Source organism: Moschus berezovskii, chromosome 4 (genome assembly GCF_049115385.1).
Source record: "Moschus berezovskii isolate FMDL1 chromosome 4, NW_MosBer_1.0, whole genome shotgun sequence".
Taxonomy (NCBI): domain Eukaryota; kingdom Metazoa; phylum Chordata; class Mammalia; order Artiodactyla; family Moschidae; genus Moschus; species Moschus berezovskii.
The window spans coordinates 114,082,148-114,154,236 of record NC_142463.1 but is presented as its reverse complement, the minus strand read 5'-3'; the positions used below and the strand labels follow the sequence as shown (position 1 = coordinate 114,154,236).

At 39.8% G+C, this 72,089-nt stretch overlaps 1 protein-coding gene across 2 annotated transcripts; it reads left to right on the top strand.

Annotated features, from left to right (window-relative positions):
- Positions 1–16,739: 16,739 nt before the first annotated feature.
- Positions 16,740–62,895, top strand: LOC129541096 (interferon-activable protein 203-like). 2 transcript variants are annotated; one of them, XM_055402787.2, is made up of 9 exons: positions 16,740–16,986; positions 34,015–34,307; positions 35,218–35,351; positions 40,968–41,129; positions 42,603–42,770; positions 46,627–46,821; positions 52,613–53,029; positions 54,452–54,643; positions 62,604–62,895. In XM_055402787.2, exons 2-9 carry the CDS (start codon positions 34,043–34,045, stop codon positions 62,682–62,684), a joined length of 1,614 nt encoding a protein of 537 aa, XP_055258762.2. In that variant the 5' UTR covers positions 16,740–16,986; positions 34,015–34,042; the 3' UTR covers positions 62,685–62,895. The 2 variants fall into 2 exon arrangements, with proteins under 2 accessions (XP_055258762.2, XP_088692058.1); XM_088835932.1 differs by lacking the exon at positions 16,740–16,986 and adding an exon at positions 32,080–32,899.
- Positions 62,896–72,089: the final 9,194 nt, after the last annotated feature.

Genomic DNA, 72,089 nt, shown 5'->3' with positions numbered 1-72,089 from the left:
GCAGGAAAAGGAAGAATGCAAGAACTTCATTACTTTGAGCTATGTGATCTGCCTTACACCACTAGACCCAGGATATATAACATCTCTCAGTTCCCCTAGGAAGTGGGCACAGTTCTTGAGTCACTAGCCTGTTGTTCTCTCCCCTTGCTCAGGAGACAGAATAAAAGTCACTCTATTTCCTCCAAAATTTGTTTCTGCATTTCTATTTTACATTGGGCAGGGAGCCAAGATTTTGGCAACAGCTCTGGCTTGCACAGACTAGGAATTCTCTGCACTCCATTTGGGAGGCTTCGTTTGCAGTAAGTGAGTCACTCCATCCACTCTTTTGAGAGCCAGGGCAATTTGTTTGGAGGCCTCCATATGGGAGTGGAAATGGGCATTCTAGACTACACCTCCTCTGATTTTCTGTCTGTGTCAACATAGCTTAGTTGTTGTTTGTGTTTTTGTGTGTATTATGCTGGGATGGAGACCTCCATTTGCTTGAGGGTAAGTCGCTCTCCTGAGTACAACCAGGAACAATTTCCCCTCTCAATTTGGGCTCTCCCTCTATGAGACGAACCAATTTTTTGATTAGGGTACCCTGTTGGAGAGGGAAACTGTTATAGGACTCTACCCATTTTGAGAACTGATTCATTTGCTTCTGTTTTGTGTGCATTTATGTTGCAATTTGTACTTTTAATTTCTATTTGCTTGGTATTTAATAATACTGGTCATGAATAATTAAGTGTGGATGATCAGAGCTCTGTTCCATCTTACAGTCCCCTGGGGTACTTTTGCAAAACTGAGAGATCTTTAGCTATGTTCACTAAATGAAAGAAAATACCTCAATACTCCCTGAGATCTGGAGAGTAAAGTCCCTTGATGGCTCCGCTATTTTATCGAGGTGTGCCTTTTGTAATTGCTTTTATCTTGGGGGTATATTTATGTATATGTGAATAGTAATCGATTCTATGAAGACCTACAAGACCTTTTAGAACTAACACCCAAAAAAGATGTCCTTTTCATTCTAGGGGACTGGAATGCAAAAGTAGGAAGTCAAGAAACACCTGGAGTAACTGGCAAATTTGGCCTTGGAGCACGGAATGAAGCAGGGCAAAGGCTAATAGAGTTTTGTCAAGAGAATGCACTGGTCATAGCAAACACCCTCTTCCAACAACACAAGAGAAGACTCTACACATGGACATCACCAGATGGTCAACACCGAAATCAGATTGATTATATTCTTTGCAACCAAAGATGGAGAAGCTGTATACAGTTAGCGAAAACAAGACCAGGAGCTGACTGTGGCTCAGATCATGAACTCCTTATTGCCAAATTCAGACTTAAATTGAAGAAAGTAGGGAAAACCACTAGACCATTCAGATATGACCTCAATCAAATCCCTTATGATTATGCAGTGGAAGTGAGAAATAGATTTAAGGGACTAGATCTGATTGATAGAGTGCCTGATGAACTCTGGACGGAGGTTCGTGACATTGTACAGGAGACAGGGACCAAGACCATCCCCATGGAAAAGAAATGCAAAAGAGCGAAATGGCTGTCTGAGGAGGCCTTACAAATAGCTGTAAAAAGAAGAGAGGCGAAAAGCAAAGGAGAAAAGGAAAGATATAAGCATCTGAATGCAGAGTTCCAAAGAATAGCAAGGAGAGATAAGAAAGCCTTCCTCAGTGATCAATGCAAAGAAATAGAGGAAAACAACAGAATAGGAAAAACAAGAGATCTCTTCAAGAAAATTAGAGATTCTAAGGGAACATTTCATGCAAAGATGGGCTCGATAAAGGACAGAAATGGTATGGACCTAACAGAAGCAGAAGATATTAAGAAGAGGTGGCAGGAATACACAGAAGAACTGTACAAAAAAGATCTTCACGACCAAGATAGTCACGATAATGTGATCACTGACCTAGAGCCAGACATCTTGGAATGTGAAGTCAAGTGGGCCTTAGAAAGCATCACTACGAACAAAGCTAGTGGTGGTGATGGAATTCCAGTTGAGCTATTTCAAGTCTTGAAAGATGATGCTGTGAAAGTGCTGCACTCAATATGCCAGCAGATTTGGAAAACTCAGCAGTGGCCACAGGACTGGAAGAGGTCAGTCTTCATTCCAATCCCAAAGAAAGGCAATGCCAAAGAATGCTCAAACTACCGCACAATTGCACTCATCTCACACGCTAGTAAAGTCATGCTCAAAATTCTCCAAGCCAGGCTTCAGCAGTATGTAAACCGTGAACTCCCAGATGTTCAAGCAGGTTTTAGAAAAGGCAGAGGCACCAGAGATCAAATTGCCAACATCCGCTGGATCATGGAGAAAGCAAGAGAGTTTCAGAAAAACATCTATTTCTGCTTCATTGACTATGCCAAAGCCTTTGACTGTGTGGATCACACTAAACTGTGGAACATTCTGAAAGAGATGGGAATCCCAGACCACCTGACCTGCCTCTTGAGAAACCTGTATGCAGGTCAGGAAGCAACAGTTAGAACTGGACATGGAACAACAGACTGGTTCCAAATAGGAAAAGGTGTACGTCAAGGTTGTATATTGTCACCTTGCTTATTTAACTTATATGCAGAGTACATCATGAGGAACGCTGGGCTGGAAGAAGCACAAGCTGGAATCAAGATTGCTGGGGGAAATATCAATAACCTCAGATATGCAGATGACACCACCCTTATGGCAGAAAGTGAAGAGGAACTCAAAAGCCTCTTGATGAAAGTGAAAGAGGAGAGTGAAAAGGTTGGCTTGAAACTCAACATTCAGAAAACAAAGATCATGGCATCTGGTCCCATCACTTCATGGGAAATAGATGGAAAAACAGTGGAAACAGTGTCAGACTTTGTTTTTTTGGGCTCCAAAATCACTGCGGATGCTGATTGCAGCCATGAAATTAAAAGACGCTTACTCCTTGGAAGGAAAGTTATGACCAACCTTGATAGTATATTGAAAAGCAGAGACATTACTTTGCCGACCAAGGTCCGTCTAGTCAAGGCAATGGTTTTTCCCGTGGTCATGTATGGATGTGAGAGTTGGACTGTGAAGAAAGCTGATCGCCGAAGAATCGATGCTTTTGAACTGTGGTGTTGGAGAAGACTCTTGAGAGTCCCTTATACTGCAAGGAGATCCAACCAGTCCATTCTAAAGGAGATCAATCCTGGATGTTCATTGGAGGGACTGATGCTGAAGCTGAAACTCCAATACTTTGGCCACCTCATGAGACGAGTTGACTCACTGGAAAAGACTCTGATGCTGGGAAAGGTTGGGGGCGGGAGGAGAAGGGGACGACGGAGAATGAGATGGCTGGATGGCATCACCAACTCTGTGGACATGAGTTTGGGTGTACTCCGGGAGTTGGTGATGGACAGGGAGGCCTGGCGTGCTGTGATTCATGGGGTCGCGGAGAGTCGGACACGACTGAGCGACTGAACTGAACTGAACTGAACCTATGTCCAAATCCCTTCCTGATTTGCTTCAAGGGGGGCAAAGTAATATGAGAGGATGGTATGTACTATTTTTTGTCTATTACTGTTATTTGTTTGTTTTAACTGAGGTGGATATTTGGGAATGGAAAATAAGAAAGTTCCCTGAAAATAGCCCAAGATGACTGGGTTTTATATAAGCAGAGACAAGAGAAATTTGAGATGTAAATGATCTACCTGGGTTCTCTGGAGCTCATTTAATCAATCTGAGTTGCTTGCAATTGAAGAGTATCTATGGCAAATTTGTTAGCAAGAAACATAACTTGGTATGATGAAATTTTTATAAGTGAACTAAATGCAAATGTGATAAGAGCTTTTAGGTAAACCCTATAGTGATAATTATGTTCTAAAAATTACCTAAAATAGTATCTTGATTTTGGTAACAGTTATTTGCCTCTTGGTTTTCACTAAAGTTCCCTGGAGAAGGAAATGGCAGCTCATGCCAGTACTCTTGCCTGGAAAATCCTGTGGATGGAGGAGCCTGGTAGGCTACAGTCCATGGGGTTGCCAAGAGTTGGACACAACCAAGCGACTTCACTTTCATTTTCACTTTTCACTAAAGCTAAGGTTTTTAATAGTTAGGGATTTTCATTTAAATATGTAATTAAAGTTACTGAAAATAATAAAACATTTCACTGCACAGTAGGAAATTGGGATATATGTTTTGAGTAAAAAGGAGTTGTGTGCATGGTCAGGCTGAGACTAGATTAAACTTAATTGGTCAAATGAATTCTGTTATTAAAATTAGACTGGTGAAGAACTAGATTTGGTTTCTCTCTTCTAAGAGAACAAGTGTACAAGAATGCTGCTTTTGATAATAGATTGTGTGAACTTTCTTGCCTTTAAGTGATCTATACATGTGTTCAGTCACTTTGGTCATGTTCGACTCTTTGTGACCCCATGGACTGTAGCCCAGCAGGCTGCTCCATCCATAGGATTTCCCAGGCAAGAATACTGGAGTAGGTTGCCATGCCCTTCTCCAGGGGCTCTTCCTGACCCAGGGATTGAACCTGTGACTCCTGTGTCTCCTGCATTGCTGGCAGATTCTTCATCCACTGAGTCACCAATGAGGGTTTAACTGATCCATATTTGTTTTTAAATAGTCACAGTGACCTATGAGTCTATCTGACCAAATGTTTTTTCCTTTTTTAATTTTTTGATAATTTTGATGAAAAGTGAAAGTCGCTCAGTCATGGCCGACTCTTTGTGACCCCATGAACTATACAGTCCATGAAATTCTCCAGGCGAGATTACTGGAGTGGGTAAGCCTTTCCCTTCTCCAGGGGATCTTCCCAACCCAGGGGTCAAACCCAGGTCTCCCACATTGCAGGCGGATTCTTTACCAGCCGAGGCACAAGGGAAGCCCAAGAATACTGGAGTGGGTAGCCTATCCCTTTTCCAGCGGATCTTCCCAACTGAGGAACTGAACAGGGGTCTCTTGCATTGCAGGTGGATTGTTTACCAACTGAGCTATGAGGCAACTTTCTATCAAATTCTAATTAAAGCTCTTTTGACTTCAGCAGCAGTGTGGGAAACGTGGGTTTGATCCCTGGATTGGGAAGATCCCCTGGAGAAGGGCATGGCAACACCCTCCAGTATTCTTGCCTGGAGAATCCCATGGATAGAGAAGCCTAGCGAGCTACAGTCCAGAGGGTCACAAAGAGTCGGGCATGCCTGAGTCACTAAGCACAGCACACACAGCTTTGGCATGCTTCAGCAGGCCCCTGAGGCACCTCTGGAAAAAAAAAATTACTGTTAAACTGACTAGAATTTGTGGGTATGCTGAATTACACAGAGTGAGAGAGAGAGTGAAGAGCGTGAAGTCGCTCAGTCGTGTCCAGCTCTTTGCGACCCCATGGACTGTAGCGTACCAGGCTCCTCTGTCCATGGGAGTTTCCAGGCAAGAGTCCTGGAGTGGGTTGCCACTGTCTTCTCCAGAGGATCTTCCTGACCCAGGGATCGAACCCAGGTCTCCCACATTGTAGGCAGATGCTTAACCATCTGAGCCACCAGGGAAGTCCTAAATTACACAGGAAACATGGTCAAGTGAGTGATAGCCTCCTCAGACTATACTGCATGAGTAAATGTTATTAATATAGACAATCTAGAAATTTATTTATAAGGTTTGTGAAATTTGAATATGTCTTGGTATTATGTTTTACTTTTAGTTGTTATTTTAAAATGCTGTATGTCACAACAACATGGATAAGCTTCTTTGCCGAGAATCAGACTTTTAACCCTGCCTTTTTAAGAACTTTATCATTCACAGGTAGCAAAGGTGATACTTTGCAAAACTGCCACATCTTCAAGAAGAGTCATTGAAAGAACATTTTGACAAAAACAGATTTCTGATAACTTTTGAAATATTATTGCTAAACTAGGTAAGATATTTTAAAAGTCTAATGGAAAGAGGGTTATTTTTTACATGTAGTGTATGAGAATCATATAATTAACAAATGTGCATCCAAGTCTTACTGGATTCCAGTCCCAGTGATGATTCTTTTCTTTCATTTTTTAGACAAGCTAGATTCAATTTCTACCCCTATAGAGTTTATATCTCAGTGAAGAAGGCAGATATTAGGCCTCATAAAACAATATGATGAGAGTGACAATACTGACGTTAATAATAATGCACAGTGTTTGCCAAGTGCTTTTTGTCTTTCATTTACTTTGCTTCATGCTTTAAAAGTGTGAGCTCAGTTTTCACAGCTCCAACATGGATTGGGCCCTACTGGTCCTCAGTAGGGTAAGAGAGATTTCCAAGCTCACACAGGTAATGGAGTAGGAATTTTAATTTTGTGCAGAACCAAAGCCCAGGCACTTCTTTGCACAATGTTGAGATATAGGAAATCCTAAGTTTCATGGGGATTGGCAGTAGGATTACTTAACCCAGATTTAGGCTGGGAGGACTTGAAAATAATTTTGAAGAGTGTGAAATATAAAGAAAGACCTGGAGGTGAATAGGAATGAACTAAATGAAGGATAAGGAGGAAATGGAGGGCAGATATGATAAGGGTAGCTGAGCTTAGTCTACTGGGGCAGAGAGATACGGGGGAATGCCTGACCACAGAGCATGCTGGATAAGATGGCCAGAAAGAGAACAGAAAGATGTCCACACACCACAGAGGGCCTGTGTTCGTGAGACAGGAAGAGGACGAGGCACTGAGAATATAGGGAAAGAATATGATTCAGAAGCTGGAAGAGCCTTAGGATCAGCGCTCAAGTTTTTATTGTTGCCTCAGCCATGTTGTATTTTTACCTACTCTGTTCCAGTTTATTGCGACCCAACATAACAGATCAAACCAGACTAAAGTTATGGAATGAGGGATACAATTTGGAGGAAATGAATGATTACCTAATAACTGATTCTGGAAGGGTCTGCTGGGTCTGAACCCCACCCTTCTTGAAATTTGCTCCGCCTTGCCTTCCAGAACGCCACTGACTGTTGCTTCTTTCCCATTCTGCCCTGACCTTTCTTTGTCAGTTCTCTTTGCTGACTCTTCCTCTTCTGCTCAGCTATTTCCTGTCTGAGCTCCCAGTGGCTCCAAGGCCTACCCTTTCCCCACTCAGCATGCCCTGACTATCTCATCCTGTTCTAGAGGATCAACTGTCATCTGCATTCTGACTCTGTTCATGTTATTATCTAGAGTTCTGACTTTTCATCTAAGCTCCAGGGTCATATATTCAATTAAGCATCTCCATTTACATCTCACAGGAACCTCAAGTTCAACACTTCGAGCATTAAAGCCATGTCTCTTCACCTATTCTGCTGTACTCCTCCTCCAGTGCTCCCGTTCTCTATAATGAGCCCATCATTCATTCACCTATGTTCTTGAGCCAGAAATCTGTGAATGATGTGGCTCCTATGTCTTTTGAATGGGTTTACAGTAGGCATGTCATGTTCATGGCTACCCAACATCTTTTAAACAATCCACATGTAGCAGTTCCCACCTTCCAACTCAGAAGTCAAACTCTGAAGTTCTCTTGCAGTCCAGTTGGATACATGTGGCATAGGTTTGCCCAGCTTCCAAGTGAGGCTTGATTTAGAAGTCATCAGCAGAAGAACCAGGATATACATGAGGGCTCCCTCTGGCGGATATAGCTGGTTTCAAATATGTGAGGAGATTAGGTGACAGCAGCAACCACAAGGTCAAATTCCCTATATGGAAGTGGCATTATTACTGTAGATTTCATGAATAAGGTGAAATCAGGTCTTGACATCTTGTATGCAGTGGCAGTGAAACAACAGACTGGTTCCAAATAGGAAAAGGAGTACGTCAAGGCTGTATATTGTCACCCTGACTCTTTAACTTATATGCAGAGTATATCATGAGGAACGCTGGGCTGGAAGAAACACAAGCTGGAATCAAGATTGCTGGGAGAAAGATCAATAAACTTAGATATGCAGATGACACCATCCTTATAGCAGAAAGTGAAGAACTAAAGAGCCTCTTGATGAAAGTGAAAGAGGAGAGTGAAAAAGTTGGCTTAAAGCTCAACATTCGGAAAACTAAGATCATGGCATCTGGTTCCATCACTTCATGGCAAATAGATGGAGAAACAATGGCTGATTTTATTTTTGGGGGGCTCCAAAATCACTGCAGATGGTGATTGCAGCCATGAAATTAAAAGACGCTTGCTCCTTGGAAGGAAAGTTATGACCAACCTAGACAGCATATTAAAAAGCAAAGACATTACTTTGTCAACAAAGGTCCGTCTAGTCAAGGCTATAGTTTTTCCAGTGGTCATGTATGGATGTGAGAGTTGGACTATAAGGAAAGCTGATCGCCGAAGAATTGATGCTTTTGAACTGTGGTGTTGGAGAAGACTCTTGAGAGTCCCTTGGACTGCAAGGAGATCCAACCAGTCCATCTTAAAGGAAATCAGTCCTGAATATTAATTGGAAGGACTGATGTTGAAGCTGAAACTCCAATACTTTGGCCACCTGATGCGAAGAGCTGACTCATTAGAAAAGACCCTGATGCTGGGAAAGATTGAAGGCAGGAGGAGAAGGGGATGACAGAGGATGAGATGGTTGGATGGCACCGACAACTCAATAGACATGGGTTTGGGTGGACTCTGGGAGTTGGTGATGGACAGGGAGGCCTGGCGTGCTGCGGTTCATGGGGTCGCAAAGAATTGGACACGACTGAGCAACTGAACTGAACTGAACTGAATGCAGTGGCAGAAGTACTGAGCTTGTTCACTAAAAACAGTTTTACTACCTTGTTTGGAGTGTGTGAATGTGGGTGGGATGAGGTGTGTGAATCATGGTGGGATTTTTTTGTGTGAGTTTAGACTTTAAAAAAAATTTTTATTTTATTTAGGCTGCACCGAGTCTTTGCTGCATGCGGGCTTTTTCTAGCTGCGGCACGCAGGGGCTTGTCTTCATTGAGGTATACAGCTTTCTTGTTGTGGTAAGTTCCGTTATTGAAAAGCACAGTCTCTATAGGCTGTAGGGGCTTCACTTGTTGCTGCACTCAGACTCAGTACTTGTGGCAAAGGAATGGGCTAAGTTCCCCTGTCTGATGTGGAGGGATTGAACCCTTGTCCCCTGCATTGCCAGGCGAATTCTTAACCACTGGACCACCAGGGAAGACCTGAGTTGAGACTTGATTTTGCTCCTTCAGCTTTCCCAGTGATCAGAGAGGTTAATATCCTTTAATGAATCCCCTTTGATTTACTAAATCATTAGATTGTACAACAAACTGAAAAAACCCAAAACACAAGTTACAATTTCCGGTAAGGATCTTGAACAGTGAGGTTATTTCTTCCTCTCTGGTAGAATGTTTATCTGTGTGTTGAGCTGTGTGAAAACTGAAGCAGGGAAGGGTGTGGTTAGAAAGGCCTAGAAAGGGTGGATGTGGGTGAATGCAGGGCCTTCCCCTATCGGGTTTGTTTATTTGATCTGTCTGTACTCCCCCCAAAAAGATTTCTGTATATTGGTGTGTCAAATATACAAATTATTTGCAAATATTCCAAAAGGCAGAGTGATATAAAGAGAATGGGCATTTAACAGTAAACAACTGACTTTAAATTCTGTCTCCACCACTAACTAGCTGGGTTGTTGTTGCTGTTCAGTCACTCAGTCGTGTCCAACTTCTTGAGATCCCATGGACTGCAGCACGCCAAGCTTCCCTGTCCTTCTCCATCTCTTGGAGCTTGCTCAAATTCATGTCCATTGAGTCAGTGATACCATCCAACTATCTCATCCTCTGCCATCCCCTTCTTCTCCTGCCTACAATCTTTCCCAGCATCAAAGTCTTTTCTAGTGAGTCAACTCTTCACATGAAGTGGCCAAAGTATTGGAGCTTCAGCTTTAGCATCAGTGCTTCCAGTGAATATTCAGGACTGATCTCCTTTAGGATGGACTGGTTGGATCTCCTTGCAGTCCAAGGGACTCTCAAGAGTCTTCAGCACCACAGTTCAAACCCATCAATTATTTGGCATTCAGACTTCTTTATGGTCCATCTCTCACATCCATACATGACTATTGGAAAAACCATAGCTTTGACTATATAAACTTTGTTGGCAAAGTAATGTTTCTGCTTTTTAATATGTTGTCTAGATTTGTCATAGGTTTTCTTCTAAGGTGCCAATGTCTTTTAATTTCATGGCTACAGTCACCATTTGCAGTTACTTTGGAGCCCAAGAAAATAAAATAAAGTCTGTCACTGTTTCCATTGTTTTCCCATGTATTTGCCATGAAGTGATGGGACTGGATGCCATGATCTTCGTTTTTTGAATGTTGAGTTTTAAGCCAGCTTTTTTACTCTCTTCTTTCACATTCATCAAGAAGCTCTTTAGTTCCTCCTTGCTTTCTGTCATAAGCGATGTGTCATCTGCTTATCTGAAGTTATTTATATATCTCCGGGCACTCTTGATTCCAGCTTGTGCTTTATCCAGTCTGGCATTTCATATGATGTACTCTGCATATAAGTTAAATAAGCAGGGTGACAATATACAGCCTTGCTGTACTCCTTTCCCAATTTGGAACCAGTCTGTTGTTCCATGTGTGTTTCTAACTGTTGCTTCTCATCCCGCATACAGGTGTCACAGTAAGCAGGCCAGGTGATCTGGTATTCACATCTTTTTAAGAATTTTCCATAGTTTGTTGTCCTTGAGCAGTTGCATTAACCTCTTTCAATTTCAGTTCCCTTATCGATGAGATGTAGTTAATGTTTAAAGTCTTTACCACATGGTATGTTGTGAGGTTACTTGAGAAAATATTTGGAAGCCCCTAGGACTTAGTGGCCGGAGAAGGCAATGGCAAGCCACTCCAGTACTGTTGCCTGGAAAATTCCATGGACAGAGGAGCCTGGTAGGCTGTAGTCCATGGGGTCGCTAAGAGTCGGACACGACTGAAGTGACTTAGCAGCAGCAGCAGCAGCAGGACTTAATGGCTAGAGATAAAGTTTAGCTCTCTGGGTCAGACGCAATCAGAGACTCCAGGGAATATATGGCTTATTGACTCTGCTTATTGCAGATGGTGCTTGGAATTGACTATTTCATTCTGTTGACCTGGGATTCCATTTCAGTTCAGTCACTCAGTCGTGTCTGACTCTTTGCGACCCCATGAATCACAGCACGCCAGGCCTTCCTGTCCATCACCAACTCCCGGAGTTCACTCAAACTATGTCCATTGAGTCGGTGATGCCATCCAGCCACCTCATTCTCTGTCGTCCCCTTCTCCTCCTGCCCCCAATCCTTCTCAGCATCAGAGTCTTTTCCAGTGAGTCAACTCGTCGCATGAGGTGGCCAATGTATTGTAGTTTCAGCTTTAGCATCAGTCCTTAGTTGTAAGTAATTAAATCTACTTCTGAAATATTATTATGTCTTAATGTCAGTTGTGTTTGAAATTTTGTGTAAAATTAATAGATCCTTAGGATGAGCAAGTGGGAAAGTAGTATAATCAGCATCTAGTAGAGCCCATTATGTTTTAATTTAATCTTTAAAAATGTTTGTTATTTTTTTAAATTGAAGTATAATTGATTTATATTGTTGCACCAAACTCTGCTGTATAGCAAAGTGACTCAGTTATATACAAATAGAAATTCTTTTTTTATATATGAAATAATGTCATTTGTAGCAATATGGATGCAACGAGAGAATATCATATTAAGTAAAGTTAATTTAATCTTTTTTGTCATCAAATGAATATGTTACTATGGATGAGATTTCAAACAGTATTCAGTTCAGTTTAGTCGCTCAGTCATGTCTGACTCTTTGCCACCCCATGAATCGCAGCACGCAAGGCCTCCCTGTCCGTCAGTAACTCCTGGAGTTTACCCAAACTCATGTCCATCGAGTCGGTGATGCCATCCAGCCATCTCATCCTCTGTCGTCCCCTTCTCCTCCTGTCCCCAATCCTTCCCAGCATCAGAGTCTTTTCCAGTGAGTCAACTCTTCTCATGTGGTGGCCAAAGTATTGGAGTTTCAGCTTCAGCATCAGTCCTTCCAATGAACACCCAGGACTGATCTCCTTTAGGATGGACTGGTTGGATCTCCTTGCAGTCCAAGGACTCTCAAGAGTCTTTTCCAACACCACAGTTCAAAGGCATACATTCTTTGGCGCTCAGCTTTCTTCAGAGTCCAACTCTCACATCCATACATGACCATTGGAAAAAACATAGACTTGACTAGACGGACCTTGGTTGGCAAAGTAATGTCTCTGCTTTTTAATATGCTATCTAGGTTGGTCATAACTTTCCTTCCAAGGAGTAAGTGTCTTTTAATTTCATGGCTGCAATCAGCATCTGCAGTGATTTTGGAGCCCAAAAAAATAAAGTCTGACAGTGTTTCCACTGTTTCCCCATCTATTTCCCATGAAGTGATGGGACCAGATGCCATGATCTTAGTTTTCTGAATGTTGAGCTTCAAGCCAACTTTTTCACTCTCCTCTTTCACTTTCATCAAAAGGCTTTTGAGTTCCTCTTCACTTTCTGCCATAAGGGTGGTGTCATCTGCATATCTGAGGTTATTGATATTTCTCCTGGCAATCTTGATTCCAGCTCGTGCTCCCTCCAGCCCAGCGTTCCTCATGATGTACTCTGCATATAAGTTAAATAAGCAGGGTGACAATATACAGCCTTGACATACTCCTTTTCCTATTTGGAACCAGTCTGTTGTTCCATGTCCAGTTCTAACTGTTGCTTCCTGACCTGCATACAGGTTTCTCAAGAGGCAGGTCAGGTGGTCTGGGATTCCCATCTCTTTCAGAATTTTCCACACAGTCAAAGGCTTTGGCATAGTCAATGAAGCAGAGATAGATGTTTTTCTGGAACTCTTTTGCTTTCTCCATGATCCAGCGGATGTTGGCAATTTGATCTTTTGTTCCTCTGCCTTTTCTAAAACCAGCTTGAACATCTGGAAGTTCACAGTTCACGTATTGCTGAAACCTGGCCTGGAGAATTTTGAGCATGACTTTACTAGCGTGTGAGATGAGTGCAATTGTGAGATAGTTTGAGCATTCTTTGTCATTTCCTTTCTTTGGGATTGGAATGAAAACTGACCTTTTCCAGTACTGTGACCACTGCTGAGTTTTCCAAATTTGTTGGCATATTGAGTGCAGCACTTTCACAGCATCATCTTTCAGGATTTGAAATAGCTCAACTGGAATTCCATCACCTCCACTAGCTCTGTTCATAGTGATCCTTTCTAAGGCCCACTTGACTTCACATTCCAGGATGTCTGGTTCTAGGTGAGTGATCACACCATCGTGATTATCTGGGTCATGAAGATCTTTTTTGTACAGTTCTGTGTATTCTTGCCACCTCTTCTTAATATCTTCTGCTTCTGTTAGATCCATACCATTTCTGTCCTTTATCGAGCCCATCTTTGCATAAAATGTTCCCTTGGTATCTCTAATTTTCTTGAAGAGATCTCTAGTCTTTCCCATCCTGTTTTGTTCCTCTATTTCTTTGCATTGATCACTGAGGAAGGCTTTCTTGCTATTCTTTGGATCTCTGCATTCAGATGCTTATATCTTTCCTTTTCTCCTTTGCTTTTCACAGCTATTTATAAGGACTCCTCAGACAGCCATTTTGCTTTTTTGCGTTTCTTTTCCTTGGGGATGATCTTGATGCCTTGTACAATGTCATGAACCTCTGTCCATAGTACATCAGGCACTCTGTCTATCAGATCTAGTCCCTTAAATCTATTTCTCACTTCCACTGTGTAATCATAAGGGATTTGATTTAGGTCATACCTGAACGGTCTGGTGGTTTTCCCTACTTTCTTCAATTTCAGTCTGAATTTGGCAATAAAGAGTTCATGATCTGAGCCACAGTCAGCTCCTGGTCTTGTTTTTGCTGACTGTATAGAGCTTCTCCATCTTTGGCTGCAAAGAATATAATCAATCTGATTTCGGTGTTGACCATTTGGTGATGTCCATGTTTAGAGTCTTCTCTTGTGTTGTTGGAAGAGGGTGTTTGCTATGACTAGTGCGTTCTCTTGGCAAAACTCTATTAGCCTTTGCCCTGCTTCATTCCGTGCTCCAAGGCCAAATTTGCCTGTTACTCCAGGTGTTTCTTGACTTCCTACTTTTTCATTCCAGTCCCCAATAATGAAGAGGACATCTTTTTTGGGTGTTAGTTCTAAAAGGTCTTGTAGGTCTTCATAGAACTGTTCAACTTTGGCTTCTTCAGCGTTACTGGTTGGGGCATAGGCTTGGATTACTGTGATATTGAGTGGTTTGCCTTGGAAACGAACAGAGATCATTCTGTCATTTTTGAGATTGCATCCAAGTACTGCATTTCGGACTCTTTTATTGATCATTATGGCTACTCCATTTCTTCTAAGGGATTCCTGCCCATAGTAGTATATATAATGGTCATCTGAGTTAAATTCACCCATTCCAGTCCATTTTAATTCACTGATTCCTAGAATGTCGACGTTCACTCTTGCCATCTCCTGTTTGACCACTTCCAATTTGCCTTGATTCATGGACCTAACATTCCAGGTTCCTATGCAATATCGCTTTTTACAGCATCGGACCTTGCTTCCATCACCAGTCACATCCAGAACTGGCTGTTGTTTTTGCTTTGGCTCTGTCTCTTCACTCTTTCTGGAATTATTTCTCCAGTGACCTCCAGTAGCATATTGGGCACTTACTGACCTAGGGAGTTCATCTTTCAGTGTTTGAAAGCATCTCCTGTGAAGTTGTGAGTCCGCAGTTGACTGCCACAGGGAAAGGGGCTCTGGGTGCAGCTGACTTGGTATGGCATAAGCCCTCTTGGAGGAGGTTGCCATTAACCCCACCATAAAGCTGCCAGACCTTACACAGGACTGGGAAAGACTCTTGGAGGGCACAAAAATAAACTTGTGTGCACCAGGACCCAGCAGAAAGGAGCAGTGACCCCACAAGAGACTGAACCAGACTTGCCTGTGAGTGTCCAGGAGTCTCCATTGGAGGCTTGGGTAGGTAGTGACCTGCTGCAGGGTTGGGAGCAGTGAGTATAGCAGTATATGCCTGGGATCTTTTGAAGGACATCACCATCATCTTCATTACCTCCACCATAGTTTCGTTTGTTCTGTCGCTCAGTCGTGTCCGACTCTTTGCGACCCCGTGGACTGTAGCCTACCAGGCTTCTACGTCCATGGGATTCTCCAGGCAAGAATACTGGAGTGGGTTACCGTTTCCTTCTCCAGGGGATCTTCCCGACCCAGGGATCGAACCCGGGTCTCCCGCATTGGAGGCAGACACTTTAACCTCTGAGGCACCAGGGAAGTTTGGTCTCAGGTAAATAACAGGGAGGGAACATAGCTCCACCCATCAACAGAAAATTGGATTAAAGATTTACTGAGCATGGCCCCGCCCATCAGAACAAGATTCAGTTTCCCCCTGTCAGTATCTCCCATCAGGAAGCTTCCATAAGCCTCTTATCCTTCTCCATCAGAGGGCAGACAGACTGAAAACCACAATCACAGTAAATTAACCAATCTAATCACATGCACCACAGCCTTGTCTAACTCAATGAAACTATGAGCCATGCCATATAGGTCACCGAAGATGGACGGGTCATGGTGGAGAGTTCTGATGAAATGTGGTCCTCTGGAGAAGGGAATGGTGAACCACTTCAGTATTCTTGCCTTGAGAATCCTATGAACAATATGAACTGAACAGTATCAGTGATTTGCGATTCCGCAAAAATAAAGTCTGTCCCTGTTTCCACTGTTTCCCCATCTATTTGCCACGAAGTGATGGGACCAGATGCCATGATCTTTGTTTTCTGAATGTTGAGCTTCAAGCCAACCTTTTCACTCTCCTCTTTCACTTTCATCAAGAGGCTTTTTAGTTTTTCTTCACTTTCTGCCATAAGGGTGGTGTCATCTGCATATCTGAGGTTATTGATATTTCTTCTGGCAATCTTGATTCCAGCTTGTGCTTCATCCAGCCCAGTGTTTCTCATGATGTACTCTGCATATAAGTTAAATAAGCAGGGCAACAATATACAGCCTTGACGTACTCCTTTCCCAATTTGGAACCAGTCTGTTGTTCCATGTCCAGTTCTAACTGTTGCTTCTTGACCTGAATACAGATTTCTCAGGAAGCAGGTTTGGTGGTCTGGTATTCCCTCCCATCTCTTTCAGAATTTTCCACAGTTTGTTGTGATCCACACAGTCAAAGGCTTTGGCATAGTCAATAAAGCAGAAATATGTTTTTTGGAACTCTCTTGCTTTTTCCATGATCCAGCAGATGTTGACAATTTCTTCTCTGGTTCCTCTGCCTTTTCTAAAAAAAGCTTGAACATCTGGAATTTCATGGTTCACGTACTGTTGAAGCCTGAGCTGGAGAATTTTGAGCATTATTTTGCTAGCATGTGAGATGAGTGAGATAAGGGTGAATGTTTTAGGTCCTATTTAAACCAATAGATAACCTATGGAAAAATTACTCCCAGAAGTTTCAGACCAAAAAAAAAAAAAAAAAGTAGAAAGATGGCTCTTCCAACTTCTTCACTGCTACACCAACAACAGGAAACAAGCATAAGTAGCCAGATGACTCACCTTACTTCTCTTATATTTGAGAGTCATTCAAATGAATATAGATTTTTAATGACCCACATGTAAGTCTTCTGGATAAAAAAGTTCTAATCTTGGAACTCTTCACCTACCAACATTTACAACAAAAAAAAATTTGAGTGTAACCTTGCCATAATTTTTTGTTTTTGAGTAAGATATTTACAGGAAATGAGCTGTTTTCTCTGACTGAGGAAATCGAAAGCTAAGAACATTGGTGGGAGGAGTCTCAATACTCTTTCATAACGTCCCCCTCTCTGGGAAAGCACAGTACCAGCTAGCCAGCACTAAATCAAGGGTTTTGACTAGTCAGTGCCCTTTTTCCCTGTTATCTTTCAAAATACTTCTTTTCCCTCTGCCCTTCAGGAAATTATACAATTCTGCAGTTCAGTCTCTGAGAGATTTACTGATTTCTCATCCTACTTAAACAGTGATTCTTCTATTTCTAAAGACAACCTCAAGATCTGGACTACTGTGGAAGACATCTCCACTGAGGTAAGATGAGTAGGAATTCTTGTTGAGAGCTCTGGGTATCTGGCTGGTAACCTCAAGAGGATAAGGGGAGCTTTAGTCATGAAGAATTTTTGGGGAATGGATTGGCATGAACTATATTCAGAAAAGTGAAAACAACAGTAACTTGATTCTAAACATTTACTGCCTAGACAAATAATAAACATTTCATTCCACCATAACTGAAGCCTGAACAAAGGGAGATGCATTTTGACAACAGAAGATATTAAAATGTATTCCCCAGGCAACTATCAGCATGAGTTATATTTAGAGACAGTATTTGCTTTCCTTCCTTAAAAGACGCACAGGAAACAGTGGCTGTGGTGGAGGCCTGGGTAAAAGTCCAGATAGGGACATGATAAAATATCATAAAATAATATTGAGTAAAAAATAGAACCAGATATAAAACTATATTGTGTGATATTACCCTAATTTTTGAAAACACACACACACAGAGCAGAGCAGATAAGTTTCAGTTCCACAAATGCAGTTATACAAAACATGGCTTCTTTACCTCCCTTAAGACAGTGAATTTTTCTTTCAGACTTTATTCTATACCTGCTGCCAGAGTTGTTATTTCACTGTCTTTTAGAATTACTTTCTGCTTTCCTGAAAATTAATAACTTTTTTCGTGGTGGCACAGCATAGGAGAGATGCAGGGAGAGGCAATTACAAGCAGATTTCTATTGTCTACTTTTAGAATTGTTTAAAGACTTTCTGAATGACTTGATGCAATAATATTTTATATGTGCTTGACTGGAATATAAGATTTTTAATATTTATTTCAGAATCTTCTGTATGTTAGATAAACAATCTCAATCATACTATTATATTTACTTTTAGTAGGTAAATAGACAATTAAAACTGTTGTTATCTCCCTAGGAGTTGTACCTTTTATCATTGTGTTGTGCTCTGATGATACTTTTTAATTTCAGATCTGTTTAAGGCTAGACTACATAGATAAACTACTTTTCTTTTAGATGCTGTTTACATGTTTTAGGTACTCTTTTCATATTTAGGTACTCTTTATCGTGTTTTATGATAAAATATTTTTCTTTTATTTTTCCACCATCAAACGATCTTCTGTTAAAAATACATTGGAAGATTTCTTAAATCCCAGTTGACCAAGTTTTCACTTAAGTTTAACCAGTTAGATTCTTTGTGTCTATGCTGACTGGTAACATGTATTATCTTGTTTCTTCTATTCATTTCAATTTATGATACTTCTATACTCTCCTTTCTTGATTTTTTTTGAGGAGGGGGGTTAGTCTTTTTGGTTTTGCTTTTAACTCATACCCCTATCTTAACGTTTAAGACAAATATGTTAGTGTTCCGTCATATTCTTTGTCTTTCCTCCCTCCCTCCACCATGTTGATATACTTCCTGCTTCTTTTTTCTTCAGACTGAGCTTTGTTAATTTTAAGACATAGATAAACACACCTGATCAGGTTAAGTTTTCACTTTTATTTACCTTTCAGCTTACAGTTTTCCTTGACTTCCTTATATGTGGTGTGTCTGCTCAGTTGTGACTTTTTGTGATCCCATGGACTATCATCCACCAGGCTCCTCTCTCCATGGAATTTGCCAGGCAAGAATACTGGATTGGGTAGTCATTCCCTTCTCCAGGGGATCTTTCTGACCCAGAAATCAAGCCTGTGTCTCTTGCATCTCCTGCTCTGGCAGGCAGATTCTTTACCATTGAGCTACCTGGAAGCTCCAGCTTCCTTATATATTACCCTTTTATTGACTAGTTATTTCCAATAGATGTCTTCATGTGATCTTTGCCTGTCAAAACTATGAAGGCCTTGAATACAGGAAAATAGTTTTTGAAGTACTCATATTTAAATATCATTTTGACTAGATTAAAAATCCTACTCTAAAAATTATTTTTCCCTTAAGGTAGATTGGCAGTACCTTGTCTAATACCCCTGGGACTAGATATGTTGTGAAATTCTAATCTGAAAAATTCAGAAAATGCTATATAATTAATGAATCTAATTTATTATTTGGGAAGAAGAGGCTAAAGTCTGCATTTCATTATTTTTCTTCCAGTTTTTTTGAGCCATAATTGACATACACCGCCATATAAATTTAAGGTATACTGCATAGCGATCTGATTTATACGCATCATGAAGTAATAGCACAATAACTTTAGTTAGCATCCATCATCTCATATAGGTACAAAATTAAAGATGTACAAAATTTTTTTTCTTGTGATGAGAACTGTTTTCTCTCACAATAACTTTCATATATAACAAGCCGCAGTTATTATATTTATCATGTTGTATATTACATCCCTAGTACTTATTTATCCTATAGCTTTGAAGTTTGTATCTTTCACCAACCTTTATCCAATTCCCCTTCCCCCTACCACACCATGATTACTGGTTATCATCTTTTGCTATGAGTTTGTTTTTGCAGTATAATTGACCTAAGAAATTGTGTTGGTTGCTATAACATGACATAGTGATTCTATATTTCTTTTTTTATTTTAAATTTATTTATTTTAATTGGAGAATAATTACTTTACAATATTGTGATGGTTTTTGCCATACATCATCATGAATCGGCCACAAGTATACATGTGCCCCCCCGCATACTGAACCCCACTCCCACTTCCCTCCCCACCCTGTTCCTCTGGGTTGTCCCAGAGCTTTGGGTGCCCTGCTTCATGCATCAAACTTGCACTGGCCATCTATTTTACATATGATAATGTACATGTTTCAGTGCGGTTCTCTCAAGTCATCCCAACCTCACCTTCTCCCACTAAGTCCAAAAGTTTGTTCTTTACATCTGGGTCTCCTTTGCTGCCCTGCATGTAATCATCGGTACCATCTTTCTAAATGATATTTCTATACATTTCAAACCAATCACCATAAGTTTAGCTATGATTGTCACCATTCATACTTGTCACCATATTACGTTCTTATTGATTATATTCCCTACACTGTACATTTGTATTACATTATTACATTATGTACATTTGCTACACACGACTCATTTATTTTGCAACTGGAAGTTTGCACATGTTAATCTCCCTCACCTATTTCTTTGCTTCTGCTATGCCATGCCTCTGGAGAATACCTATTTGTTCTCTGTACCTATAATTATTTGTTTTTGATATGTTTGTTCATTTGATTTTTTTAAATTGTACATCACACGAAATCATAAAATATTTGTTTTTTTCTGTCTGGCTTATTTCACTTAGAATAATATCCTCTAGGTCCATCCATATTGTTGTACATGGCAATACTGCATTTTTTTTATGACTAATAACCCATCGTATATATTTGCCATGTCTTCTTTATCTATTCGTCCACTGATGGGCATTTAGGTTGTTTCTGTATTTTAGTTATTGCAAATAGTCCTGCCATGAACATTGGGGTGTGTATATATTTTCTAATAGTATTTTTATTTTGTTTGGATAGGTACTCAGGAGTGGTATTTTTGGATCATATGGTAGTTTTATTCTTTATTTTTTGCAAATCTCCATGTTGTTTTCCATAGTGGATACACCAATTTACATTCCCACCAACAGTGTGCAAGGGTTCTCTTTTCTCTGCATCCTCATGAAGACTTGTTCTTTGTCACTGTTTGACATAAAATCTATTCTGACAGGTGTAAGATGATATCTCATTGTAATTTTGACTGCATTTTCCTGATGATTAGTAATGTTAAGCAACTTTTCATGAGCCTGTTGACGGTCTGTATGTTTTCCTAGGAAAGATATTCCTTCAGTCCCTCTACTGATTTTTAAACTGTGTTGCTTGCTTGTTTGATGTTGAGTTGTATGAATTCTTTGTATATTTTGGATATCAACCCATTATCAGATATATTGTTTACAAATAAACTCTCCCATTCAGTAGGTGGCCTTGTGGTTTTGTTGATAGTTCCCTTTGCTGTGCAAAAGATTTTTAGTTTGATAAAATCCTATCTTCTTATTTTAATTTTTGTTTCCCTTACCTGAGACGATATATCCAAAAAACTATAATAAAGACTGCTGTCAAGGAATATAGTGCTAGTTTTCTTCTAGAAGTTTTGTGATTTTAAGTCTTCCATTTAAGTCTTTAATTCATTTTGAATTTATTTTTGTATGTGGTGTCAGAAAGTAGACCAGTTTGATTTTTTGACATAACTGTCCATTTTTGTCAACACCACTCTTTGAGGCTGTCTTTTGTGCATTGTAATTGTTGCCACCTTTATCAGATTAATTACCCTTAAAGTGTGGATTCAATTCTGGAATCTATTTTATTCCATTGATCTAGGTATATGTTTTTGTTCCATCACTCTACTGTTTTGATTAGTGTAGCTTTGTAGTATACTTTGATATCAGGGAGTGTTGTACCTTCAGGCTTGTTCTTCTTTCTTTAAATTGTTTTGGCTATTTGAGGCCTCTTGTGCTTCCATACAAGTTTTTGAATTTTTTGTTCTAGTTCTGTGAAAAATGCCACTGGTAATTTGATTGGGATCGCATTGGATCTATATGGTGTCTTGGGTAGAAAAGTGACTTTAATAATATTAATTCTTTAAATCCATATTTTTCCATCTGTTTGTGTTGTCTTCAATTTCTTTCATCAGTGTTTTGTAGTTTCCCAAAAAGAGGTCTTCTGTTTCCTTAGTAAAATTTATTCCTAGGTATTTTGTTCTTTTTGATGTGATTGTAAATGGGGTTGTTTTCTTAACTTCTGATTTCGACAGTTCATTGCTAGTGTATAGAAATGCAACAGATTTCTGTACTAACTTTGAGGGTTTTTTAAAAAATTTATTTTTTAATTGGAGGAAAATTGCTTTACAATTTTGTGTTGGTTTCTGCCATACAACAAGGTGAATCAGTCATAATTGTATGTATATCTCTTCCTTCTTGAGCCTCCTCCCTCCCCCAATTCCACCCCTCTAGGTGATCACAGAGCACCAGGCTGGACTTCCTGCGTTATACAGCAACTTCTCACCAGCTATCTATTTTACACATGATTGTGTATATATGTTGATGCTACTTTCTCCATTTGTCCCACTATCTCCTGACCCCTCTATGTCCACAAGTCTATTCTCTACATGTGTGTTTTCATTCCTTCCTTGCACATAATTTCATTGATACCATCTTTCTAGATTCCATATATATGCATTAACATATGATATTTGTTTTCTCTTTCTAACTTACTTCACTCTGTATAATAGGCTCTAGATTCATCCACCTCATTAGAACTGACTCAAATGCAGAGTTAAAGCTTGAGCAAATTCCGGGAGATAGTGAAAGATTGGGAAGCCTGGCGCGCTGCTCTTCATGGGGTCGCAAAGAGACAGACATGACTTAGCAGCTAAATAAAAACAAATGGTGTTAAAAAGTGTTCTCATTTCAACATTTTTTGTTGTTGTTCTATTCTGTGAAAAATACCTTTGGTAGTTTGAAAAGGATTGCACTGAATCTGTAGATTGCTTTGAGTAGTATAATCATTTTTACAATATTGATTCTTCCAGTTTAAGAATATTCATGTTTGTGTCATCTTTGATTTCTTTCATCAGTGTGTTATAGTTTTCTGCATACAGGTCTTTTGTCTCTTTAGTTGGTTCATTCCGATTGTGTTTTATCCTTTTTGTTGCAAAGGTGAATGGAAATGTTCCCTTAATTTATCTTTCTGATTTTTTTTTTTTTGGTTAGTATATAGGAATGCAAGAGATTTCTGTGTATTAGTTTTATATCCTGAAATTTTACTATATTCATTGATTAGCTCTAGTAGCTTTCTGCTGGCATCGTTAGAGTTTTCCATATATAGCATCAGGCTTCCCGTGTGGCTCTAGTGATAAAGAATCTACTTGCAATTCAGGAGATGTAAGAGACACAGATTCAATCTCTGGGTTGGGAAGATCCCCTGGAGAAGGGCATGACAACCCACTCCAGTATTCTTGCCTGGAAAATCCCATGGGCAGAGAAGCCACGTGGGCTGCAGTTCATAGGGTCACTTAAGAGTTGGATTCAACTAAAATGACTTAGTATGCATACTTGCATGTATAGTATCATGTCTTCTGCAACAATGAGAGTTTTACTCTTTTTCCAATCCGGATTCTTTTTATTTCTTTTTCTTCTTTCATTACCATGGCTAAGACTTCCAAAACTATGTTGAATAATGGTTGTGAGAGTGGGCACCCTTGTCTTGTCCTCATCTTAGAGGAAATAATTTTAGTTTTTCACCAATGAGAATAATATTTGCTGTGGGTTTGTCATACGTGGCCTTTGTTATGTTGGGATAGGTTCCTTCTGTGCCTACTTTCTGGAGAGCTTTTATCATATATGGATATTGAATTTTGTTGAAAAGCTTTCTCTGCATCTATTGAGATGATCATATAGCTTTTAACTTTCAGTTTGTTAATATGATGTATCACATTGATTTGCATATACTGAAGAATCCTTGCATCTCTGGGATAAACTCCACTTAATCATGTATGATCCTTTTAATGTCTTGTTGGATTCTGTTTGCTAGAATTTTTTTGGGGATATTTGCATCTCTGTTCATTACTTATCAGTTCAGTTCAGTTCAGTCGCTCAGTTGTGTCCAACTCTCCGCGACCCCATCAATCACAGCATGCCAGGCCTCCCTGTCCATCACCAACTCCCGGAGTTCACTCAAACTCACTGATATTGGCCTATAATTTTCTCTTTTGGTGGTATCTTTGTCTTGTTTTGGTGTCAGAGTAATGGTAGCCTTGTAGAATGAGTGGGACGTTTCCTTCCTTAGCAATTTTCTGGTAGAGTTTGAGCAGGTTACATATTAGCTCTTCTCTGAGTGCTTGGTAGAATTCACTTTTGGAGACATCTGTCCCTGGGTTTTTGTTTATTGAAAGATTTTTGATCATGGTTTCTATTTCAGTGCTCATGATTGGTCTGTTAATATTTTCTGTTTCTTCCTGGTTCAATCTGGAAGGTTGTACTTTTCAAAGAATTTGTCCATTTCTTTCAGGTTGTCCATTTTATTGGTGTATAGTTGCTCATAGCAGTTTCTTATGATTCTTTGCATGTCTGCATTGTCTGTTGCAGCTTTCACTTTTTCATTTTTAATTTTATTGATTTGAACCTTCTCCCTTATTGTCTTGATGAGTCAGGCTTAATGGTTTGTCAATATTTTTTTATCTTCTTAAAGGACCAGCTTTTAATTTTTTTTTTTTTTGAATCTTTGCTATTGTCTCCCTCATTTCTTTTTCATTTCTTTCTGCTCTGAGCTTTATGATTTATTTCCTTCTGCTCACTGGGTCTTTTGTTCTTCTTTTCCTAGTTGATTAGGTGTATGGTTAGGTTGTTTATTTAATGGTTTTCTTGTTTTTTGAGGTAGGCTTGTATTGCTGTGAGCTTCCCTCTTAGCACTGCTTTTGTTGCATCCCATAGGTTTTGAGTTACCCAGTTTTCATCATGATTTATTTCTAGGTATTTTTCGATTTCCTCCTTGATTTCCCAGTGACCACTTGGTTACTCAGAAGCTTATCGTTTAGCCTCTATGTGTTTGTGTATGTGTTTGTGTTGTTTACAGTTTTTCTTTCCCTTGTAGTTGATATCTAATCTTATGGCATTGTGGTCAGAAAAAAAGCTTAATGCAGTCTTAGTTTTTAAAATTTTATCAAGGCTTGATTTGAGACCCAAGGTGTTATCTATCCTGGACAATGTTCTGTGCACTTGAGAAAAAAAGTGAAAACTAATGTTTTTGGATGAAATGTCTTATAGCTATCAATTAGGGTCCAGTGTATCATCTGAAGCTTGTGTCTCTTTATAAATTTTCTGCCTGGATGATCCGTCTGTTGGTGAGTGGAGAGTTAAAAGTCCCCCACTATCACTGTACTATTGTCAATTTCCCATTTTATAATTATTAACATTTTCCTTATGTACCGAGGTGCTCCTGTGTTGTGTGTGTATGTATTTATAATTATTATATTTTCTTCTTGGATTGATCCCTTGATCATAATGTAGTGTCCTTCCTGTCTCTTGTAATGATCTTTATGTTAAAGTCTCTTTTATCTGACATGAGTATTGCCACCCCCACCTTTTCCATTTTCATGAAATACTCTCTTCCGTCCCTCACTGTCAGTCTGTATGTGTCCCTAGGTCTGAAGTGGGTCTCTTGTATATATAGGAACCTTATTTTTGTATCAATTCAGCCAGTTTGGTTGAAGCAATTGGTTCATTTACATTTACACTAGTTACTGATATGTATGATCCTATTTGGAGAAAGAAATGGCAACCCACTCCAGTGTTCTTGCCTGGAGAATCCCAGGGATGGGGGAGCCTGGTGGGCTGCCATCTATGGGGTCTCACAGAGTCAGACACGACTGAAGCAACTTAGCAGCAGCAGCAGCGTGATCCTATTACCATCATTTACTTTAGTTTTTTTTTTTTTTTTTAACTTTGTTTTTGTAGGTCTTTTCTTTCTCTTGTGTTTCTTGTCTAGAGAAGTTCCTTTAGCATCTATCGTAAAGCTGGTTTGGTGGTTCTGAGTTGTCTTAACTTTGCTTATCTGTAAAACTTTTGATTTCTCTATCAAATCTGAATGATAGCTTTTCTAGGTAGAGTAATCTTGATCATAGATATTTTTCCTTTCATCATTTTAAGAATATCCTGCCACTCCCTTCTGGCCTGTAGAGTTTCTGATGAAAGATCAGCTGCTAACCTTATGTTAATCCCCATATATGTTATTTGTTGCTTTTCCATTGCTACTTTTAATATTTTTTCTTTTTGTTTAATTTTTGTTAGTTCGATTAATATGTATCTTGATGTGTTTCTCTTTGTATTTATCGTGTATGGGATTCTGAGCTTCCTGGACTTGGGTAGCTATTTACTTTCTTGTGTTTGGGAAGTTTTCAACTATAAACTCAAATAATTTTTTCATACTCTTTTTCTCTTCTTTTCCTAAGAACCCTATAATTAAAATGTTGGTGTGGTTAATGTTGTCCCAGAGGCTTATGAGGCTGTCCTCAGTTCTTTTTTCTTTATTCTGCTCTACTTCAGTTATTGCCACCATTCTATCCTCCAATTCTGTTTCAGTTATTTATTTATTTATTTTTGGTTCCCTTGAGTGCATTTTTAATCTCAGTTATTGTGTTTCTCATTGCTGACTGTCTATTCTTTATTTCTTCGCGATCCTTGTTAAACTTTTTTTGTATCTTCTCAGTCTGTGCCTCTTGTATTTATCTGTGCCTTCATTTTATTTGGAAGATTTTGGATTATCTTTACCACCATTACTCTGAATTCTTTTTTAGGTAGATTGCCTGTTTCTTTATTTGTTTGGTCTTATGGATTTTTACAATATTCCTTCATCTGCTGCCTGTTTCTCTCTCTTTTCAACTTGTTTGCTTTATTGTATTTGCCATCTCCTTTCTACTGGTTGCAAGGTCATGTTCCTCTTATTTGTGAAGGCTTCCCCCAGTGGATGGGTATGGATCTGTGCCTTGTGAAAGTTTCCTGTTGGGGAGACTGGTGTCTGTCCTGGTGAGTAGAACTGGATCTTGTTTCTCTAGAGGGCAGTGCCATGCTCAGTGGTTTGTTTTTTGGGGTGTCTGTGGGTTTGGTATGGCCTTGGGCAGCCTGCTGCTAATGGGCAATGTTGTATTCTTGTTTAGCTGATTGTTTGGTATGAGGCATCTGACACTGAACTTGGTAGCCTTTGGGTGGAGCCTGGTCTTAGTGTTGAAATGGAGACCTTTAGGAGACGTCTCACTGATTAATGTTCCATGGGGTCAGAAGTTCTCTGGTGATCCAATGTCCTGTACTCTGGTCTCCCACCTCAGAGGTTCAGGCCCAAACCCTTACTATAGACCCAAGACTCCACGAGTCATACAGCACAGAAAGAAAGAGATAGAAGAAAAAAGAAAAAAAAAAGTACATATGTATATATATGTATATAAAGAGTGATAGTAAGAAGAATGTCCTCCTCAGTCTTCCGTTGTCCTCACCACACAGTGAGCATCAGCCAATCTGCCTACTCAGGAAGCCCTCCGATATTTCTAGGAAGGTGGTCTCTGGATGTGCTGTGGGCACTGTGGGGTCAGTTCAGACTCAAATCTGGCCTGTTCCAGCTTGTACTAGCTTCCAAATTCCATAACTGCCCCCAAAGTCCACAGTCTAAAGCTAATTGTGGATATTTAATCCACTGCACCTGTGGTTACAGGAATAATTTCCCTTCCTCTTCCTTGGTCACACAACCTCTGGTGCTCAGCTTTGGTTTTGGCCCTGTCCTCTTAAGTCTGGATTTAAGGGAGTGCCTGATGAACTGTGGCTGGAGGTTCATGACATTGTATAGGAGACAGGGATTAAGACCATCTACAAGAAAAGGAAATGCAAAATATAAAAATGGTTGTCTGAGGAGGCCTTACAAATAGCTGTGAAAAGAAGAGAAGCAAAGGAGAAAAGGAACAATATAGCCATTTGAATGCAGAGTTCCAAATAATAGCAAAGAGAGATAAGAAAGCCTTCCTCAGTGATCAGTGCAAAGAAATAGAGGAAAACAATAGAATGGGAAAGAATAGAGATCTCTTCAAGAAAATTAGAGATACCAAGGGAACATTTCATACAAAGATGGGCCCAAGGACAGAAATGGTATGGCCCTAACAGAAGCAGAAGATATTAAGAAGAGGTGGCAAGAATACACAGAAGAGCTATACAAAAATGATCTTCATGACCCAGATATTCATGATGGTGTGATCACTCACCTACAGCCAGACATCCTGGAATGTGAAGTCAAGTGGGCCTTAGGAAGCACCACTACGAACAAATCTAGTGGAGGTGATGGAATTCCAGTTGAGCTATTTCAAATGCTAAAAGATGATGCAGTGAAAGTGCTGCACTCAATATGCCAGCAAATTCGGAAATCTCAGCAGTGGCCACAGTACTGGAAAAGGTCAGTTTTCATTCCAATCCCAAAGAAAGGCAATGCCAAAGAATGCTCAAACTACCACACTATTGCATTCATCTTACATGCTCGTAAAGTCATGCTCAAAATTCTCCAAGCCAGGCTTCAGTAATAGGTGAACCGTGAACTTATAGATGTTCAAGCTGGTTTTAGAAAAGGCAGAGGAACCAGAGATCAAATTGCCAACATCCACTAGATCATCAAGAAAGCAAGAGAGTTCCAGAAAAACACCTATTTCTGTTTTATTGACTATGCAAAAGCCTTTGACTGTGTAGATCACCACGAATTGTGGAAAATTCTGAAAGAGATGGGAATATCAGACCACCTGACCTGCCTCTTGAGAAACCTGTATGCAGGTCAGGAAGGAACAGTCAGAACTGGACATGGACAAATAGAGGTTCCAAATCGGAAAAGGAGTACGTCAAGGCTGTATATTGTCACCCTGCTTCTTTAATTTCTATGCAGAGGACATCATGAGAAACGCTGGGCTGAATGAAGCACAAGCTGAATCAAGATTGCAGGAGAAATATCAATAACCTCAGATATGCAGATGACACCACCCTTATGGCAGAAAGCGAAGAGGAACTAAAGAGCCTCTTGATGAAAGTGAAAGAGCAGAGTGAAAAAGTTGGCTTAAAGCTCAACATTCAGAAAACTAACATCATGGGATCCAGTCCCATCACTTCATGGCAAATATATGGGGAAACAGTGGAAACTGTGGCTGACTTTATTTTTGGGGGTTCCAAAATCACCCAGATGGTGATTGCAGCCATGAAATTAGAAGACACGTACTCCTTGGAAGGAAAGTTATGACCAACCTAGACAGCATATTAAAAAGTTGAGACATTACTTTGCCAAAAAAGGTCCATCTAGTCAAGGCTATGGTTTTTCCAGTAGTCATGTATTGGTGTGAGAGTTGGAGTATAAAGAAAGCTGAGCGCCGAAGAATTGATTCTTTTGAACTGTGGTGTTGGAGAAGACTCTTGAGAGTCCCTTAGACTGCAAGGAGATCCAACCAGTCAATCCTAAAGGAAATCAGTCCTGAACATTCATTGGAAGGACTTATGCTGAAGCTGAAATTCCACCTGATGCGAAGAACTGACTCATTTGGAAAGACCCTGATGCTGAGAAAGATTGAAGGCAGGGGGAGAAGGTGATGACAGAGGACAAGGTGGTTTGATGGCCTCACTGACTCAATGGACATGAGTTTGAGTAAACTCTGGGAGTTGGTGATGGACATGGAGGTCTGGTGTGCTGCTGTACATGGGGTCACAAAGAGTCGGATGTGACTGAGACCCTTGTATCTGTTCCTTCCCGAGAGACAACGGGGCAAAAGTAGCACCTTATTTAGGCTCACTTACTCAGTTGGACGATCCTAGGTGTTCATTGGAAGGACTGATGCTAAAGCTGAGACTGCAATACTTTGGCCACCTCATGAGACGAGTTGACTCACTGGAAAAGACTCTGATGCTGGGAAGGGTTGGGGGCGGGAGGAGAAGGGGATGACCAAGGATGAGATGGCTGGATGGCATCACCGACTCTGTGGACTTGAGTCTGAGTGAACTCCGGGAGTTGGTGATGGACAGGGAGGCCTGGCGTGTTGTGATTCATGGGGTCGCGGAGAGTCGGACACGACTGAGCGACTGAACTGAACTGAACTGAACTGACTCAGTTGGACTGGGAAGAGGGAGAGGTATATCAGACACAGTTATGGTATGTGGGGACTACCCACTGTGGCTGAGATCTGCAACCAGTCGCCATAGTCTGAGGTGGGTCGTGTGTTTCCCCAGGGGAACTGGTCCCAGGTCTTGGGTCCCTCAGCAGGGCCAAGTTGCTCAGATTCCCAGGAAGGTATGAGAAGTGACTTGTACTTGAATGCAGCTTGGTGGCAGCTGTGAGCCCTGAGGTCGAGACTGCAGTGACCTCCTGTCCTCTGCCTCTGGCATCTACACTGGCCCATTCCCGCTCTGGGATCACAAATGCAGTTATGTGTAGATTCACCTCTGGAACTTATGCCAGCTTTGGGATATCTATCTCTGGGGTTGCAGGCCACAGACATGGCTCATGCCACTTACGGCACTCACAAAGGCGACGTCCTATGATCTGCGAGCATGCAGTGTTAGAGGGTCTATTGCTTCTGTGGCAGGCCCAGGCTTTTCCCTGGACTCCCTAAGCTGTCATACTAGCCCCCTCAGAGTATCTTTACAGCAACTCAGCCCCAGTCATCTCCCTAGTGTCCAACACCCAAAACTTGAACCTCAGCCCCCAACTCCCACTCACTGCAGTGAGTGTGCAAACAGTATCGACTGGAAGGTGCTGATCAGCAATGACCTCTGTGGTGAATCATCTCCATTTTGCCTGCTGAGGACCTGTTGATGTGTTCCTCTCTGAGGTTCTGAAGCTCCGCCCATCCCTGCCCATGAAGGGGTTTCCGAGTATGCGGGTACTTTTTGTCCTTCTTGGCTTCCTCCCCAAGGCACGGGTCCCTGTCCCAAGTCCTTAGTCTTTTTATTTTTCTATATCTTCTGTCCTACCTCATTCTGCAGCAGTTAGCTTGCCTTTTTGGAAGTCTGGGGTCTTCTGCCAGTGTTTAAAAGTCTTCTGCAAGAGTTGCTCCATATGTAGATATATTTTTTATGTAAATGTGGGGAGGAAGGTGATCTCTCCATCTTGCTCCTCCACCATCTTGAAAGTTCCTCCTGTATATTAATTTTGTATCCTTCAACTTAAGTGAATTCATTGATGAGTTTTAGTAGGTTTTTCTGTGGTGTCTTTATTTCATCTGCAAACAGTAACCATTTAAAATTTTCCTTTGCAATTTGAATTCCTTTTATTTCTTTGTTTCTAGTTTGATTGTTTGACTAGGACTTCTAATAATATGTTAAATAAAAGTGGGGAGAGTGGACATCCTTGTCTAGTTCATATATATATGATTATTATAAGTTGCTGATCTAAGTTTAAATACATTTTAACCATACTGCATTTCCTCCCTACTACCATGTTTAAAATTTTGACATCATATTTCACGACTTTTTGTTTTGTATATCCTTTAACATCTTATTACCTATATAGATGATTTGACAACTTTTATCATTTAACCTTCCTACTAGCTTGATATATCACCTTTATTGTATATTTACCTTTACTAATAAGATTTTTCCTTTTATGTTTCATGTTTCTTTTCTTTTTAGTTGGAAAAGTCCCTTTAGCATTTCTTTTAAAGCTGGTTTGCTGGTGCTGAACTCTTTTATTTTCTGCTTTCCTATGGAACTTTTAATGTTTCCGTGAAATCTGAATAAATGCTTTGCCAGCTAGAGAATTCTTGGTTATAGAGTTTTCTTTTTCATCATTTTAAACATATCATGCCCCTCGCTTCCTGTCTGCAGAGTTTCTGCTGAAATTCAGCTGCTAGCCTTAAGGGAATTCCCTTGTATATATTTTGCTTTTCCCTTGCTGGTTTTAATATTTTCTCCTTACCTTTAATGTTTGCCAACTTAATTACAGTGTATCTTAGTGTGGTCCTCTTTGGGTTTACTCTGTTTGGGACTCCATATGCTTCCTGGACCCAGATGTCTGTTTCCTTACTGGAGTTAGGGAAGTTTTTAGCTATTATATCTTTAAATATGTTCTTTGCCCACCTTTCTCTCTATTCTCCTGGGACCCACTATAATGATATGATGAATGATAACACGCTTGACATTCTTCCAGAGTTCTCTTAAACTGTCCTCAATTTTTTTCTTTTTTTATTCTGTTCAGCTTCATTGATTTCCATTATTCTGTCTTCCAGCTCAATGGTCTTTTCCACTGTATTGTTTGATCTACTGTTGACTCCTTCTGCTGTATTTTTCATTTCAATTATTTTACTCTTCACCTCTCTTTGATTGTTCTTTATATTTTCTAATCTTTTGTTAAAAACTTCTAACTTCTCACTCTGTATATCCTGTCTTCTCCGGAGGTTTTTTTGAGCATCTTTGTTGTCATCTTTATGAACTATTTATTGGGTAGGTTGCCTGTCTCTATTTCACTTACTTCTGAGGTTTTAATTTGTTTCATCATTTGAAGCATATTCTTCTGTAGCCTCATTTTGTCTAACTTCCTCCTTTATTTCTGTGTATTTGCTACATTTGTTACGTTTCCTGACCTTAGAGAAATAGTCGTTTGTTGAACATACTCTATTTGTCCCTCCAGTGCATCCCTTCTGGTCACCAGAGCTATAAACTCTAGGAGCACAAACCCTACTGTGAATTCTGTTTGTGAGGGATCCAGGTTGTGTTTTACTTATGAGAATCTAACGCCTGATGATCTGAGGTGGAGCTGAGATGGTGACGCTAGTGCTGCAGAGCGGCTGCAAATGCAGACCATCTTTAGCAGAGAGGTTTGACTGCACAGAGACCATAATAAATCAATTGCTTGCAGACATATCAAAACCCTGTTAGTGAATGGCAAGTGACAAGCTGCATCTGGTGGCTAGTTTTATAGTGGCAAGTGAGTTGATGTACTTTAAGTCAGAATTCAACACTTATCTTAGTCCTCATGTGGCCTGCCCGTTATTTTATTTGCCACTACCATCCAGGTCTCTTTTCCTCACTGTGTGCTAGTCTTGGTCACAATTTTGGTAAGTCCATAAGTTCAGTTCAGTTCAGTCTCTCAGTCGTGTCTGACTCTTTGCAACCCCATGAATCATAGGACGCCAGGCCTCCATGTCTATCACCAACTCCTGGAGTTCACTCAAACTCATGTCCATCAAGTTGGTGATGCCATCCAGCTACCTCATTCTCTGTCATCCCCTTCTCCTCCTGACACCAATCCCTCCCAGCATCAGAGTCTTTTCCAGTGAGTCAACTCTAACCCTTGCCAAAATGGTTGAAATACAAATGTCACTGGAGAGCCACTTTGAAAAGTTGGAAAGACCCAATGATGAGACAGCAGAAGACTCTAAGATTGTAGGCAAAAAGAAAACTGCATTTAAAAGAAAGTACCAAGTCCTCTTAAATTACAAGCTCATTGCACAGGTAATTTACATACTCCAAGCCTGTTTCGTATAATATGGTGACTGACTATCCAACGAAGCCATGAAACCTTTAAAACTTCCTTGCCACATAGAGAAAAAGCACCCTGTATTAAATGTCAAGCCTTTGGATTTTTTCAAAAGAAAAACATATTACACAAAGAAAATAAACAATTTTTGAAGGCCATCACTTCATCAAATATGTCTGAACTGAGATCTTTCTTAGTGGCTAACCACATTGCTAAAGCTAAGAAACCCTTTACTATATTATTGGTGAAGTGTTGATCCTGTTTGCTGCTAAAGACATTTGTTGTGAACTTTTAGGAGAGGCTGCAGTTCAAAAGGGGACATGTGTTCTTTCAGAGATGATGAAATAGCAGAAAGTATTGACGCACTATTGTTGGGATTAATGAGTTACCCTGGTACCTAATCCAGACTGAAGGGTCTACTGGAGTGGGTTGCCATGCCCTTCTCCAAACTTCAAATCTCCATACATTCTGGTGGAATATCTGGAGCATTCCTCAAAAGCATTGAAAAGCCTGCTTCCATTTCCAACATCCTATCTTTGTGGAGCAGAGTTTTCTACAGTGACTGGAACCAAAATGAGATTACAGAGTAGACTGAGAATAAGCAACACACTCTGAGTGTCACTGTTTCTCCTCACTCCCAAATGGGACTATCTATGTACTAATGTGCTAAGTTGCTTTAGTCGTGTCTGACTCTTTACAACCCTATGGACCATAGCCCACCAGGCTCCTCTGTCCATGGGATTCTCCAGGCAAGAACACTGGAGTAGGTTGCCATGCCGTCCTCCAGGGGATCTTCCTAACCCAGAGACTGAACCCATGTCTCTTATGTCTCCTGCATTTATAGGCAAGTTCTTTACCACTAGGACCACCTGGGAAGCCCCAGTTATTTTCAGGAAGACAAGCTCAGGTCTCCCACTGATTTTGCATTACAGTGAGTTATATAATTATTTCATTATATATCACAGATAATAATAATAGAAACAAAGTGCACAATAAATGTAATGTGCTCAGATCATCCTGAAACCATCCCTCCACCCCAGTTTGTAATCTATACAAAGGTATAACAGTGTATGTTATTTTTCTTTTGTAGGAACTGAGGCACATCCCTAACTTGAGAGATGGGGAATGACTATAAGAAAATTGTCCTGCTAAAAGGATTTCAGCACATCAGTGATAAATGTTTTAACATGATTAAGTCTTTACTGGCCGAGGATTTAAAACTGACTAGTAAAATGCAAGATGAATATGACAGAGTTAAAATTGCTAACTTGATGGAAGTGAAGTTCCAAGGGCCTGCCTGTGTTGACAAGCTAATAGAGTTGGTCAAAGAAATAGATGAAATTAAAGACCTTGCCAAAACTCTAAGAAATGAGAAGTTAAAAGGTAACTGGAAGAACCCTTATTTCTCACTCTCTCTCTCACTAACCTCAACTTTGACCTTAAATTGGTCAAAGTTTAGACCTCTCTTTCCCAACTTGGGACTCAGTAGCCATGACAGTGGTATCATTTTAGTTGCCAAAAATTAACAACTTAGAGGATGTCTTTCCTACAAAGAGATCTGATGTATTTTAGAGGGTGTATTTTGGGGGTGTGGGCAAAGAAAATAGTAGGAGTTGATGAGAAAGTCTGAGGCTTCCATTCATTAGAAAGTTTAGACAATGATGGAACAGAATTAGAACATGTAGGTTTTTGAAGTGTTTAAATCAGTTAATATGCATGCTCTATTATCCCATTTACTTCATCATTTTTATACTTTCTAGAAATAAATATGAGACAGTACTTAAGCAAAAACCTACCTCTCAGAGATGTGAAGAACTCACCTCTTATAAAACCACTGGATTAGAAAACATATTTGAAAAAGTGAAATCCAGTATCACCATTTTGTCCCATCACAAGTTAGATTATATTTTCCTTCTTTGGTTTCAATAATTCAAGTAGATTTTCTATAGGCATTGACCCATGACTAGCATCATGAAATTTTAGTTTCTTATGAGGAAGATAAAGAATACGAGAGTTGTAAAAGGATTCGACTGAGATAGATGAGTCCAGAGGATAGGAAGAGCATGCTTATTGTACAGGGGACAAGTAAGGAAACCCCTGAGGATGTTCAAGTCAGAATCTGTACCTATGTTGCTACTTTTGGCCACCTTTGGCCAAGTGAGGCTAATGCAGTAGCGGTAGATACAACCATACCCAGATCCACCAGCAGGAACTGAGAGGAAATAGTATGAAGATGCTTCATGTATCTTGTCCAGCTCCTTTGGATTTACCACGTTCTCTTTTATGACATCAGTTATGAAGAAAAACAAGGCAAAAGGAGCAACTTCAGTGCAAAAACACAAGCAGGATAAGTCCAGTCTTGGCCAATCCACATCCACCGCAAATGAAGCTTTGGGACCTGAATCAGTCAAGAATACACCTGTGAAGGTAGGATGGCTAAGGTCCCACAGAAGGAGTTTTTACTATGGCTCTTTTTATGAACATTTAGTATTTTATCCATTTCTCAATGTGCAAGTAGAAGAATCAGAGAAAAGGGGATCCAGGGGCAGAGTGAAAATGAGTTTCACAGTCAGCAAATTAATACGTACTGACTAAACATTATGTTTCTAAACTACTGTGCACTTTAATTTGTATAATATAATTCTGAATGATGGAAATATGGAATCATTACTACTCTTCTAGAAGTATATTAAAACAGCAATCAGATTAGGAAAACAGTTTACCAAAGTTTGCCAAAGCCTTCAAGGTCAGGAGGGGTGGCCTTGAGGAGATACCCCTCGTCCAAGGTAAGGTGCAGCGGCTGCGCTTTCTTGGAGCAGCTGTGAAGAGACATCCCACGCCCAAGGTAAGAGAAACCCAAATAAGACGGTAGGTATTGCGAGGGGGCATCAGAGGGCAGACACACTGAAATCATGATCACAGGAAACTAGTCGATCTGATCACATGAACCACAGCTGAATGTGGTCCAATGGAGAAGGGAATGGCAAACCACTTCAGTATACTTGCCTTGAGAACCCCATGAACAGTAGCAAAGGGCAAAATGATAGGATACTGAATGAGGAATTCCCCAGGTCGGTAGGTACCCAGTATGCTACTGGAGATCAGTGGAGAAATAACTCTAGAAGGAATGAAGGGATGGAGCAAAAGCAAAATCAATACCCAGTTGTGGATGTGACCGGTGATAGAAGCAAGGTCCAGTGCTGTAAAGAGCAATATTGCATAGGAACCTGGAATGTTAGGTCCATGAATCAAGGCAAGTTGGAAGTGGTCAAACAGGACATGGCAAGAGTGAACACAGACATTCTAGGAATCAGTGAATTAAAATGGACTGGAATGGGTGAATTTAACTCAGATGACCATTATATCTACTACTATGGGCAGGAATCCTTTAGAAAAAATGGAGTAGCCATCATGGTCAACAAAAGAGTCCGAAATGCAGTACTTGGATGCAATCTTAAAAACGACAGAATGATTTCTGTTCGTTTCCAAGGCAAACCATTCAATATTACAGTAATCCAGCCCTATGTCCCACCCAGTAATGCTGAAGAAGCCGAAGTTGAACAGTTCTATGAAGACCTACAAGACCTTTTAGAACTAACACCCAAAAAAGATATCCTTTTCGTTATAGGGGACTGGAATGCAGAAGTATGAAGTCAAGAAACACCTGGAGTAACAGGCAAATTTGGCCTTGGAGCACGGAATGAAGCAGGGCAAAGGCTAATAGAGTTTTGTCAAGAGAACGCACTGGTCATAGCAAACACCCTCTTCCAACAACACAAGAGAAGACTCTACACATGGACATCACCAGATGGTCAATACCGAAATCAGATTGATTACATTCTTTGCAGCCAAAGATGGAGAAGCTGTATACAGTCAGCAAAACAAGACCAGGAGCTGACTGTGGCTCAGATCATGAACTCCTTATTGCCAAATTCAGACTTAAATTGAAGAAAGTAGGGAAAACCACCAGACCATTCAGATATGACCTAAATCAAATCCCTTATGATTATACAGTGGAAGTGAGAAATAGATTTAAGGGACTAGATCTGATAGATAGGGTGCCTGATGAACTCTGGATGGAGGTTCATGACATTGTACAGGAGACAGGGACCAAGACCATCTCCATGGAAAAGAAATGCAAAAAAGCAAAATGGCTGTCTGAGGAGGCCTTACAAATAGCTGTGAAAAGAAGAGAAGCAAAAAGCAAAGGAGAAAAGAAAAGATATAAGCATCTGAATGCAGAGTTCCAAAGAATAGCAAGGAGAGAAAAGAAAGTCTTCCTCAGCGATCAATGCAAAGAAATAGAGGAAAACAACAGAATAGGAAAAACAAGAGATCTCTTCAAGAAAATTAGAGATTCCAAGGGAAAATTTCATTCAAAGATGGGCTCGATAAAGGACAGAAATGGTATGGACCTAACAGAAGCAGAAGATATTAAAAAGAAGTGGCAAGAATACACAGAAGAACTGTACAAAAAAGATCTTCACAACCAAGATAATCACGATAATGTGATCACTGACCTAGAGCCAGACATCTTGGAATGTGAAGTCAAGTGGGCCTTAGAAAGCATCACTACGAACAAAGCTAGTGGAGGTGATGGAATTCCAGTTGAGCTGTTTCAAATCTTGAAAGATGATGCTGTGAAAGTGCTGCACTCAATATGCCAGCAAATTTGGAAAACTCAGCAGTGGCCACAGGACTTGAAAAGGTCAGTCTTCATTCCAATCCCAAAGAAAGGCAATGCCAAAGAATGCTCAAACTACCACACAGTTGCACTCATCTCACACGCTAGTAAAGTCATGCTCAAAATTCTCCAAGCCAGGCTTCAGCAATATGTGAACCATGAACTCCCAGATGTTGAAGCAGGCTTTAGAAAAGGCAGAGGCACCAGAGATCAAATTGCCAACATCCGCTGGATCATGGAGAAAGCAAGAGAGTTCCAGAAGAGCATCTATTTCTGCTTCATTGACTATGCCAAAGCCTTTGACTGTGTGGATCACAATAAACTGTGGAAAATTTGAAAGAGATGGGAATACCAGACCACCTGACCTGCCTCTTGAGAAACTTGTATGCGGGTCAGGAAGCAACAGTCAGAACTGTACATGGAAAAACAGACTGGTTCCAAATAGGAAAAGGAGTACGACAAGGTTATATATTGTCACCCTGCTTAGTTAACTTCTATGCAGAGTACATCATGAGGAACGCTGGGCTGGAAGAAGCACAAGCTGGAATCAAGATTGCTGGGAGAAATATCAATAACCTCAGATATGCAGATGACACCACCCTTATGGCAGAAAGTGAAGAGGAACTAAAAAGCCTCTTGATGAAAGTGAAAGAGGAGAGTGAAAATGTTGGCTTGAAGCTCAACAGTCAGAAAACAAAGATCATGGCATCTGGTCCCATCACTTCATGGGAAATAGATGGAGAAACAGTGGAAATAGTGTCAGACTTTATTTTTTTGGGCTCCAAAATCACTGCAGATGCTGATTGCAGCCATGAAATTAAAAGACGCTTACTCCTTGGAAGGAAAGTTATGACCAACCTTGATAGTATATTAAAAAGCAGAGACATTACTTTGCCAAGCAAGGTCCGTCTAGTCAAGGCAATGGTTTTTCCCGTGGTCATGTATGGATGTGAGAGTTGGACTGTGAAGAAAGCTGATCACTGAAGAATTGATGCTTTTGAACTGTGGTGTTGGAGAAGACTCTTGAGAGTCCCTGCACTGCAAGGAGATCCAACCAGTCCATTCTAAAGGAGATCAATCCCGGGTGTTCACTGGAAGGACTGATGCTAAAGCTGAAACTGCAATACTTTGGCCACCTCATGTGATGAGTTGACTCACTAGAAAAGACTCTGATGCTGGGAAAGGTTGGGGGCGGGAGGAGAAGGGGACGACAGAGAATGGGATGGCTGGATGGCATCACAGACTTTGTGGACATGAGTTTGAGTGAACTCCTGGAGTTGTTGATGGACAGGGAGGCCTGTTGTGCTGTGATTCATGGGGTCACGGAGAGTTGGACACAACTGAGAGACTGAACTGAACTGAACTGACCCAGATAACCACGATGGTATGGTCACTCATGTAGAGTGAGACATCCTGGAGTGTGAAATCAAGTGGGCTTAGGAAGCCTTACTATGAACAAAGTTAGGAGGTGATGGAATTTCAGCTGAGCTGTTTCAAATCGTTAAAGATGATGCTGTTAAAGTGCACCACTTGTTATGCCAGCAAATTTGGAAAGTTCTGCAGTAGCCAAAGGACTGGAAAAGGTCGGTTTTAATTCCAGTCCCAAGGAAAGGTAATGCCAAAGAATGTTCAAATTATTGTACAATTGCACTCATTTCACGTGCCACCAAGATTATGCTCAAAATCCTTCCAGCTAGGCTTCAGCAGTATGTGAACGAAGAACTTCCAGATGTACAAACCAGATTTAGAAAAGGCAGAGGAACCAGATATCAAATTGCCAAATACTGCTGAATCATAGAAAAAGCAAGGGAATCCTAATAATAATAAAAAACTCATATAGTAAAGGATCTGCCTGCAATGGAGGAGACCTGAGTTTGATTCCTCTTTTGGGAAGATCCTCTGGAGTAAGGAATGGCAAACCACTTCCATATTCCTGCCTGGAGAATCCCAAGGACAAAGGAGCCTGGTGGACTACAGTCCGTGGGGTCAACAAGAGTTGGACATGACTGAGTGATTAACACTTTAAACTTTGAACTCTGCTTCATCGACTATGCTAAAGCCTTTGACTGTGTGCATGCTCAGTCACTCGGTCATATCCGATTCTTTGTGACCCTATGGGTTGTAGCCCACTAGGCTTCTCAGTGCATGGGGTTCTCCAGGCAAGAATAGTGGAGTGACTTGCCGTTTCCTTCTCCAGGGGCTCTTCTTGACCTAGCGATGGGACCCGTGTCCCCTGCATCTCCTGCATTGGCAGGCTGATTCTTTCCACCTGCCACCGGGAAGCCTTTGTCCCACAGCGCTTGCTCAACATGCGTGTCATCCCTCTCTGTCGCTGCCAGCCCTCCCCTGCTTTGACCGTGTGAGTCATAACAAACTGGAGAGTATTCTTAGTGAGATGGGAATACCAGACCACATTACCCACCACCTGAGAAAACTGTATGCAGAAAAAGAAGCCATAGGTAGAACTGGACATGGAACAAGGGGCTAGTTCAAATTTGGGAAAGGAGAACCACAAGGCTGCATGTTGTCATCCTGCTTATTTAACTTATATGCAGAGTACATCATGCAGAATGCCGGGTTGGATGAAGTACAAGCTGGAATCAAGATTGCCAGGAAAAACAAATAACCTCAGATATGCAGATGACATCACCCTTATGGTAGAAAGTGAAGAGGAACTAAAGAGCCTCTTGATGAAGGCTAAAGAGGAGAGTGACAAAGCTGGCTTAAAACTCGACATTCAGAAAATGAAGATCATGGCATCCAGTCCCATCACTTCATGGCAAATAGATGGGGAAAAAGTGGAAACAGTGACAGATTTTATTTTCTTGGGTTCCAAAGTCACTGTGGATGGTGACCACAACCATGAAATTAAAAGATGCTTGCTCCTTGGAAGAAAAGCTATGACAAACCTAGATAGCATATTAAAAAGTCAAGACATCACTTTGCCAACAAAGGTCCTTATAGTCAAACCTATGGTTTTCCAGTAGTCACGTACAGATGTGAGTCTGAGTGCTAAATAACTGATGCTTTGAAATTGTGGTGCTGAAGAAGACTTTTGAGAGTCCCTTGGACAGCAAAGAGGTCAAACTAGTCAGTCTTAAATGAAGTCAACCCTGAAAATTAATTGGAAGGACTGATGCTAAAGCTGAAGCTCCAGTACTTTGGCTACCTGATGCAAGGAACTGACTCTTTGGAAAAGACCCTGATGGTGGGAAAGATTGAGGGCAGAAGGAGAAGTGGGCAACAGAGAATGAGATTAACTAGAATCTAGTAATAAAAAGTTGATTTTCTCAGTAGTGAAGATGTATTTCACTTCTCATTGAAAACTACTAACCAGGTGGGGAAAATCCTACTTTCAGGAAAAGAAAACCACCAAAACTAATGAATCTAAGAGGATGAAGCTAACCGAGGAGCAGAGTCAGCTTCCAGGATTGTCAGGAATAAGCATAAAGTCAACTAAACGCCTTCTCCAGACTCCTCAAAGGCCTCCATCAAGGCCATCCGGAAGTTCCTCAACCAAGGTACCATTTTCCGGTTCCTAATACGGGTCCCTCCCTACAACATATAAAAATACTCATGACCCCGAAAGAGTCTCTCAGTATTCCCTTCCTAGATACAAACTTCTTTATGCAGTCAAATCACCCAGAAACTTATCAAATAAAATATTGAGGCCAATTAAATAAATGAATTAAAAAATGTTGAGGCTTCAATGTATTGTAAGTCCTTGGACTTTTGGAAATTTTTACATTTATGAATAATTGCTGACCTTACAAATGTGACGGTCTTATGGAGGTGGCCAGACAACTAGACAGGAACATAAGGGTATGTTTATCCCCTACATTTCGGTTTCCTTTCACCCCTTTTCTCTTAACCACACCTCTAGAGTAGTTCTCAACATTCTCTGCTCCTTCCCTTGTCAGGTATTTGCACACAGGCTAATTCCTTGATTTGCATTCATGATTCATGCTGCTTTAATGGCTAAGTTAATTCAACCATCAGGTACCAGCCTGAATTCCTTCCTCAGCATGTCCTCACTGAGACAACCCCTCCCCAAAACTTCTAGATAGTTTCATTTTTTATTGCCTTTACAGAACCCTTTACTATTCCTTTATAGTATGTATCACGACTGTAATAGATTTGTTTTTCTTCTCTTCTAGACAATGATCTAGGAGTATATGTACTCTCTCAAAAAGGAATACAAGACAGGGGTGGGAAAGTGAGTCCACAGCTGTCGGCATCAGCCTCTATCCCAACCTGCTTTTAATTGTGCCCTGGGTTACATGAAACCTGGGACTGTGGAGCATGTGTCTGAGATGAATGGGCAGGGAAAGATTCCCCCAAGATAAGTGTCAATGGTAGGTGAGGGCAAGATTTAAACCACAATCTCTAACACAGTCTCTTACCCAAGACCCAAGCTGCCCTCTAACTCAGGCTATATCCTTATCACACATTCCACTTGAGGACAGAACTCCTAGATTAGGGGACTCTAAATTTGTGGTTTTGTTGTGGCTGTCGTCATTGTTCTCATTAGTTACAAGAGTCCATATTTCTCCCAGGAATCTTTCTCAGAAGATCAGTAGGTTTGTAGAATCCTATAGAATAGATATTAGAAACCCACTTGTGTCTTTTCTTGATGAGAAAGTCATAGTTAAGACACATCCTTAAGTGCAGCCAACTTTGGGCTGAGATTTGCTTCTCTTACAGCTGGGGATGGTTGTCTACTTGCTTTGGCCAGTTTGCATCAGATGTAGGACTCAGATTCCATCCCCAAATCAATGAAATTTTGTCTGAGCTTTTAGTATTTGGAGAGTAAAGTTTGTAATCTTAGTTGAGGTAGGTAAAGGATAAGTAAGACAGGTATCTGAACATGTGCTATTCGTTCAGAAAACAATTGAAAAGTTCATATGCAACATTTAAAAAGAGAAAAGATGCTGTATTCTGTGTGATTTTGAAAATCATTTTCAAGAACTAAGAAAAACTCTATTTTTCTCCAGAAAAAAAGTGGCATAGTCACCAAACCTAATGATTTAAAAGGGAAGATGATATCTTGTAACCAGAGTCAGCTTCCAGGAACTTCAGCAACCAGCTTGTGCCCAACTGTGAGCAGTGGCCAGATCACTCCAATGTTTCCACCAACACCATTTGGCAATGTCTCAAGCAAGGTACCAGCTTTTTGATTCTATTCCTTGTATTTACAACATAAGTACAAGAATTATCTTTTAATTTCCCATTTATTCATTTATTATAATCACTACTTCATTTATCAGTGTTTAGTCTGTGATCCCACTCTATTCTAACTCCTTGTTAATTTGGCTATTTTCCAAAGCATGAGTTCATGAAACCTCCAATTTTGAGAGGTTTACTCTCTTGTATTGAATAGAAAGAGGAGGGAAAGGTGACCAAAGAAGTCACAATGACTGTGTCTTTACTTCATACATTCCACTTTCCTTTGTCCCTCTTCCCATTTGCTCACTGACCACATGACAGGGTTTATTTTCAAAGTCTGGTGCTCCTTCTCAGGTCAGATGTTTCACTTGTCTTGAGTTGCAAACTTTAATCACTTCTTAGGGCAAGTCCTCATTGATACCTGCCCACTCTCAGAATATATTAGGTATTCCTCTTGTTTGCTTTCAAAGGTCACTTTACTTTCCCTATTTTAGCATTTATTGCAACTATATTTGGAGAAGGAAATGGCAGCCCACTTTAGTATTCTTGCCTAGAGAATCCTGTGGACAGAGGAGCCTGGTGGGCTGCTGTCCATAGGATTGCACAGAGTTGGACACTACTGAATCCACTTAGCATGCATGCATGCATTGGAGAAGGGAATGGCAACCCACTCCAGTATTCTTGTCTGGAGAATCCCAGGGACAGAGGAGCCTGGTGGGCTGCCATCTATGGGGTTGCACAGAGTCGGACACGACTGAAGCGACTTAGCAGCAGCAGCAGCAATGTGATGGCTTGATGGCCACAACATCCTCAATTTACTGATACAGCAGGCAGCATTTTTCATTCATAGTGCCCTATTCCCAGGATAAGACCAGATCAGGATGGAAAAGTGAGCACACACACATGCGCATCAACTCCTATCCTCACCTGCCTTTATTCTGTCCTGATATAACCCTTGTGGTTACCATCACACTGGTGTACTACACCTGTCCCTGCAGCAAATAAGCAAGTGACAGGAAGAATAAGACAAAGCAGCATTTAAATCACGAAAATAGTTTGTCACCCAACTTCCAAGCTGCCCAGGCTGAAGCCCTCTATGCGAATCTAAGCATACCAGTTGAAGACATTTCTTTTGACAAAATTGTTCAAGTTTTATCGTGTTACTGTTTTTATTACTGTTCAGTTCAGTTCAGTCGCTCAGTCGTGTCCGACTCTTTGAGACCCCATGAATCACAGCACGCCAGGCCTCTCTGTCCATCACCAACTCCCGGAGTTCACTCAAACTCATGTCCATCGAGTCGGTGATGCCATCCAGCCATCTCATTCTCTGTCGTCCCTGTCTCCTCCCACCCCCAATCCCTCCTAGCATCAGACTCTTTTCCAGTGAGTCAACTCGTCGCATGAGGTGGCCAAAGTAACTCTTGTAATTAGTAATGCCTCACGTCGTCTCTTTGCTTTATTTATGGGATAGAGCTAGTAATCTGTGCCTGTTTGCCTCTAGGTGCAGATGGCCTTGGTCTAGTCATTGAAACTTCAGACCCACTGTCAGTCTGCTATGACAATGACATACATATACACCACAAGTCAGCTCTACTTTTCTATGCATACAGGCTTAGAATTGACACTTTTTAAGTTCCCATCTGCCTAAACTTGTGAAATAGTCATTTCTACTTTCATATGAATCAGTCTGCTGTCCCCCTAATTCCTGGGAGCATAGGAATCCCAGACAGGCCCGTCTATCCCCTTGGCCTCATACACCTAAAAATATCTTGCAGTCATTTCTCCTTTGGGGCCCAGCCACTTCAATAGGAGGCATGGAACAAAAAGGATCTGGCCATTCTGCTGGGAAAGAGCAGGAAAGCCTTGCTCCTTCATCACAGGGTCTCCCAACTATTTTTTCTGTGATATAGACTATGTTTGGGATTCAGAGACAGAAGCAGACCAATATTTATTTGATTCCTACTGCTGTGTCTCCCTGAAAGCAAATACCACACATTGGCATGATTTAAGAATCAGGTGGAGTTGTGAAGGAATAAGCCCAGGGGAAAAAAAATCAATTACTATTTTTAAATACTATCCACACAAATAGTATATTTTGGGGATCTAAATCCTGCTTTTATGATGGAAGTTTTTGTTTTAACTGATGCTCTTGTCAATGTGATTAAATTAGTAGTAGAGGTGAATAGAAAAGTTTCTTTAATAAAGTGCTTCTGATACCACCTCTATCTGGGGTTTCCATCAAGAAGACCAGAATTAAGCATGAAACATCTGTGGAGCAGAGCAGAAATAGAAGCCTCTGTGTCTACTGTAAAATAATAATGCAGTGATATTTTTATGTATGAGCACTTAATGGTGCTAGACTTTTAAGATGTGAATTCTTTGTGTACATTATCTCATTTATTCTTTATAACACCACACGAGAATGTTACTGTTAATCCCACTTGACATATGAAAATACTGAAGTTCCTAGGGGTTAAAAATCTTCTCCTAAGTCATGCAGAAAATAAACATTAGAGCCAGGATTCAAATCTAGCTTAACTGAATTCTAAAACGTGAGCATTTAATGGCAAATATTGCTCCCACAGTCAAAGGAAAGACTGCTTCAATATTTGAAATTTACCTCTACAAATTTATATCAGATAATGTTATGTCTCAGATTTGTTTTCATATCCTAGGCTCTCAAGTCTTCTAATGAGAAATGAGGTGACAAGGGAGGTGAGAGAGTATCCTAATCAAGAAGCTACATGTCAGAGACAGTCATTTTAATCAGGTCCCTCATCTAAAGTTTTATCAACAACTGATACTTTATGAATTGGTTAAATGAATGCTCGAAGTGGTAAGAATGGTGTCAATTCTATACTGTGTGTGTTAAGTTGCTTCAGTCTTATCCGAAGGTTTGCGACCCTATGGGCTGTAGCCTGCCAAGTCCTCTGTCCATGGGATTCTCCAGGCAAGAATACTGGAGTGGGTGCTATGCCCTCCTTCAGGGGATCTTCCTGACCCAGGGATAGAACCTGCATCTCCTGCAACTCCTACATTTCAGGCAGATTCTTTACCGCTGAGGTGAAACCCTCTATACTGTAGAATGTTAGAAATAGTCTTTCATGGGTAAAACCAGAGATAGTCAAGATAAATTATTTCATAGACACTTCCTGCCCTGGCTTAAACAATTGTAAAAATTCAAGTACTAAAATTGTATATGTATGGGTCTGTACCCTGGGTGAAATTGCAAATGGATTTGTGCATCGTTCATAGCGATGAAAGATTTGATTGCCTGATAGAGACTATGAAGACAACAGAATCCTGCCTAAGGGTTTATGAATTTGAGGGAATATCTCTGGTATGTTGACAAACAAAGCATTCAAATGAATGGAGACCTGGGTTTCCTAGATTTGAAGAGTAGAGGATAGAAACCATTTTGCTTATTTGGTAAATACAAGAGGTAATGAAAGACTTAATGAGTAAAAACGTTCATGGATGCAGCCTATGTTGTTCTGAGACCATTATAACCTGATAGAATTTTCCACTATTATATTACTCCAAGTGTTGTCTAGTGAAGTTGTAGCAGAGGTAGAGCCAGAATTCCAGAACAGACCAAGGACATTGCAATTACCTGAGTTTTAACATCTGCAGAGAGAAGTTTGCAATCCTAGTGGGGGTCTAAGCTGGGGAGGTATTGGGAGTGTCTGAAGATGTGCTCTTATTCCAGAGAAATTTGTTATTCCAGAGAAAATTGGCAGAGTGTGGATCCTGTGGTGTGTCTGTGAGAGAGAAAGACAGACAGACACAGAGAAAGGCAGAGTGTAAGACAGAAATGTTATTGTTCACATGATATTGAAAATCATTAACCAGAAAGAAGAAAGCACATGTCTTTCAATTGGAAAAACAGAAGACATAACCACTAGAACTGCTAACCCCAGGATGAAACTATCCCTGGAGCGGAGTCCGTTTCTGGAAAGTCCAGTATACGGCGTAATCCCAATTGAGAATTGCCTCCAGACTCCTCAGAAGCTGCCACCAACCACATCCAGCAGTTCCTCAACGAAGGTACCAGATTCTCATTTTCAGTATTTCCTTCTTCCTACAGTATAATGACAGGGACCAATAGAACTGTAAAAGAACTTCTCACTAATCTCTTACAGCATCAATTCTTTATCAGTTAGGTCACACATGTTGTTACTGAGTGTGTACTTTGAGATCCTACTGGCATTCAAATTCTGATTCTCACTATGCTGTCCTTTGCTTTAGGATAATCTATGGCCCAGTGTGCCCCTAAATCATTCCTCTTCAGTAGTAGGTATAATTAATAATTTGTTTAATTTTATTTTTGTGTTTCCTTCAATACTACGAAAGAGAGGACGTTTCCTTATAGTTTTCTCACTATGAAAGAGAGAACTTAGGGTGCAATAGGGTATAGAAATATAGAAACACAGCACTATCACCTTTTTCTTTTTTCCTTTGGAAATAATACCATCCATATTAGGATGCAGAGATTTAGGAAATGCAGATACATGGACAAAGATAATTAGTGTTAACTGTCTGAAATCTCCCCTCTATCAAATGCTCTCTTTTGGTAAATAGACTTTCTGATTGTACCTTTTGTTATGTATATACAAAGAATATCCATTTGTTTCTGGTGGATCACATATTTTTACACATATTTTTCTATAATTCATTCTTTTTCTTTCATCTTGAAATGCAATTCAAGAAATGTAGATTTAAATTATTATTTTAACATAAAAGAACAATTACATGATTATTTTATAAATTAAACAATAATTCTTTGCTATTTGACTTTAGGCTATTTCAGTATTCCACATACATACAATGAACATAATAAGAACCTGTGTCCATCAGGTCTACTTTCATGACCCTGTGTATCGAACATAATTTTTTTCTTAAGTCTTGTGTACTTCTTCTCAAGATGCTGCTTATATTACTAGTAAGAAATTTGTTGTTACTGGTTAACTTGTCCTGGGAATGAGCATTTGGATATGGGGAGAATTGGCCACCGTGATGAAAATGTTATCAGAGTTGAGCCCCGTGACCCACAGGTCATGGCTTGTATGATTGTACAGGTCAGACTACAAGGAGTGCTGCTGGTCTGTGGAGGTGGCTGTCCTGTCTCCATGAACTGGTCCTTAGGGCTCTCATAGCCCACCTTTGCCTTCATACTTCCTCTTGCAGATCACTGGCCTCCCTTCCAATTCAAACTGCTCTCCTAAAACTCAGGCATGGCTCAGCCACTGGGTAGATAGGAGGTCTTAGAAAAGCCCCTTGGCATCTGACTTCTTCTTTGTCACTCTTCTCCTCAGGGTCCTGCCATTATTCTACCAGGAGTGTGTAGAGGAGGAAAAACAATTTGCCCTCTGCCCTTCTGAGGTCTTAGCTGAGATCCCTTTTTTAAAACAAAGATTGTTGTTGTTCAGTTGCCCAGTCATGTCTGACTCTTTGTGACCCCATGGATTGCAACATGTCAGGCCTTCCTGTCCCTCACCACCTCCTGGAGTTTGCCCAAGTTTTTGTCCATTGCATCAGTGATGCCATCCAGCCGTCCAGCCATCTCATCCTATGTCGTCCCCTTCTCCTTCTGCCCTCAATCTTTCCCAGCATCAGGGACTTTTCCAATGAGTTGGCTATTCACATCAGGTGACCAAAATACTGGAGGTTCAGCTGCAGCATCAGTCCTTCCAATGAGTGTTCAGGGTTGATTTCCTTTAAGATTGACTGGTTTGATCTTCTTGCTGTACAAGGGACTCTCAAGAATCTTCTCCAGCACCACAGTTCAAAGGTATCAATTCTTTGGCGCTCTGCCTTCTTTATGATTTAGCTCTTACAACCATATGTGACCATTGGGAAGACCATAATCTTGACTGTATGAAACTTTGTCAGCAGAGTGCTGTCTCTGCTTTTCAACACACTGTCTAGGTTTGTCATTGCTTTCTGCCAAGAAGCAATCATCTTCTGATTTCATGGCTGCAGTCACCAACCACAGTGACTTTAGAGCCCAAGAAGAGGAAATCTGTCACTGCTTTCTCCTTTCCCCCTTCTATTTGCCATGAAAAATGGGGCCAGATGCCATGATCTTAGCTTCTTTTTTTTTTTTTTAATATTTAGTTTTAAGCTGGCTTTTTCAATCTCCTCTTTCATATTCATCAAGAGGTTCTTTAGTTCCTCTTCACTTTCTGCCACTTGAGTGGTATCTTTGTTAAAACCGAGATTAACAAGAAAAAAAACGAACAAGCAGAAGGTTACTAACAGGAAACTACACATAGAAGATACCCAGGAAAAATAAGTAACTCCCTGAAGTGGCCTAAGCCACCAACTTAAAATACCATTTTTAGTGAAAGACAGAAGAAAGAAAACTGTTGGAGGTCAGTTATAGGAAAGTTAGCAGGAAAATCAGGGTAAACAAGGGTAAGTAATGTTTGTTATGTAGGTTTAAGTCAGTTTCTCCTCTAGTGATAATATTCTCCTGAGGTTTAAAGTCCTCCTTCTCTTCCTGGTACACAGAAACAGACACACTTAGAAATGGAGATTTAATTTGTAAATACAAATTTCCCTTACAAAAAAGCATCTTCCTTTCTGGTTTTAGAGCTTCCTCTATGTATGCTGTTCTGTAAAATTAATCAGTTTAAGACAATCTTGTGCCAAGGAAACATATTTTTGGGGTGGCTGATTTTGTTACTCTTCAAAATGTCCTTTATCCAGGACATTTCCACATTCAGAAAATTCATGAGATTCTTCCAATGACTGTTTTATTAATACTTTTTCAACATAACACTGCTTTCCTGAATAATGACTGTCTAATTTTGGTCTTTAAATTGTCATGTCTACTGAGGTGTATAGGAGGCAGTGTTCAAAATCATCCCAAAGAAAAAGAAATGCAAGAAAGCAAAGTGATTGTCTGAGGAGGCTGTCTCAGGAGCTGAGGAAAGAAGAGAAGTGGAGGGCAAGGGAGAAAGGGAAAGATACATCCAACTGAATGGAGAGTTCTGGAGAATAGCAAGGAGAGATAAGAAGGCCTTTTAAAATGAACACTGCAAAGAAATAGTGGAAAACAATGGAATGGGAGAGGCTAGAGATCTCCTCAAGAAAATTCAAGATATCAAGGAAATATTTCATGCAAGAATGGGCACAATAAAGACAGGAAGGATGAGGACCTAACAGAAGCAGGAGATTAAGAAGAGGTAGTAAGAATACACAGAAGAACTACACAAGAAAGATCTTAATGACCCAGATAACCATGATGGTGTGGTCACTCACCTAGAGCCAGACATCCTGAAGTATGAAGTCAACTGGGTCTTAGGAAGCATACTACAAACAAAGCTAGTGGAGGTGACAGAATCCCAGCTAAGCTATTTAAAATCCTTAAAGATGATGCTGTTAAAATGCTGCACTCAATATGTTAGCAAATTTGGAAAACATAACAGTGGCCACAGGACTGGAAAAGTCCAGTTTTCATCCCAGTTCCAAAGAAGGGCAATGCCAAAGAATGTTCAAACTACCATACAATTGCAGTCACTTTACATGTCAGCATAGTTATGCTCCAAATCCTTCAACCATACATGAACTAGAAATTTTAGATGTAGAAGCTGGGTTTCAAAGAGGCAGAGGAACCAGAGATCAAATTGTCAACATTCTTTGTATCATGGAAAAAGCAAGGGAATTAAAAAAAAAAATCTACTTCTGGTTCATTGACCATGCTAAAAAAGACTTTGACTGTGGATCACAACAAACTGTGGAAAATTCTAAAGAGGTGGGAATACCATATCACTTTACCTGTCTTCTGAGAAACCTGTATGTGGGTCAAGAAGCAACAGTTTTTATAGAACTGGACATGAAACAACTAATGGGTTCAAAATTGGGAAAAGAGTATAAAAAGACTGTATCCTGTCACCCTGACTTCTGTGCAGAGTGCATCATGATAAATGCCAGGCTGGATGAAGCACAAGCTGGAATTAAGATTGCCAAGAGCATTATCAACAACCTCATATGTGCAGATGATACCACTCTAATGGCAGAAATTGAAGAGGAAAGATCCTCTTGATGAGGGTGAAAGAGGAGAGTGAAAAATCTGGCTTAAAACTCAACATTCAAAAAACTAAGATCATGGCATCCAATCCCATCACTTCATGGGAAATAGAAGGGGAAAAAATAGAAGCAGTGACAGAATTTATTTTCTTGGGTTCTAAAATCACTGTGGATGGTGACTGCAACCATGAAATACACTTGCTCCTTGGAAGGAAAGCTATGAGAAACCCAGACACTGAATTAAAAAGCAGAGACATCACTTTGCTGTCAAAGATCAAAGCTATAATTTTTCCAGTAGTCATGTATGGATATGAGAGTTGGATCATAAAGCAGGCTGAGTGCCAAAGAATTGATGCTTTTGAATTGTGGTGCTAGAGATCTTCAGAGCCCCTTGGACAGGAAGAAGACCAAACCAGTCAATCCTAAAGAAAATCAACCCTGAATATTCACTGGAAGGACTGTTGCTGAAACAGAAGCTCTGGTATTTTGACCACTTGGTGCGAAGAGCTGACCCATTGGAAAAGACTCTGATGCTGGGGAAGATTGAAGGCAAAGGATAAGGTGGTGGCTGAGGATGAGATGGTTAGATAACATCACCAACTCAATGAATGTGAATCTGATCAAACTCCAGGAGGTAGTGAAGGACAGAGGAGCCTGGCATGCTGCAGCCCATTGGGTTTCAAAGGGTCGGACGTGACTTAGTGCCTGAACACCAACAGGAATGACATCAGTGGGTTCTAACTGGAGCCATTCTCTACGCTCAGTGCCACTGATGCTGAGAACTCAACTCCTCTGTACACCTGTGCCGAACCAAATCTCAGAGACAGGGCTTGGGGTGATGAAGAAAAAGATAGCTTTATTGCTTTGCCAGGCAAAGGGGGACACAGTGGGCTAATGCCCTCAAACCCATATGTCTCAACTTGAGGAAGATAGTGACAAGTTTTATAGTAAAAGAAGGCATGATAAGCTCATGGACATTCTTCTGATGGGTTGATGATGAACTAAGTAGGAGTCAGCACCAACAGCCTTCAAGTCCAGCTGATCTGGGGTCTACGTACTTGTAGGCAGCATATCATTGTAAGTCATTAATTAACTTCTCCCATCTGGAGGAGGTTTCACTATCTGCAAAATAGATTAAAGATATTTTTGTTTGCATCCTTTGATGGGGAAACAGTACCTTGCCCCAAAGCTACTCTTGACTCTTTCTTCTTGGTCTCCCATTTACTTCCTTCCTCAATTAGGAGTTCTTGAACTCAGGGAAAGTCATGGAGGTTGAATGAAGGCTGCTTCCTATAATCATGGAAATGGGGGACACAAAATCCTTGTGCCCAGGAGCCCCTCAAGGCATCCACAGGATCACTATTTCATCATTATTTGTATCTTAATTTGTGCACTAAAATGAGTTAATGGGTTAATTTAAGATGATTTCTTTCATTCTCATCTCTACTAGGAATCACTACATAGTGGCATTACTACTGTCTACTGCCTCTGTACTCTACATAGCTCTCCTTGGGGAAAAAAAAATACTTTTGAGCTAACACTTTCTAAAGAAAAATATTCTTCCTACCACACTCATAAAACAATGAAAAACAAAGAGAGAAATCACTGATTAAATCTTCTCCATTATTCCATTAATTTATTTATACCATGTCAGTGACCTTTGTTTAGTTATTTTTTTCTCAAACTCTACCCAATTATATTCTTTATTGAGGTTCAACATTAAGCCATAGTTGTTTTTCATTAGGGAATGAAACTACATTCCTTTTCTTAATTGTGCCTGTTTTTGGTGTGTACTTCTAAGTAGAAACCAAGATTGAAGTCTGTACCTAAAGAAGCTTCCAGAGAGGAGGGCTTCCAGAGGGGCCCCAAAGAAGTGATGGTGCTGAAGGCAACGGAACTGTTTACATATGATGTCGCAAGAGGCAATATGATGTTTCATGCCACAGTGGCTACTGAGAGTCAGTTCTTCCAAGTGAAGATTTTTAATGTTGCTCTGAAGGAGAAGTTCATCCCCAATAGAACCATTGTCATATCAGATTATATTGGCCGCAATGGGTTCCTGGAAGTGTTCCATGCCTTTTCTGTGTCTGATGTTAACCCTGGTCGAAAGATGGAGATCTCTAAAAGCCTGATTCAAAAGGCAAAGGCAACTCCTAAAATCAGTCATCTTTATCTGCAAGACATAGGAACATTTGTGAAGGGGGTTTTTCTGGTGCATAAGGTAAGTCCACATCATTGTTTTGCAATATTTCTTTTACAATCCCAGAATTCAAAAGTCTTAACTGCCAAATGAATATAGTTAACTTCATAAATACAGAAACTCAAAGCGCCTCTCAACAGGGATAGTTGCGTGCAGTCTTTCACTTCAGAATATAGGGCTGATAATTTCTTAACATTCTTCTTGCCATAACAATATGCATGTTTTTAAGAAAGTGATTCACCAGAAATCATAGTATTTTATGAGCTGTACTGATCCATTCACAACCACCCTGTGAAGAATTTATATTTATCTGTTAACATATTATTAACATGTTAACATAGAGAGAGCACTCCTTATAATTGTGCTTTTTTTTTTTTTTTAGTTCTACCTCACCTATTTCAGTGACAGTTTAAGTTAATTTGTGAATAAAGAATTGTTCTTTCAAGCTTGGATTTCGACTGTGACAAACAAGATGAGAGATCAATAGGATGCTTTGCCCTAGAATCTGCTCTCATCAACAATTAGCTAAGATTCTGATCATCTGAACTGTAAAGTGTTCTCACATCTTCACATTCTTTCATCAAAAACTTATTGAGCCAAAAACTTCAGCATTAATTAAGATGAGAAATATGGATATTGAAAAAAATGTGAGATACCAAGTCACTTCATTTTTAAATTTATTAATATGGACAATAAAAGGTAGAATTTACGTGAATTCTTAGAGTAGGTGTCAATCCAAGCGCTTCATAGAAATTCTAAACTCAGCTGACCTAATCTTATGTGAAGCATGTTTCATACTCCATTGCATGTGTCTTCTCAGGTGGCTCTCTTCTTACCCCCTGTTTTCTGTGCACTCTGTCATAGAGACTGTGCGTACACGAGCATTGCAGAACTGATGAGTAAAGGAAGTGACATAGGAACTAGAACAATGGAACGAGCTGATCTAGAGTCAAGATTTGGGCAGATTAGAGAAGAATGAATAAATACAGAAGATAGAGGAAAGAATTACCTATTGAAATAACAATCAACTGAAGGAGGATTTATAGCAATCTTTTTGAGACTCAGCATGTGACAGGAATAGCCTTTCTTCTCTGTTCTTAGGGAAATCCAAAAAAGCCTCGGATGCTTATCAGACCACACCACATCTAAGTTCCTTAAGAAATCTCAGCTATTCTTAGGTGGAAGCAGGAAAAATTAGGAAAATAATCCCTTTTTTCTAGAATGACCCAGCACACAAACACCTAAAGGAAGAAAAGATAGAGAATTTAAATGGGAGGATAAACTGAACAAAATATCTTACACTATTTGATACCTGTAATATTAGACCTCCAGCTCATATTAACCTTTCTGAGAGAAAACTTTCCACTAACACCCTCCATTTTTCAAAGCTGTAGTAATTCCTGATCCAGTTCTCAAAAGATGAATGATAATTTTCTTTTGCAGAAATGGGTATGTAATGAATTCATATATTATGAAATACAAGATGATACAGGAGTGATGGAAGTCATGGTTTATGGACAGCGACTGACCAGTATCAACTGTGAAGAAGGTGACAGACTTACACTCGTGTGCTTTGAATTGGCAAAAAGTGGGGATAAGCGGCACCTGAGATCCGAAATTCATAGTTTCATCAAGGTGAGATCTTCTGCTGGGTCGTCATTGTTCCAAAGTAGAAGTCTTTAAGAAAACTATACTGCTGCTATTACACAGAGAGTCCAGCAGGTGAAATAACTAATCCTTGTCATTTAGTGGGTGTAAAGTTCCTTTTCATCATTCTTTTTTTTAAGGATATTTAAAAAAATTTTTTTTTGTACTGAAGTATAGTTAATTTAAAATGTAGGTTAGTTTAAAGTGTACAGCAAAGGGATTCAGTTACACACACACACATATATTTATATATTGTATTCACACACACACATATATATATATATTCCTTTTACATTCTTTTCCTTTATAGGTTATTATAAGAAATCAAGTATAATTCTCTGAGCTATACAGTAGGTCCTTGTTGCTTACCTATTTTATATATTGTAATGTGTATATGTTAATCCCAAACTCCTAATTTATTTCCCTTCCCCCCACCACTATCCCCTTTGGTAACCATAATTTTTTTCTGTATCTGTCAATCTTTTCCTGTTTGGTAAGTTCATTTGTATCTTTCTTTTTTTTTCTTTTTTAGAATCCACATGTCAGTAATATTATATGATATTTGTCCTTCTTTGTCTGACTTCACTCAGTATTACAATCACTAGGTTCATCCATGTTACTACGAATGGCATTATTTGATTCTTTTTTTGGCTGAGTAGCATTCCATTGTTACCCCCCACCTTCTTTATTCATTCATCTGTCAATGGGTATATAGGTTGCTTTCATGTCTTGGCTATTGTAAATAGTGCTGCTATGAACATTGGGCTGCATGTATCTCTTCAAATTAGTTTTCTCCAGATATTTGTCCAGGAGTGTGATTGTAGGATGATATGGTAACTCTATTTTTAGCTTTTTAAGGAACCTCCATACTGTTCTCCAGAGTGGATGCACCAATTTATGCTCACATCAACAGTGTAAGAGGGTTTATTTTTCTCCACATCCTCTCCAGCATTTGTTACTTGCAGACTTTTTAGTGATTGCCATTCTGATGTGTGAGGTGACAGTCATTGTAATTTTGATTTTCATTTCTCCAATGATAAGCAATATTGAGCATCTTTTCATGAGTCTGTTCTCCATCTGTATGTCTTCTTTAGAGAAATGCCTATTTAGGTCCTCTGCCCATGTCTTGATTGGTTTTGTTTTTTGATATTAAGCTGTATGAGCTGTTTGTATATTTTGTAAATTAATCCCTGTTGTTAGCATCCATTGCAAACCCTTTCTCCCAGTCTGTGGGTTGTCTTTTTGTTTTATTTATGGTTTCCTTTGCTATGCAAAACCTTTTAAGTTTAATTAGGTCCCATTTGGTTATTTTTGTTTTTGTTTCCATTACTGTAGGGGACTGATCAAAAAAATAGTGCTTCAACTTACTTCAAAGATTGTTCTGCCTATATTTATGATAGGAATTTTAGTGTATCCAGACTTACATTTAAGTCCTTAATCCATCCTGAGTTTAGTTTTTAATGGTTTTAGAGGATGTTCTGGTTTGATTCTTTTAGACATACCTATCAAGTTTTCCCATCACCACTTACTGAAGAGACTGTCTTTTCTCCATTGTATATTTTTGCCTTCTTTGTCATCAATTAATTGGCCATAAGTGTGTAGGCTTCTTTCTGGGCTTTCTAGCCTGTGCCATTGATCTATATGTCTTTTTTTTTCTTTTTTTTTTGAGGCAGTACCATACTATTCTGATGACTATAGCTTTGTAGTATTGTCTGTAGTCAGGGAGCATGATTTGTCCAGCTCCATTTTTATTTCTCAAGATCATTTCGGCTATTTGTGGTCTTTTGTGGTTTTATGCAAATTATAAACTTTTTGGAGATCTGTGAAAAATGCTACTGGTAATTTGATAGGGATTGCATTAAATCTGTACATTGCCTTAGGTAGTATAGTCATTTGAACAATATTGATTCTTCTAATCCAAGAACTAATCCCAAAGAAAGGCAATGCCAAAGAATGCTCAAACTACCACACAGTTGCACTCATCTCACACGGTAGTAAAGTCATGCTCAAAATTCTACAAGCCAGGCTTCAGCAGTATGTAAACCGTGAACTCCCAGATGTTCAAGCAGGTTTTAGAAAAGGCAGAGGCACCAGAGATCAAATTGCCAACATCCGCTGGATCATGGAGACAGCAAGAGAGTTTCAGAAAAACATCTATTTCTGCTTCATTGACTATTCCAAAGCCTTTGACTGTGTGGATCACAATAAACTGTGGAAAATTCTGAAAGAGATGGGAATCCCAGACCACCTGACCTGCCTCTTGAGAAACCTGTGTGCAGGTCAGGAAGCAACAGTTAGAACTGGACATGGAACAATAGACTGGTTCCAAATGGGAAAAGGAGTACGTCAAGGTTATATATTGTCACCTTGCTTATTTAACTTATATGCAGAGTACATCATGAGGAACACTGGGCTGGAGGAGGCACAAGCTGGAATCAAGATTGCTGGGAGAAATATCAATAACCTCAGATATGCAGATGACACCACCCTTATGGCAGAAAGTGAAGAGGAACTAAAAAGCCTCTTGATGAAAGTGAAAGAGGAGAGTGAAAAGGTTGGCTTGAAGCTCAACATTCAGAAAACAAAGATCATGGCATCTGGTCCCATCACTTCATGGGAAATAGATGGAGAAACAGTGGAAATAGTGTCAGACTTTATTTTTTTGGGCTCCAAAATCACTGCGGATGCTGATTGCAGCCATGAAATTAAAAGACGCTTGGTCCTTGGAAGGAAAGTTATGACCAACCTTGATAGTATATTAAAAAGCAGAGACATTACTTTGCCAAGCAAGGTCCGTCTAGTCAAGGCAATCGTTTTTCCCGTGGTCATGTATGGATGTGAGAGTTGGACTGTGAAGAAAGCTGATCGCCGAAGAATCGATGGTTTTGAACTGTGGTGTTGGAGAAGACTCTTGAGAGTCCCTTATACTGCAAGGAGATCCAACCAGTCCATTCTAAAGGAGATCAATCCTGGGTGTTCATTGGAGGGACTGATGCTAAAGCTGAAACTGCAATACTTTGGCCACCTCATGCGATGAGTTGACTCACTGGAAAAGACTCTGATGCTGGGAGGGATTGGGGGCGGGAGGAGAAGGGGACGACGGAGAATGAGATGGCTGGATGGCATCACCGACTCTGTGGACATGACTTTGAGTGAACTGCGGGAGTTGGTGATGGACAGGGAGGCCTGGCGTACTGTGATTCATGGGGTCGTGGAGAGTCGGACACGACTGAGCGACTGAACTGAACTGAACTGAATCCAAGAACATGGTATATCTTTCCATCTGTTTGTGTCATCTTCAGTTTCTTTCATTAGCATCTAATAGTTTTAATTTAAGGATATTTTAAATCATATTAAAGAGAGAAACTTCAGAAAGTATATCAAAAGCTATATCTAAGCTAAATATTAAAAAGTTGTTTGAATTTTCAGATCAGGTGGATTAATTAAATTTTGACTTTTTAAGGCAAATTTATTTCAAATATTGGCTCTACGATTTGCTATTTGACTAATAACTTAAATACTAGAAACTTCTGATTCATCATCTATAAAACGGAGGAAATATCTTTTATCTCAAAGGGTAGTTACTTGCCCATTTCAGATCTATTAATAAATGATCAAGGATGCCTCTGAGTCTTTCAGAATACAAAGTTACCTTCCTTTGGTGAGATACACATGCTGGTCAACAACAGAGGTGATTGATCCTACAGGACAAATTCCATGGTTTTTGTCAAACTCACACATTCATGTGGAATGGATTCTTTGAATACTAACAAAGGCTAATATGGGCATGTTTTGCTTTATTATACTTCACTTTCTTGTGCTTTATAGATATTTGCTTGTTTTTGTTTATTGTACAAATAAAGATTTGTAGCAATCCTGTGTAGAGCAAGTCTCCTGGAGTCATTTTTCCAAAACATTTTTCACTTTGAGTGTCTGTGTCATGTTTGGAAATTCTCCTAATATTTCAAGCTTTTTCTTGAATTCGTCATTTTGATCTGGGGTTAGTGATCTTTGATGTTACTATTGAAATCATTTTGGAGTGCCATGAACTGCATGCTTGTATAAGATGTGGAATTTCTTTGATAAATGTTATGTGTGTTCTGACTGCTCCACTGATGGACAATTCCCTCATCTGTCTCCCTCTCCTTGGTCTCCCAATTCCCTGAGGCAAAACAATGTTGAAATTAGGCCATTTAATAACTCTATAGAAGCTGCTGGGTGTTCAAGTGAAAGGAAGTGTTATACATCTCTCACATTAAATAAAAAACTAGGAATTATTAAGCTTAGTGAGAAAGGGAAAAAAAGCTGTCAAAAGTTAGGCCTCTTGTAACAAATAGACAAGTTGTGAATGCAAAAATTTTTTAAATAAATTAAATATGTTATGACAGTGAACCTATAAGACAACAAAACAGCCTTATTGTTGACATGGAAAATTTCTGTGGTCTGGATAGAAATCATTCTCAGGGAAAAGCCCTAACATTTAAACACTGTGAAGGCTGAAAGACGTGAGAAATCTGCAGAAGGAAAGTTTGAAGCTAGCAGAAACTGATTCATTAGGTTTAAGGAAAGAAGCTATCTCTAACATAAATGTACAAGGTGAAGTAGCAAGTGTTGCTGATATATACGCTGCAGCAAGTTATCCAGAAGACCTAGCAGAGATGATTGATAATGATTGCTACATTCAACAACAGATTTTCAGTGAAGATGAAAAAGTCTTATATTGTAAGAAGATATCATCTAGAACTTTCACAGATAGAGAAGAGAAGTTAGTGCCTGGCTTAAAAGCTTCAAAGGACAGACTGACTCTACTGTTATGGACTAGTGCAGCTGGTGACTAAGTTCTGAAAATCTTAGGGCCCTTAAGAATGCTAAATCTTCTCTGCTTTTGCTCTTGTAAATGGCACAATAAAGCATGGATGACAGTACATCTGTTTACAACATGTTTTAGTGAATATTTTAAGTCCACTGCTGAGACCTACTGTTCAGAAAAAGAAAAAAAAAAAAGGTTCTTTTTAAAATAGTACTGCTCATTGACGATGCACCTGATCACCCAAGATCTCCTATGGAGATATGTGAAGAAATTAATGTTGTTATCATGCTAACATAACATCCATTCTGCAGCCCATGGATTATGATTTAAGAAATACATTTCACAAGGCTATGGCTGCAGTGAAAGATATGACTCTTCTGATGGATCTAGGCAAAGTCAAATAAAAACCTTTTGCAAAGGATTCTGCGTTCTAGATGTCATAAAGAACATTCATATTTCATGGGAAGAGGTCAAAATACCAAGATGAATAAGCATTTGAAGGAAATTAATTCCAACCATCATGGATGATTTTGAAAGGTTCATGACTTCAGTGAAGGATGTAACGGCAGATGTAAATGCAGAAAATGAACTAGAATTAGAAGTGGGCATGAAGATGTTACTGAATTGTTGGATTTTGATGGTAACTTTAATAGATGCGGTGTTGTTTCTTCTTGTTCTTGTTCAGTCACTAAGTCATGCCCGACTCTTTGTGACCCAATGGACTGCAGCACACCAGGCCTCCCTCTCCTTCTCCCAGAGTTTCCTCAAATTCATGTCCATTGACCTGGTGATGCTATCTAATCATCTCTGGGTGAGCAAAGAAAATAGCTTCTTGAAATGTCATCTACTCCTGAGGATGATGCTGTAAATATTGTTGAAACAATAAAGGATTTAGAATATTACACAAACTTAATTGATAAAACAGTGTCAGGATTTGAGAAGTTTGGCTCTAATTTTGAAAAAAAATGTTACACTATGGCTCTTGTTGGTGAGGAAAGAAAATTTCTTTTACTGTTCTAAGTTCTTTAGACTGGTCTAAGAATTAAAATGAGATAGATTAACAAGAGGAATGCAAAAAAAAAAGTTTAATAACATGTATACATGGAGAATATACATGTCATACTTGCTTGCTCCTTGGAAGAAAAGTTATGACAAACCTAGACAGCATATTAAAGTTGCAGTCCTTGAGTTCACAGAGAATTGGACACAACCGAACTATTGAACTGACTGATTCATGAAGAGACCCAGAAAAAATGAATAGTTCACCAAAATGACTGAAACCCTCAACTGAAAAACCATCTTCAGTTAATGATAAAAGAGAATGTCAGGGGTAGTTGTTTGAGACCTCCACTGGGGAGAAAGACAATTCACATAGAGATGGAAAAATGAGTGTTTGAGCAAACAAATGTTTGCTGGACACGCAGAGATGGGACAGAGTGTGGACTCTACTCTCTGGGCCCTGCAAAGTTTCCTCTACCACACTTAGCTTATGTTCTTTGCAGATACTTCTTATGAGACCTTTATTCTGGGAACAGCCTTTTTATCTAAATTCTCTAGGTAGCTAAGTTCAGTTCAGATCAGTCACTCAGTCATGTCCAACTCTTTGAGACCCCATGGACTGCAGTACGCCAGGCCTCCCTGTCCATCACCAACTCCCAGAGCTTACTCAAACTCATGTCCATTGAGTCGCTGATGCCATCCAACCATCTCATCCTCTATCGTCCCCTTCTCCTCCTGCCATCAATCTTTCCCAGCCTCAGGGTCTTTTCAAATGAGTCAGTTCTTCGCATCTGGTGGCCAGAGTATTGGAGCTTCAGCGTCAGCATCAGTCCTTCCAATGAATATTCAGGACTGATTTCCTTTAGGATGGACTGGTTGGATCTCTTTGCAGTCCAAGGGACTCTCAAGAGTCTTCTCCAACAGCACAGTTCAAAAGCATCAATTCTTCGGTGCTCAGCTTTCTTTATAGTTCAACTCTCACATCCATACATGACTACTGGAAAAACCGTATCTTTGACTAGACGGACTTTTTTGGCAAAGTAATCTCTGCTTTTTCATATACTGTCTAGGGTGGTTATAACTTTACTTCCCAGGAGCAAGCATCTTTTAGATACTAAAGGGGATGTGAAAAGAAAGATTTCCAGAGACTTCTGTTTCTTAAAAATAATCAATATAAATTAATCCTCATGACTGAAAGACATCTTTTGGGGGTAATAAATTTCCTCTATACTATCAAACAGCATTGCATACTATAGAGAGATTTTTCATGAAAGGAAAAGTCAATCAGTCTGACAAAATTCATCATTGTCTTATTTAAGAAATTGCCACCATTAACCCAAACTTCAGCAAACATCAGCTTCATCAGATGGCAGCCATCAATATCCAGGCAAGATCCTCCTCCAGGGGGGGAAAAATATATACATATATATATATATATAATGACTCTCTGAAGATTCAGATGATGGTTAATGCCTTTTAGTAATAAAGGTTTTTTTGATTCAGTTATGTACTTTTATGCTCTTGCACCGTTAATAGACTGCAGTATAGTATTGTATAAACATAACTTTTATAGGTACCGGGAAAACAAAAAAATTATGTGTCATTTTATTGCAATATTCTCCTTGTCACAGTGGTCTGGAACTGAACCCATAATATCTCTGAGGTGTGCCTGGACTGGAATGCAAACAGTTCAAACTCAAAGGCTGACATATGCAGGCACTCAGAAACGCACGTGCTCTTTAGTCTTGTCAGTTCTCAGGCTCTCAATGAGATATCCCAATCCTTCCTTCACAGCGTGGCACCAGGAATGCCTTTTGCCCCTTCCTTCCACCTTTCCTCCCAATAAGAACTTTCCCTTCAACTCTTGGCCTTGAGTATAATTGCTTCTTCCTCTCTCTTGCTCTCCAACAACTCCTGCCTGTCCACAGGCACTCATGCTGGGTATGAGTGCTGATCTCATTTGAGGGCCCCAACTAAGAACTGGGGGTGGTGGCTAAAAAGAGGAATTCACTAAAGAAGCTAGGTGAGAGTGGGAGAAGAGCCTCTTAGGTGGGAAGAGGAAAAGGGATGTGACAGTGTGAATGAACGGAGAAATGTACAATCAGGTTCATCTCATTGTTTATCTTTTTCTTCTTCAAGGTCACGAAGGCCAGGAAAAGCAAGGAACAACCACACAATCCTGATTCATACATGGAAACCTACTCAGAGCTGTTCTTCTAAAAACCTGGATGTCATTAATATTGATGTTTATGGAACTCAGATCCAATTAAAGCAAAAATGTGTGTATATGTATATATATTAGCCATTACTTCTTAGGAATGAAAAGCTTTTCATTTTTTATACTTTTCTGTACCATCTCAAGGTCCCATTTTGCATCTATAACTCTTATAACTTGGAAAAAATAATAAATAGTATATTTTTCTTTCCTGAAGGTATGCCTCCCTAGGAGTCTAATTCATTGGTTTGTTGCTTAAAAGGAAATCGTCATCTGTAGCCTGAAAATCAGATAGAGACACCAAAGCCTCAAACAATATTTGAATTTATACTTTGGGTATGATCTTTACAGGATATAACTCTGGTCAAGAATGAACAGGTTGAGTAAGCTGTGCTCAAAGAACCCAGGAGGAAGGCAGACCAACTGAAATTCCATCTGTCCTTCAATTGTCAGCCCCCATCCCAGGGTGGAGTTGCTTTAGGAAAACAATGTTATCTTTTCAGAATTGATCTTCTGGAGGGGCCATAATTGGGTAATTTGAGGACAAAATAAGGCAACTATTTGCTATTTGCCCAAAGTCACTAGTACATTTTGAAAGTAACTCTAGCCCCTCTGATGTGAAATAGCTGGTTCCACTTATTGATTTAGGTACCAACAGCTCAGTGGTTCTCCAGCTATATGTCATGGTCCTCACAGGTGTGGATCCCATGAGAAAGGTGCTCCAGACAAGACTTGGATTAGGGAAACACTGAAGAATAATTACTTTACTTTACAGTTCAGCAGCAGAAAGTAACTAACACTGATTTTACAGTGTGTTCTTTTACATTTTTGTTTTGAAGTAGAGTTGATTTATAATGTTAATTTCTGCTGTATAGCACACTGATTCAGTTATACATATTAACGTATTCTTTTTTATATTATTTAATAAACCACTATGGTTTATTATAGGATATTGAGTATAGTTTTCTTAGGCTGTATTTGTTGATTTCACATTTGGTATTTGATATTTTGCAATTACCTTGTGTCATTTAATCTTATACCAGTTCTAGAGGGTTGATAGGATTCTTTTTCTTTTTTTTTCAACTCTCCTAATAAGGAAAATAAGAGACAGAATGGCAAGATAATATTTTTAATGATTAGAACAGTTCCATCATAAAAAGAATTTCCCCGTGCCACTTTATTGTCGATGTTTTCTCTAATCCAAGCTCCTGGAAACCACTAATATAGTTTTTCATTTTTTTAGTTATTTTATAATAGGAGGGAAATTGCTTTCAATGCTCTGCTGGATTCTGTGTACAACAACTCGAGTCAGTAATAATTATACATATCCCCTTCCCTCATCCCAACTGTCTAGGTCATCAAAGAGCACCATTTGGGCTCCTTGTATTATCCAGCAGCTTCCCACTAGCTATCTATTTTACACTTAATACTGTATATATTCGATGCTGCTTTCTCAATTCATCCCAGCCTCTCCTTCCCCTGCTGTGTCCATAAGTCCATTCTCTGCTTCTGCATCTCCATTCCTTCCCTGAAAGTTGGTTCATCAGTACTACTTTTCCTAAATTCCAAAACTAAAAACAAATACATGTATTAATTCATATGTAGGGAATCTAGAAAAGCTTAAAGTGAAAGTTGTTCAGTTGCGTCCAACTCTTTGTGACCCCATGCACTACACAGTCCATAGAATTCTGCAGCCCAGAATACTGGAGTGGGTAGCCTTTCCCTTCTCCATGGGATCTTCCCAACCCAGGGATCAAGCCGAGGTCTTCCACATTGCAAATAGATTCTTTACCAGCTGAGCCACAAGGAAAGCCCAAGATTACTGGAGTGAGTAGCCTACCCCTTCTCCAGTGGATCTTCCCGACCCAGGAATTGAATCACAGTCTCCTGCATTGCAGGTGGATTCTTTACCAACTGAATTATCAGGGAAGGCCCTCTGAACTTAAACTTTCCCCTTTTCCAAAGTTTCCTAAGATGGAAGTAAAAATCGTTATAACATTTTGAGTCTGGCTGTTTTTACTTTGTATAGTGTGTTTAAGATTCATCCATGTAGTTGTGTATTGGTTTTTTTCTTTTATATTGCTGTGTAGAATTTAATATGTAGACTCACTGAAGTTTATCCATTCCCCAAGTGAGGAACGATTGGATTGTTGACACTTTCACATAGTTACAAATAAAACTGAGGCGAATACTCATATGCAGATTTTTGTGTGAACCTATGTTATCATTCAATGAGTAGAACTTTTGGGGTGACATTGTTGGCTTATATGGTAAATGTATTTCAAATATGTAAGAAATTGCCAAACTGTTTTCTAAGGTGACTATAGATTTTTCATTCCCTGGAGCAATCTGTGAGAGTTTCAGTTGCTCAGCATCCCCCTCAGAAGTTAGCATTGTAGGTGAATGTTAATTTAAAAAAAAGAAAAACAAAACAAAACTGTCCAACTCTTTTGCAAAGCAGCGTACCATTTAATATTCTTGCTACCATTGTACAAGTCTTAACTCCCCCTTATCCTCGTTGGTCTCTGGTACGGTCAGTATTTTAAAGTTTTAGTCACTCTAATTTCTGCATAGTGGTGTCTCACTGTAGTTTTAATTTTCATTTCCCTAAGATAAATTAGTTTGAGCATCTTTTTAATGTGTTTATCTGCCACCTGTGTATCTTATTATTTTATTTTTTTGCTCATCCTAAAATTTTAACTGTTTGTTCTCACAATACTGAGTTTTGGGAATCCTTTATAAATTATGGTTTTAGAATCCTTAGTAGCTATGTGACTAGCAAATATTACCTCTCAATCTATGGCTTGTCTTTTCATGCTTTTAAGGTACTTTTGAAAAGACATCTTTATTTTGATGAAGTTTAAATTATCAAAATTTTTCTTATGAAGATTTTTAATACTTGGGGGGAAATCAACAAATGAATGTGACACAGGAAAATTATAAAAATTCAAATTTCAGTGACTACCATGCAGTTTTATTGGAACACAAACACACTCATTCATCTATTGAATGTCTATGGCTACTTTTGTAGCCAATGCAAAGTAAGCATCTGCAATAGAGACTATCAGTCAGCTCAGTTCAGTCGCTCAGTCGTGTCCGACTCCTTGCGACCCCATGAATCACAGCACGCCAGGCCTCAATAGAGACTATAGGGCTCACATAGATTAAAAAGTGGGTTGGCCATGAAGTTTGTTATGGTAATACAGAAAAACCCAAAATAACTGTTTGGCCAACCCAATATGTACTATTGGATGTTTTACTGAAAATTTTTTCCAGTCATTCTTTTTGAACCTCAGTTATCTGTAGAACGGTTAAACATGAGAAAATAAATTTTATATTAGCTTCATTTTTCATGTTATCAATGAGGCTGACAATCTTTTCATGCTCTAAACCTTTGATATTTTTTCTGTGAATTTGGTTATTTATAGTGTATATTTTTTAAAAATATAGTGTATAGTTAATATTAGTCAGTTCAGTTCAGTTCAGTCGCTCAGTCGTTTCCGACTCTCTACAACCTCATGCATCGCAGCAAGCCAGGCCTCCCTGTCCATCACCAACTCCCGGAGTTCACTCAAACTCATGTCCACAAAGTCGGTGATGCCATCCAGCCATCTCATTCTCCATCGTCCCCTTCTCCTCCCGCCCCCAACCTTTCCCAGCATCAGAGTCTTTTCCAGTGAGTCAACTCGTCGCATGAGGTGGCCAAAGTATTGCAGTTTCAGCTTTAGCATCAGTCCTTCCAATGAACACCTGGGATTGATCTCCTTTAGAATGGACTGGTTGGATCTCCTTGCAGTCCAAGGGACTCCCAAGAGTCTTCTCCAACACCACAGTTCAAAAGCATCAATTCTTCGGTGATCAGCTTTCTTCACAGTCCAACTCTCACATCCATACATGACCACGGAAAAACCATAGCCTTGACTAGATGGACCTTTGTTGGCAAAGTAATGTCTCTGCTTTTTAATATACTATCAAGGTTGGTCATAACTTTCCTTCCAAGGAGCAAGCGTCTTTTAATTTCCTGGCTGCAATCAGCATCTGCAGTGATTTTGGAGCCCAAAAAAATAAAGTCTGACACTGTTTCCACTGTTTTTCATCTATTTCCCATGAAGTGATGGGGCCAGATGCCATGATCTTTGTTTTCTGAATGTTGAGCTTCAAGCCAACCTTTTCACTCTCCTCTTTCACTTTCATCAAGAGGCTTTTGAGTTCCTCTTCACTTTCTGCCATAAGGGTAGTGTCATCTGCATATCTGAGGTTATTGATATTTCTCCCAGCAATCTTGATTCCAGCTGTGCTTCTTCCAGCCCAGCGTTCCTCATGATGTACTCTGCATATAAGTTAAATAAGCAAGGTGACAATATACAGTGTATATTAACTTGTATAACTACAAATTGTACATATTTTCCATTAATTATTTTTTCATTCAAGAGATATTGAACATCTATAAGATTCCTGAATATTTACACAGAGCAGAACCCTATCCTCACCCCAAACTAAACCTGGCTATGGGCTTCAATAAATGAGAAGTACACTTTTATTGTGATAACATGTTGAAATTTTGGAATGGTTTATCCAGCAATCATCCTATCCTGACTCATCTGGAGTTAAGAAGGAGTCTGTGTGCTGCCGTTCTCCAGTAACTCACAATCTGGTTGAAGAGGTTGTACATTTCAGGTATTCTTCAATTAAATGCTGGTTAGATCAGTTGATCTGAATTGATGCCTTTCATTTCAATTTTTTGACCTTAATAACCTGGATGGAAACAAAATACATATGGTCTGCGATGAAGCTGATCAGTTATCCCTCCTATGTTTTCAGTGACTCTGTCCTCTTAAAGTGCATTTTTCTTTCCCTCTCGTAAACTTATCTTCTTTCTTTCCTCCCAGTGGGCTTCCCTGGTGGCTCAGATGGTAAAGAATTCATCTGCAAAGTGGGAGACCTGGGTTTGATACCCCGGTTGGGAAGATGCCCTGGAGAAGGGAACGGCTACCCACTCCAGTATTCTTGCCTGGAGAATTCCATGGACCCAGGAGCCTGTCAGGCTACAGTCCATGGGGATGCACAGAGTTGGACACAACTGAGCAACTTTCACTTTCACTTCCTTTCACTTCCTCCCAGTACATTGTTCACTCTTGGATAATTCTCCTGAAGTTACTATCTGGCTTGAGATATAAACTCCTACTTAACAAGGACACATATACCAATGTCTCAAGTCTCTACCCCACTCTTAAAAAGGGAGATAGCAGCTAGTACAAACAGTGCTGAGACATGGGATGAAGACCAGGTAGTGGCAGCAGGATGTACTGGTATCAGGGAGAGATGAAAGGTCAAGAGTAAGGGTTTACCCTGACTCAATTTCCCTGGACTGTGTGTAAGGATGGCTGAAGTGCCTCTGAGAAATGTGTTCTTCAGGTATACCTGGAATATGTCTATTTTAAGATACAGCTTTCAGAATAATTTAACCGACTTTGGGTAATTGCATTAGACATACAGTGTTACCAATGAACTGTTTGTGGAGCTGTGTGGGTATCATAGGGTGTATCTCTGCCTTATGAAGCCCATGTCCTCTTAATTGTGTGTCTGGGGTGTGTATCTTCTTAAAAGGAGGCTCCGAAGTTCTGTGAGCTAAATATCAGGGTCTTCCACACCATATCCTATTCAATAGCACCTGTCCAGTTTGCTGAAAGCAAACACAAAGCTTTATCCCTTTGGAGAGTTGACTTTCCTCCATGAAGTTCCCACCTTAATGAAACTATGACCTCCAGATTTCAGGTGTAGTTTTTCTCCAGTCTTTGACAGCTCGGAGAATATAAGTTGAAGTTTATCCCCTTCCTTACACTGGATTTTTTTCTCTTTTCCAAACACCAATATTTCTATCCTTCCTGTGTTGTCATTTAGATTATATAATGGATAATTCCTCTGTTGTGCTTTCTGCAAAGATAAAATCAAAATCCAACTTTTGGTAATCTAATTAAGGAATACCACATCAATCAGACATCAGAAGTGCCAGTAACAGCCTCCAGAAAGAGATATAAGGGAAAAAATACAGGCTTGAAACTGGCAGATATATAGTGTGTTGTGCTGTATTTATGTTAGTAAATCAGGTAGAGAAGACAGTCCTGTTTTACTTAGATCCTATTGCCTCTTAGGTCCACCATTCGGATCCCAAGCTCCTTTCCCTTAAAAGGCCAGGATGGCCCTATGAACCAGTAATTGATTGGGCCAGTAGTCGGAACAGTTAAGGTAAAGAAATTCCTGAATTGGAGGACAATCACTCAAAGCAACAAACGCAGGAGATAGATGAGCAAATGAGATAAAACCAATAGAGTCTAAGTAAGAGTTAGGAATGAGGGGAAGCAGAATAAGTCACCCCCAAATATTCCACTTTGGCTTACGGATTTTTAGTTGAAGATAATTAAGACCCAGCAGATAACAGGAAAAGCTTTTTATGTCTCCTTGAACCACCTAGAAGAATTTAGATATGGGGACCCTGCCAGAAAGAGCTATTACTAAAGATACCTTTCTACAGCAGAAAGATTTATCTGTATGATAGGACAAACACCTATTTAACAAACATCTGCTCTTTTCATTTTCCTGTGAATTGTCTTCCTCCTTTTTGAAGACCCAGACCCCTACCTCCTTCTCCTTAGCTCAGGATAGTGTATAAGACTCAATTGCCTGACCCTGTTGGAGTCATATTTTTTATGAGGCTCCCTTTGAGTTTAAATTACAGACATTTATTGTCATATTGGATTGTCCTAGGTACTGATATATCCTGAGCCAAACTCCATCTTGTCTTGTCCCTTTAAATGTAGTTCCATGGAATGATGATGCCTCCAGCAGAACAAACCTTCCTACTGAGTCAGCACCCAGCTTCATCTCCACTCAGCTCACCTTGTTCCTTCCTCTACTTTCATCTGCATGATTCAAAATCTCAAGCCATTTAATTTATTTCAGCCAAGTTGTTATGAAGCTAAATCAGAAATAATGAAGTGATGAGGGAAACAGGAAAATATGTGACCAGGGATATAAAACAGGTAATCAAAATGAGGAACACATTACATGGGAAAGAACATAGTGAGTTGGGCCATGAACCAATTGGATACTCATATATCTTGGCCCTAAGGTCATCTCAAACTTGATATATCAAAACTTCTCCCATGCATGCCTCTTCAGTTCAGTTCAGTTCAGTTCAGTCGCTCAGTCGTGTCCGACTCTCCGCGACCCCATGAATCACAGCATGCCAGGCCTCCCTGTCCATCACCAACTCCCGGAGTACACTCAAACTCATGTCCACAGAGTCGGTGATGCCATCCAGCCATCTCATTCTCCGTCGTCCCCTTCTCCTCCCGCCCCCAACCTTTCCCAGCATCAGAGTCTTTTCCAGTGAGTCAACTCGTCGCATGAGGTGGCCAAAGTATTGCAGTTTCAGCTTTAGCATCAGTCCCTCCAATGAACATCCAGGATTGATCTTTAGAATGGACTGGTTGGATCTCCTTGCAGTATAAGGGACTCTCAAGAGTCTTCTCCAACACCACAGTTCAAAAGCATCGATTCTTCAGCGACCAGCTTTCTTCACAGTCCAACTCTCACATCCATACATGACCACGGGAAAAACCATTGCCTTGACTAGACGGACCTTGGTTGGCAAAGTAATGTCTCTGCTTTTTAATATACTATCAAGGTTGGTCATAACTTTCCTTCCAAGGAGCAAGCGTCTTTTAATTTCATGGCTGCAATCAGCATCTGCAGTGATTCTGGAGCCAAAAAAATAAAGTCTGACACTGTTTCCACTGTTTTTCCATCTATTTCCCATGAAGTGATGGGACCAGATGCCATGATCTTAGTTTTCTGAATGTTGAGCTTCAAGCCAACATTTTCACTCTCCTCTTTCACTTTCATCAAGAGGTTTTTGAGTTCCTCTTCACTTTCTGCCATAAGGGTAGTGTCCTCTGCATATCTGAGGTTATTGATATTCCTCCCAGCAATCTTGATTCCAGCTTGTGCTTCTTCCAGCCCAGCGTTCCTCTTAGAGTATGGTAAATTAACTCTTCTTATTTTTGTTTACCACCTAATTTTCCAAAGTAGAAACTTGAAATAATTGCTTTTTTTCTCTTTCACCTTCAATTGTTAGTAAATGGCTGTGGATCAACCTCCCTAAGCTCCATTCCCTCCTCTTCCACAATGTTTTCTGTCTTTCAATTATTTAAAGTCCTAGTATACATTCTGGAAACTCAAGATCCAAAAATAAGAATGTAATTCTATTGCAAGCTAGATCCATCATACAAAATATGATTCTTTGGCCAGAAAGGAACTTGAGAAGGCACAAAATCTACACATCTGAATCTGTGTAGGCCACACATCAATCATGAAACTTTTAGTCCTTAAAGGCAGCACAGTAGAAAGAGCATGACTTTTGTAATCAAATAAATAGAGATTAATCCAGGCTCTGGCACTGACAGTGTGTTCTTGGACAAATTATACAGTTTCTGTGATTTGTAATTTCCTGGCTTATAAAATGGAGATAATAAAATTATCTACATCAGGGCACTGTTCTGTAGATTAAATTAGTTAATTAATTTATACAAAAAAAACACTGAGCCCATGCTCTGAGCCAGTCACTCTCCCATGTGCTGGGAATATAACATGAAAAGAAATAGAAAAATATCTTGAAGTATACATTCTAGTGGGTAGAGAAAAACAAATGTAATTGAATAAAATATATATAATAGAAAGTTATAATTACAAAGCAAATAAACCTAGGAAAAGATCTCTTGGACGGGAAAAACTCCCAACAATTACAAGTATCTTTGAAATAGGAATGTTCCTGGAAGCTTGAGGAACTCTGAGGAGGCCAGTGTGGCCGCAGTGAAAGGAGGGTGAAATGATGGAAGATAAGGTCAGTGCAGTGATAATTTTCTTGCATGACTATACTGGCCATTCACACCTGGTATTTGTTCTACTTGGTCAATCCTTGTGCCGTTCAGTGCTTCGCCAGCACTCATGTTTATAGGAGATCAAATGTGGAAACTAGCTAGGGTCCAGAAGATGGCAAACTGAATGAACCGCCAGGAGACAGCAAGGAGGTATTTCTGGAAAATAAATTTTAACTGAAAGTCAGGAGTAGAATATTATGGTGGGTAGGAAAGAAGTTAGATTAAGAATTCAGAAAAAAGAAAATGTACTGACAAGCAGTTATGTGAAAATGTAGAGTGAAAGTTATATCTGAGTTGGGCTAGGGTTGCAGTGGTTACACGTGAAAGCCAAGCTAGAACCCTTGCACAAAATTGCAAATTCAGTTAAATTATAAGGTGGAATTCTTTTCTCTCCAACTTGAAGGCTTCTCCCATCTTGCTTGTCTTCTCTCCCATTCTTCAAACTGCACCTCAAATTTATCTTCTTTTACC

What these genes read in the sequence shown, in the direction of transcription:
- LOC129541096 (XM_055402787.2), top strand. Translation starts at nt 34,043, where the DNA reads ATGGGGAATGACTATAAGAAAATTGTCCTGCTAAAAGGATTTCAGCAC. An exon ending in AAGAAATGAGAAGTTAAAAG is followed by an intron (nt 34,308 to 35,217) that starts GTAACTGGAAGA and finishes TTATGACATCAG; the next exon opens with TTATGAAGAAAAACAAGGCA. An exon ending in TTGGCAATGTCTCAAGCAAG is followed by an intron (nt 42,771 to 46,626) that starts GTACCAGCTTTT and finishes ATCATTAACCAG; the next exon opens with AAAGAAGAAAGCACATGTCT.